The sequence below is a fragment of the Aegilops tauschii genome, chromosome 2 (assembly GCF_002575655.3).
Source record: "Aegilops tauschii subsp. strangulata cultivar AL8/78 chromosome 2, Aet v6.0, whole genome shotgun sequence".
Taxonomy (NCBI): domain Eukaryota; kingdom Viridiplantae; phylum Streptophyta; class Magnoliopsida; order Poales; family Poaceae; genus Aegilops; species Aegilops tauschii.
In genome coordinates this window covers 115,185,761-115,257,500 of record NC_053036.3, presented here as the reverse complement: position 1 = coordinate 115,257,500, position 71,740 = coordinate 115,185,761, and the positions used below count along the sequence as shown (strand labels likewise).

The window sequence follows — 71,740 nt, the reverse complement described above, 5'->3', positions numbered from 1 at the left end:
AAACCAGCGGTAAAAAAATCAGCGTTGGGTGGGAAAAAACAAAAAAATAAGGATGTAAATATGAAAAGGGAATTTTATGTGTTTTCAATATAATGATATGTGTATATGAACTAGTAAAACTATAGGTAGAGATTAGAAAACGGATGTAGGACATGCGTTTCAAGAGGAAAATAGAACTGGGCTGTGTGTTTGATTCAGTAAAAAAACTGCCTGCGGATGTTGTAAGACAAAATATAACTAACGCTGGCGGGCCAGAGGCCAGTAGATACCTGCTGGATCTTTGTGCCCCATTGTCATCATGGGTTGGGCCTGTTAAAAACAAAACCAACCCTGGGCAGTCTACAGCCCAGTTGAAACTTGCTCGACCTGAAAAAACAATATACGTGCTCAATAAACGAGAGAATTCTGCAAGTACAGACTGATAACTGGGATGCAGCACGGATATTGTTTTTTATCGTGATAATAAATGCATGCACTTGTTTCGAAAAAATTGGAGAACTGGGAATTCGAACGGCGGGTGCTTATGCTACCCATCAAATAAAAATCAGGTGCCTGAAAATTTGTTTCGAAACAAATGATTCAGCTTTATATCCACGTCGACCCTCGGCATGATGGTTGGAAGCAAATGCAAGTTCATACCAAAAGATTGTTAACAACAATACCAACTTGCGGACGACAAGGTAGTACAACTACCAATACCAAACTAACTTATAATCTTTTTACTCCTGGCCCTAGTGTTCGTCTGGTAGAAAATCTTGCAGAGGACCAGCTCCCGCTCCTTCTCTTGCTCCAGGTCCCCGAGGTGGTACTGGTGCATCACCCAGTTGGTCCTCTGCTGGTCGAAGTTCTTGTTGGTGTGCAGCACCAGAACCTTTTTTGCTGCTCGTCTGCCGGCCGTTGACCATCACCGGCAAGGTATTGCCGGTCTTGTGCCACATCGCGTGCATGCCGCACTCCGACTGTATCTTGCGACGCGTCCATGTGCCCCTTTTGAACGCCCTGGAATTGCGCTGGAAGAAATGCTTCCTTAGGCCACTCAGTGTGATACCTGCAGTATTGTGGAATACAGGTTTTAGTGTACCTAGTTGGCATTTTCATAACATCTTTGGCATGTTGCAGTCACTTGTTTCACTTTTTATTAACTGTCAAATTGTAATTGCTTCACTAGGTCCGCGTCTAAAAAGAAAATAGAGCTATAAACAAAGGAATATGTTTGTGCAAGTAGACGGCCGATCGGTGTCTTACCTGGAAGTTTCTCAGGTTGGGTGTAGCATATGCCGTGCTCGCTGTCGATGGTTGGTATGAACAAATCGATGAGAGACTGAAATCTCGCGTTGTCAGCATTCACTTTGGCCTCAAGGTGCTCGATCAGCTCCTGATCCGTGGGATCGAACTTGATGCGAGCCGGCAGCACCGGCCAATCCTTCGACTTGCATCGATAATTCCAGTTATATGGTACTCAATGTATGATCAATCGACTGTTTTAAGTGAATGATGAAAGATTTCGATAGATAAGTGGTACTCCAAATCTGAAGTCCAGAATACCCGAACACGCCGTCGGGATTCTTGTGTCACCTCACGCGCAGCGTGTTGTCACGTCAATTCAATGTGTGGACATGATGAATAATTTAACCGACGTATATTAGTACTGCTACTGTACTGCTTACTAGTCGTATTTAGTGTCACAATTTATACATAGGTTTAACTAACAAGTACGCACTTGAAGCCTAACTGATATATATATGTGTGTGTGTGTGTGTGTATGGCTTCTGCACAGCATCTCCATCATCATTATCAGTACATCCTACGCAGGTGAGTTAGGATGCACTTGATCCCAGGAAGGTATCTATCCTTCAAACCAGAGGAGTGCTTCAAACTAACAACAGTACATAATATCCAACAAAAGAGGGTCGTGCTACAGCAACAGAATACATGGCTCAGTCTAGATATCAGCATGAATCAAGTTGTGCATATTTGCTATTGGCATGAACCACATCGCCGCATGTCGGGTTTGCAAAAGCCATCCATCGCATGGAAGCTTGATGCCTTTCACACACTGAAGATTATCTGGCAACAAGTTGTGTCGACGAATCTCTGGATATGGTGATTCATGAAACCCATGGTATGATGTGTAAACACAGCCCCCCCTCGCGAATGGAAGTTGCATAGCACAGTAATCATCGCCGGTGATATGATCGATGATTGGTTGGATGATCGGATAATTGAGCCCGAGGAACAAGGAGTGGTTGCCGAGGCTGTAAACCCGCCTCCAGCTGAATACGCCTGCCCAACGGAGCTGGGATCTTTCTCGAACAGGAAGCAGCCATAGCCATCAATGTCACAAACGCCCCACGCATTGTACTGCATGTGGTTTGATGTAATGGTTTGGTCAATTTGGTACGTGCGAATGAGCATCAAATGACCGCCGTCAGCTGAATGAGCGATAAATCACCACCCATCGGCTGGTATGATTCCAGGTCCTGGAATCATGAAGGCCAGCGCATTTGCCTCTGCTGCAACAATTCAAATTGGAGACCAAAAGGACAAAAATAAATAATCATGTTCAGAGTATGTGTGGAATTAAGATTATTATAATAGTGACACATATCATAGACAGAGAATTGCAATGTCGTGGTCATAATCATACCCCAAGTTAAAAAAATAAGCCAATGGCTTTCATATTCTAGCAATATGTCATGGTTCAAACATCATGTAACAATGAAAGGAAAACAGCTATGACAGCGCCTACTCATATTCTACCATAGCACTTACTACTACTGTTCTCATATCAACTCTAAGCAATAACATGCGTTGTTATAAAAATCTTGTAAACGAGAGTAACATATAGCAATCATGATGTTATGCTCATAATATGTATTCTAACAATCATTATATGCCAATTGTTCTCATATCAACTCTAACAATAACATGTGTGGTCATAAAAATCTAGGAAATGAGAGGAACATATAGCAATGATGTGGTTATAGACATGCTATGCATTCTAAATTTGTAACAAATGAACAGGCAGTCGTATTCATAAGGTAAAGATGAGATGAGATAGAACAATTACACGACGATAGATTCCACCAGTATAGGCAGCCAATCTGTGCGTCGACCGCGTAAACGATGCCATCATGCACTATAGCATTAGACAGAAATGTTGCCTCAACAGGATTGATGATGAGCCATAACCATGTATGGCGACCGGATTCCAGATAGACTAATCCCATGTTGAACAAGGCAATGAGCTTGTAATCCATGTAGTCTTCTGATGGTGTGGGCACTTTGCAGATTACAACTTTCTGCAAACAGAGGTTGAGCCAAAAGCTTCACGCGTCTCGTGCATAGTAGGCAGGAGTGTCCGGCGGGCCGCGAGGCTCGATGGCGGCGGTATCCAATGATGGAAGGGTGATCTCTCGCTGGGTGTAGCTATCCACGAGACGCCACGGACTACCGGTGTGGTGGATGAGGACGATCCAGTTGGCCTTCATGCCCGCCCAATAGTGGTCGCGCATGAAGGACAGGTGGATGGGTAGTGGTAGCATGTCGAGGGGCACCACGGCAACCTCCGTAGGGTCGTCAAGTCGGTGTCTGGGCCACCTGCAAGGATCGAGCATCAGCAAGCAGGGTGTCTTGAAAAGAGCCAGCCGGTTGCAGACGAGTAGACGGTACAAAGACACCGAGCATGCGGCCAGACGGACGGTGCTGAGTAGGTCCATACGACTACAGATCTGCTCCAAGAGAACATCGGGGAGGGAATTCCAATCCCGGCTCTGCGTGTCAGTCGGTTCTGGCATTGGGGTTTTCGGTGCCCGTGAGCCAGCGGGGAAGTGGATTCGGGCGGGCGAGCGAAGAAGCTTCTCCTAGTGTGGCCGAGCAGTGAGCGGGGGGGATATGGTACGCGCGAGCTACCAAGGAAGATGGCGCGGGCGGGCGAGCAGTGAGCGGGGGTAAATGGTGTGCGGCCGACGATGGGGAAGAGAGGAGGAAGAAGAGTGGAAGACGGGGAAGAAAGTGCATTCAATCTCAATTCTACTGGTACTACTACCAGGATATACCGTCCTTCGGAGTGTAAATAGTTACACCGATGACATGTGGGTCTACCACAACAGGGCCCATATGTCAGTTAATGGAGGACAGAGGTGCGTAGGCGTATTTGCGGAAGCGTGCTCTACTGGCAAACATGATGGCAGTACTGGGTAAGGCTGATTTAGTAACACCAACATGCTGGTTCAGCTTATTAATTACGTGTCCCATCTGCTGCTGCGTGTATTGTCACTTCACTGCGAAGACTAGTTGAATAGTTCTCTCTGACCGAGATGGGGAATAATGGATCGCGAGGACTTCCTTTCTACAGTATCCCTATGCCTCTATGCTCACTTCACTCATTTTGCTCCGTACCTAGTCACTTGTTGAAATCTGTAGAAAGACAAATACTCCGTATTTGGGAACAGAGGGAGGCTTTTACTCCGTACTATTTGGGAACAGAGGGAGTATCACCATATGGAGGGAACAGAGGAAGCTTGAAATATGAACATGTCAATGGGAGGGAGTAAGCCCCATGCATGCATGCATGCATGCAACATGCAACACTCACACGTACACATGGACGCACGCAACACTCACGCACCCATGCAGCACACAGCACACGATGCAACACACACGCTCACGCTCAAGTTCTCAACCTACTCCCTACGTCCGTGAAAGACTGTACAGAGATTTACACATTGACCAGGGCATAATTAACGCCCAAAAGTAGCAGACTTATGTGTGCATGCGACCATTGAGATAAGAAGATTAAATGAAGGCTGTTGCATGCTGTAATTAAGGATAGACATGTAGCCTATACCTACAGCACAAGTTGGTGCATTAGTCAATCAATATCGATTTAGATTAAAGGCTAAATGCATTGGAAGTGTAGATGTACATCATGTACTACACTCTTTGTTTTATAGCCGATGTACACTCTTTGTTGGAAGACCGAGGGAGGACACGTGCATGCACTCACATACACAGCCAGGGCGGTTCGTGCGCAAGGGTTGGACTCGTGTCGCGCCTGCGTAAAGTTTTGTTTAACTGATTTCTTTGCTCTGCCAACTGATAGGTGGGACCCAGAAACCAGGTGACAATTTAACCAGTCAACAAAGTGTCACGTCGACTATGTGGTCGGTCAGTAGGGTGCAATACGGTGCTCTATGATGAGCTAGTGATCGTATAATCTCCGCAAAACTATATATAGTGACCGTAAAGAGCGTATTGTTACATACGTTGACCGCCAGTGTATTTTTCTCGTTTCAAATTAAGCCATATTAATCGGAAAGGACACAGTATGGACTACTAGTACTAGTACTACTTTGATGTGTCCCGTCAACTCGCCGAACGAGGAGAAGCTTGCTTACTACGCCTCTCCCTCGTCCACGCGCGCGGTGGTTCGCAGGACGAGGAGAGGGTTTTGACTACAGCGCTCTCTCCCTCTCCCTCTCCCCGCCCTCACCCTCGCGGTGGACGTGCAGCAGTTCAATCGGTGTCAGATTGCCAGAAGCATATTGTACTGTAGTATCATCATTGTTGGACCTTCCGAAGAGGCGAAGAGCCAAGTGCAAGGTTCACACGAGTATGAACTGTTGAACCTCCCGAAGAGGCAAAGAGCCAAGCATGAGGTTTTATAGGAGTTGTCGTCCTAGTAGGAGTGTACTAAAACTATAGCGAACGATGCTACTGTATGATGCCGCCACATCACGTATATCCAAAGTTGTGCCACATTTTTTTCTCGAAGAGCGTGTTGGAGCCCGTGCAACAACCACACAAGTTGCACGTACACATAACACATTTACTAGTAATAAATTCTAAAGGACAAATGCCAGTATGCGACACAAGTTCATCTCCAATTCATGTGATAAATTTGTGCACGACTAGTCTACATATATTCACAGCGCTACCGTTCACAATTACCGTACTCCACTTACACGTTATAGATGGGCTACATGTCCTCCTCCAGGTTCCAGTCCCAGGTGTTCTTCATGGATGGCATGATCCATAGCGGTGGGCAACGGGAATCATTGTCGCAGCTTTCTAGTCCGGTTCCACATGATGGAGACTCATCCAAGCTGAAGCGGCATAAATCAGGGATAGCGTGTCCCAGCATGTCGTTCATCCGGCGGTGCACACTGAAGACACAACCATGCTTCATGAACGGCAGGCCTTCCGTGTCATGCACGGAAGGTGGCATCCGCTTCACAATGGGGTAGCTATCCCCGATGAAAAGCGAGTACTCTCCAAGAGTGTTCCTCGGCACCCACGTAGCATCACGGGGGTCGACCTCGGCGCCGTTCATCTGGTACACGCGGCATCCCAGATCTGGACACATGGTGACGTACATAGTCAAGTTCCATGCATAATAATGTTGTGCTCAAATATGGCGGTCAGTAATACTGTGCAGCAAATAGTACTACTCCGGTATAGAGGAAGTAAAATGACCGGCTTATTATATATAGCCACTCTTGGCTCCATGGATGAGATAGTAAGACATGGAAAAACAAAAATGGTGGCAGCTAGTGGGTTCAAGTCTTCAAGGGCCTAGCTAGCTATACGCGTCCTCCAAGGTAAAAAGTACTCCTACTAGTACTACAAAGTATACTACTAGTACAACAATGAAAGAGAAGGCGAGAGGGTTAAAAAATGGAATACCTGGGTAGATGGTGACGGTCCGATCGTGGTAGATTGTGTGACCATGTTGCACATCAGTGGTACCATGGGTAACGACTGCTAAGATAGTTGATCCCAATATGCCAAAGTCAGCTACAAGGTTCCAGGTTAGACCGAATCGCGGATGCAAATGCACATCCAGGATTGGCGATCTTATTTTGATCGGGGGATGACTGGTCCCTGCAAAATAATGGAGTACCGTTAGGGATGCAAATGATGGTTTGTGCATTCCGTTTGTAATCTCCCGTTCCGTAGGATGGCAACCAGATGAAACAAGTCCCCTGCCTTGTCACCGCAAAGATGCGGCCTAGATGGTGCACGGCGTCTTCGAACGTGTAGGGGTACAAATCTGCCGCCGCCAACATGCGCCAGCCTCTGCCGTTACTGCCTCTTGCATTGATGGCAATCCTTATGTCGAACACTGCGATGAGATAGTAATCGTCGTAGCCGCGTCGCTTTGTCGGCGGGTCCGCAATTGCTATCTTCTTCAATCTCATGTAGGCATCATCATACGTATTCAAGCCCGGCCAGTCCGGAAGGCCGATCCCAATGGTGGAGAAGGGGTCTACTGGAATGGCCGCACTGTTGTGGATGTTGTGCAAAATGATGGTGGTATCCGGCTGGAGGTATGCAAGCCAATCTTCGTTGGCACCGACCCAGACCTATATATAAGACGGTGGGCAGCGGAGAAATTACGGGATGGAAATGGAATAACTAAGTACTACATGATCAAACTCCATTACTGACCTGCTCATCGGACAAAATCCGACTACCTCTCAACGTCGGCAACTCTAGCGGAGTCAACGTGCAACCATGGCCAGGGAGCGGTGGACTGTTCGAAGGATTATCCCATAGAAGAACCTTCTCCTCGAGGACGCATGGAAGACCAACAAGCATGGCCTTTTCCCAAGCCTGTTTAAGCAGCGTCTTGAAAAAGTTGGTGCAGGAAGCACCGAGTCTTGCGGCGGTGAGGACGTCGGAGCAGCGTGCGATTTCTCCTAGAGGATCGTCGTCCAAGGTCTCCCAGTCCCGACAAGGAGGAGAACTGCCTGGCGAATCCATGGGAGCAGCGACGAACTGCCTTCTCTTCGGGGGGAGGGGAACTGGCGAGGAGGAGATAAGAGCGTAGTAACTGCAGGGCCTCGTCCCTTCTAACTGTAGATTGTTCCTCAGCGAAGGGGTGAGGCTATTATTTACTACTAGTACTAGCATTATGGAACGTTATGGCATTGCATTATACTGTAAATAATAGCACTAGTAAGAAATTTTTGGCACTAGGTAGTAGTTTTTGGCGTGGATTAAGAAATTTTGGGTATGTTTTTGCCATTTTTTGTACACGCCAACTAGTGTCAAAAAAATGTCTTACATTATGTGACGGAGGAGTACGTACTCGTACTGTAGCAGTACTAGTACTACTTTTCTCAACTAGTAGTGCGATGTACTGTACTTCTAGTATAGTGCACCAGTTTTGAACTCTTGAATCTCAGGGCCAAGGAGCTACAGTTGGAAGTGGAGGGTACTACTGTTCTCTAGAACCATCACTGTACTATCAATGCAGGGGAAGTACACCTGCGTAGTGGCCTAGTGGGTACTCTCGGTGCTCTATTCAGCCGCTCCTCTCACGTAGCTGGTCTACTCAGCCGCTCCTCTCACGCACACACTAGCAGCCTATTTATCAGCGACGGTTACTGCGGGGGCAGAACATTTGAGTTATTTGATACAGCGAGACTAGGTAGTTTTAAGCTGCCTCGTCAGCACGGACGTGTGGGCCAACCCTGTCATAAATGGGTTTAAACGAACCTAATCGGTAGGAGTACTAGGTAGTTTTTGGCGTGGATTAAGAAATTTTGGGTATGTTTTTGCTATTTTTTGTACAATAGATTCTTCCTAGGGCTGGTTGAAAGTGGTAATTTTTTGTTAAATACTCTACATATTGTAAGTAGGAGTGAAATTTAAGCTTTGGAAGCCAATAAGCAAGGCTAGTTACATAGTGCATATGTGTACATGATTGAAAGTAAATATCAACCATGAGTGACTAATATCTTGATGGAAAACTCAAAATTATGGAATACTAGGAAAAAATGCATGGTTGGAAATACTAGCAATGTTCATGTCCGTTGCAATGAATCATAATTAGAATAATACTTATTCACAAACTTGGTACAAAACACTCTAATTTTGATATACATATGTCACTAGAGATATATTATGTTTCAATTAGAATATATTCCTTGGGCTGTTTTGGTGAGGTCAGGGAGGGATGTGGTTGGTTTTAAGATACTAATTATGGGTTTTTCTGCAAATTGGTAGACAAGTGGGATGTTGGTGAGAAAAGGCAACAACTTACCTCACAATCATTAGATGTAGATCTAATGGTCAGAAACGACGGATGGCAGACACACCAGCATCACCAACTTAGTCTTGTGTAGGAGTACTAGCAAGATCCGTGCATTGTACGGAACATCAAGATGCATTTTTTTATAAAACACTTGTTGTGATTGACCCTTGCGGGAGTAATCCCATGTGTAAAAACTAATGATATCTCGAGAAATATGAGATAAGGTGAAGAGGAGTGGGGTGTGGTGGTGGTTGGTGGTCGGACTGAGCGGAGGCATGGGGATTGACGACGCCGGCAGCGGCCACCAGGCCAGTTTGTTCCAGAGGCTTCCTTTCTTAATTGCTCAACAATGAGGTTTGTTGGAGATAAGGATGAATGAGGGAAGGCCTTGTCTACAAATGTGGAGAGGGGTGCGGGTATCTTTTAGTTTAATTTCCATCCGTCAGATATAGATCGGACGGTCTATATTGCAAGATGGCACATGTACCATCATCACCAACTCGGTTTTTTATAAGAGAAGAAATATAAGTATGGAGATACAAACGTATTATCGATACTTGCTTCTGTAAACTAGCATCTACATTCTATTCAACGCCTCGGCATGTGGGGCCTTAGCACAATGACTTCTCGACTGTGTAAAACAAAGATTTTCCCGTCGCCGACAAGGAGGGGGTGACGGCGGCGTGCTTTTTGGCTTGCTCTAGTCCTAGTAGTCATACTAGGTGGTCTAAGCACGTGTAGATTTATTCTTTTTCATGTCTCGTGTTCGCCGTACTGCCAGGACTGTTGATGAATAGACGGTAAGTTATTCACGGGGAAACCCTTGTTGAGCGTGTTTGCGAGAGAGAGAGAGTGACAGTGTGCGTGTGTGATATGTTAGAGACTGAGGCAATGATAACAGATTCTTTGTGTCTATGTGTGTGGAGGATAGAGAGAGACATGTACATGGGGCTTTGTGTTGTGTAACGTGGAGACACATATACATAATTAGAGAGTGAGTGTGTGAGATACACATGCGGACATGAGGAGAGATGAGGATCCACATAAATGGGTGTTTGTGCGTGTCTGTGTGTGTTTGTGCACGCGTTTGTGTGTGAGAGGGAGAGAGTGTATGTGGAGTAGAGAGACCACTGATGATGTAAACCTAGTATAAGGGAAGGGGGAATGGTGTGACATGTGTAGTAGCGAGATAGCACGGGTGCGGGCGGGGGGAGCAGACTATTTGGAAGAGACATCGAGTGTGTGTGTGGGAGAGGGGTGTGAGAGCGAGAGAAAGAGAGAGCTAGCGACGGAGAGAGAGAGAGAGAGAGAGAGAGAGAGAGAGAGAGAGAGGAAGAGAGGGGGCGAGAGGGGTCGTTTGTGTCCATAAATGGCGTAATAGATAGGGAGACAATGTTGATGTTGTCCGAAATTGGCCTATGAACGGAGACGCAAGGGAAGCGAGTCATCGTGTGTGTGATAGGGACTTCATGAGAGATCTAGAATAGATGGTGTAGAGAACAATGTGCGAAATCGAGAACGATTATACATTAGGGAGCTATGCAAAGAGTCACGACATATATGTATACAGGGAAGGAGCTGGGGCGGGTCCGCATGTGGGAGAGATAGAAAGAGGAGAGTGGTGCACAAGGAGACAAAGTGTGCTTGTTTGCAGTGGGGGTGGTGTGTGAGGTGAGTGCGCAAGAACCACATAACTAGGGAGATAGACGTTTGGGGGCGACGTTTTGTGTGTATGGGAAATATACACTCTACATAGTGCGTGTGCTTGGGTAAGAGAGATAGCAGGAGACCTAGAGAGTGAGGGAAGAGATGTGTGCATGCCCGAGACTCCGAGAGACAAAGTGATAGAGACCTATGTTGGGGTCCGGACTTTACAAGAGAGAGGGGTGTTAATGTGCTCGTGTGTTGGTGTTTGGGGGAGAGAACGACTTCTCTATGTGTGTGTGTGTGTGTGGTGGTGGGGGGTTGACTTCAGATAAAGAGTGAGGTGTCTATATTGAGGGACTTTAGCGTAATTGAGATATTGTGCACTCATGGTTGATCAATTTGTTTCACAGTTTGTACTATGAGATAATGATACTTTTGAACATGCGTGATATACCTTGATGTACCAGAATTACAAACCTAAGATTGGAATTTTGGAATTCGACTCCATCATTAGCTTTTGTAATTCATTTAAACGGAGGTACATTTTTTAAGCCGGGATTTCGTGATTTCAAATTCATATATCAAACCTAGAGATATACACATACGGCATGTTCAAACTTTATAATCATCCACTTTATTCATACACATACACATTTTTGCTTTTGTCATCATATTTAGGATAAACACATTTGGAATTTCATTCGAATTGGACCGTATGATGGTATTTGCTTGTAGTAGCTCAATGATCCATATTTGAATTGAATGGACAATCTAAGTTTCAAGTTGGAGACATTGATTTTCAAAACTTGCACATTTTTTTGCATGCAAAACAAACAAATTGTCGGCCATGATATCATAATCGGCCGTACGAGAGCAGAATACTTATAATTTTAGGCGCCAAAAGCTTTCAAACTTCCCGCTCACATCGAAATATCACGCGCCCGAAAGTTTAGCCCTGCGATATTCCTGTTTTACCCCTGCCACATGAACGGAAAAGGGCTGCTTTGGTAACTCCATTGTTTTCCCCTCTTTGCCCCCAACATTCTTCCCCAGAGCCCCTCCCCTTCCCCTCCCCGACCCCCCCAACCACGGCAAGCCGCCGAATCTAGTCCTCCGCCGCAGCGGTAGACCTCACACCCCGCCGGATCTACCTTCCGCACCTTGGAACCCCCAACTACCAACTCACCACTTCACCGGAGCCGCTTCAGCGACTGGCTTGTCCACCGCTCCAGATCTCCTTGACCGCCATCATGGTCCACCGCACCGGATCTGCTTAACCGGCGCCTCGTCCACCACAGCGTAGGCCCTTCACTGACTCCCTCGTCCGCCCCTTCGTTGGCCGTTCATACAAACCCTCGTCCGCCACAACAGATCCGCCTCACCGAAAGCATTGTACAACGCGCCCGCCGAAGCCTTCGTCCACTGCACCGGACCCGCTCCACGGATGCCATATTCAACTCCACCGGCCCTGCTTTACCGGCGCCGCAGCCTCATCAGGTTATTTTGATTTGTACTCCTTCGGCTTTTCTCTTTATCGTGCAACTGTTCACTTACCACAGATGAGCTTTCTTGTATGTTGACAGGCGCCGCAACCGTAGCACCGGAGCCGCTTCAGCGACGGCGACAGCCGGCCCAAACTCAACCGCAACACGAGCACCATCGACGATCCTTAGCTATCAAGTATGACAACGATACCCATACGCCGCCGAGAATCAGGTACTATTATCCAACGGACGGCGCCTACGTTCACTTTCCTAGCATAAGCACCGCACCTTTGAATTTCTTCAGGGCATCATTTAGTTTTTCATGAGACGCGTTATTCTGCTTGCACCTGTAGGGCCATACTTCTAGCAGTGAACATGTTACATGTGCTAAATTACATACCAGTGCACATATAGTTAATATGCTTTAGTTGTGTTCTGATGCCACCTGTTGGTTCCATCAGACTGCTTAATGTTCTCTATGCTTAATTACACATCAGCAAACTAGCATGTGGTTCCGCTGCTTTTTGTTCGTTTTACCCTACATTTTCTGATGCTAGCTATTACATCACTGCTCCGAGCCTCTATTCATTACTTGTTTGTGTGTTCTTGATCTTCCCAAGCTGCATGACTAATTTGATGCTTCTATTAATTATGGAGCTGCCAACCCCATCAAGCAAAATATTTGTTCTTTTGGGGCTGGCACCTCGAACAAGCATAAAAATAGAGGGAAGCAGATATATTGTCATGTATGCACACACCCTTCTTTCATTAGTTTAGATGAACCATTGATGATCAATTCGGACCAGTGCATGCGATTAAAATTAATTTTACCTAAATAGATGGTGCAGAATAAACTACAACAACTAGATTTGCAACCACGGGATGCTGACGATATCTTCAAAGAACATTGCAACAGCAGCTAGGCTTCACAGCAACATATGGTAAGCCAGTGTGTTTTAGTACATGTGAAATGTAATGCGAGTGGGCTGCTTTATTGGCTTGTGCCCTCAACGTGTAATCCTACCGAATTACAAATAGTTCAGTTGTCTGCTTTGCTGTATTGCTTGATTCGAATGCTTATTTGTTGTTACGCTATACCTGAGTTGGCCAATATGTCAGTAGTGCCTATTGTACTATCGTAAAGAAATGCATGCCTATTTCATTTGAGTCCTTAACTTTTCCTCTCAACTTCATCACAAGACTGTCTTCGTAGTTTATATGAGGCCACATTGTTAAGTGATTTCTCATATTATTTCAACTGCTTAGATGCCTTGGCAACTTAAATATAGCGGTTGTACACTCCCTTTCAACTAGGGATGTCAACTGGGTCCTGTTTAATCCCGATTAAAGTCCACTAGTGGTATGATAGTTCAAAAGAGTTTTTGTTTTTTGAGGAAAATGAACTAGGGAGGTAGCAAAAACTAACTAGATGGGACTGGCGGATGTTGTTTATTTGCCACTTACATCCCTAGTTTCATCTTACCATTTTAATTTCTTTTCGGCTGATGCAGCTTCGAACCATTTAAATATAGTTTGCCATGCTCGGCAATAATTCGTCCGTCGTTTACCATGTAAGCTTACTGCCTGGATCATATGATAACTATCTCTTACTGATGTCCAGCGGAAACCTTTCAGGATGTCGTTCACACTAGGACACAATGTACAACCCTAGAATCTATTTGTGGAAGCAGTGTGCCATCCATGTTACCAGATGGTAGCAGTTCAGAGGCAACACCGCCGGAGAGCAGTCTGAGCACAGATATTATAGTGCTTGAGGCTCTACTAGAGGCAGAAAGAGATGGTGTGGCTGCCATGAATGAGGTAATCTTTATCTTGAGGCTGGAAATTACGGAATTAGCGGCACGCATTATGCAAGCAACCCAAGAATTGGAGGAAGTAAGAATGTTGCATTTGAAGACGGAGGAGGTCCTGCTGTTTTTGCTATCTGAAGCCCAAGGTAATCCCGGTTCTTCTTTAGATACCAGTTGAAATTGTCATTAGATTATTGTACTTGCATGTTGTGTCATGTCTCTGAATGGATTATGTTGCAAGACCCCCTATGTTGTCCATGTGTTGTAATGATCCGAATTTTTTAGGCGAGGTAATCCTCAGTACTTGTATGATTGACATAAGGTGAATTGTTTTTCGTGTGAGCATATTGTATTGGATGAAATAACTGTTTGACTCAGAGTGTATCCAACCTACTGAATTCGAAGATCACGGCATTTCTAAATCATAATCATTATAAAGGTGGAATAAATCTTTGTTGTGGTTTTGAAGAAATAAATAACAAAACGTATAATTATCTGTGGATATTCGTAATCGAATACAAATTGGATTTGAATTTAGTTTGCCAGGTCCCAGGGCAAACGTGAATGCTAATTCTCCCAAGTTTTGAACGAAGCGGCTAAACACCCACTATAATTTGTGGGATGCCCGAAGCAAGTGTTTGCGAGATGGAAATTACTGTCTACCCCTGACACTTGACATCCTTATCGACCGGATTTACACTGCTGTCGATAGGGGTAGACTAGTAACTTCAATCAGACGTGACACGACGGCCTCTAAGCCCATTCAGACACGGTGGGCGCCAAACGTGGGCGGCAAAACACATTTGATTCAAGCTCATCCGAAAGACATGTGTCTCTTCCTCCATTTCCCCATTCATACACGGTGGGCGGCAAAACAAATTCTCCTCGTCCGAAATCGATGTAGGCTAATATTTTAAATAGGGGCAGATGTGTAACTTCCATCAGACGTGACACAACCGCCCTACCTGTCAGGCCCGTTCATACACCGTGGGCGCCAACCATGGGCGGCAAAACACCCTCTCCTCGCCCGAAATAGTTACCGGCAAATATTTGGGAGATGCGAGATTACCGTCCTATCCCCAACCGACGCGATGTCCGAAAATTTAAACGGGGGATAAGTTCGTAACTTTCCCCCATTTCAGATAAGTGCGTCCCAAAGTTTGAGATCCCCCCCCCTCCATTTCCCCATTCATACACCGTCGGCGGCACGACAACCTCCGCACTGCGGCCAGCCTCCTCCGTCCGCCACCCCATCCTCCACCTTGCCGGAGCCGCTACCCCTACCCCATCGTCCACTACAAGAGATGGACGTCTCTCATCCACGGCGCTGGACCAGGATCCTTTCATCGCCTCCTCTCGCTTCATCGGCTCCGTCGTCCACCTTGCCGTTGCCGCTCCTACGACCGCCTTGTCCACGGCAACAGGATATATCCCCCGACCCGGCCGTCTGCCGTCTAAAGTCTTCTTCCCCGCCGCCGACAGCCATCGCACCCGCAACACCCTCAACGTATCAGCATAGGCCTACACGGCGTCGCAAGGGAGGTGGTACTCTTCCATATGTGCTTAAGTTATTGATCTCACCCGGAAAATAGATCGTAATTTGTTTACTGTACTTTTCTTGTCCGTACCAAATCGTAGTGGCTAGTTGAAAGCAAACATTGGTTGCGAAGTAGCTTTGTCCGGTTTGCACCTTCAGATCCGCCATGGCACAGGCACTATACTCGTAAAGCTTATGGTTTCCCCCCTTTATATTCACTACCATCATCGTAGGTGCTTCGTGTCGTGCTAGCACTGCTCCTCAAGACCTCAACCCAAAGCTTACGTGTTGAAATACGAATCTGATATGATGCTCATATCACTAAAACAGAGAACGTTTAATTGGTCACCTAATGTTCCTATATTCATTTCAAAAAGCATGTGCGCCACCCACTGGTCCAGCTAGTTCCACTTTCCTGATTTTTCTCTTGATGCTTAGGGTTTTCCCCTTTTATCTACTCTACTATGATCTGCGTAGGTGCTTTCTGTCGTACTAGCATTACTCCACCCTTCAAGCTAAACAACACAAAACTCAGAATTCGAAAGCTTAGTTGTTCAAATATGATTGTGATATGATACTGATATTAGTTAACCGACACATTTAATTGGTTAGCTAAAGGTCCCACTTGAGTTTCCAAATGCATGTCGCGACATATAGAGAGACAGCATAATTGCATTTCTTTGTCACTTGTTGACCGTACTTTCTTGTCCATACCAAATCTTAGTTGTTATTTCAAAGCAAACATCGGTTGCTAACTACCCTTTGCACGGTTTGCAGCTTCAGATCTGCCATCCCACTGCCACGGTCAACATTGTACTCATCATGCTTATGTTTTCCCCATTTTATGATGACCACAATCAGCCTACGTGGTTCGTGTCGTAATAGCACTGCTCCACCCATCGAGCTAAACAAGCTTAGTTGTACAAATTCATATCTGATATTATTGCTGATATTAGTAAAACTGAGAGATGTTTAATTGGTTAGCTAAATGTTCCTACTTTAGTTTCGAAATGCATGTGAGCCACATATGGAGAGACCGGAAAGAATAGTATTTCTCTGTGCGCTCTGGTTCATCATTGGTGGCCAACCGACATTGATTGAAAGACTTGTAATATCTTCAATATGCTTGCTCTTCTGCTCTTCTTTAAGATGATACTCTTCTCTTGCGGTCGACTGGTCAGGTCGAGTTGTTCTCCCTTAGTATATTTTGAATCTGTCAGGTCATGTCGACTTGTTCTTCTTTACTATATGTTGAAGCTATCATCTGCGAAGTGTCATCACTTCTGGAGCTCTCATATTTTGAATAGTAGGCCACATTATATTAATGCACACAACAAATTACAGCATGCATGGCATCTTTTAAAAGAATTGCAGAGATAGCACAAAGGGGTTTACAGGGAGGCAGTATTGGATTAGAATCACTTCTACATTACAAAGAAAATCTCACTTGTTTTTATGTTTTCATGCATGTCAGATATTGAACATTATCAAAATGAATATGAGAATGGGCGCACGAGAGGAATATTGTGGAACGATCCACTGGCTAACAAACTTGGCATGGTGGAGGATGGCCTATCTTATTCACCCATCAAGGTGCTTGCTCTAACTTTGCAAAGTTGTATTGGTCGCACATATTTTGCATCTGACCTCTTGCATTACTTCTACTTTGTTACACCATCTGCTTAGTTTAAGCATCATATATGAGTATATGCCATACCTATCCATTTTCTGTACCTATTCCATGTGTCGTCACACTATGTTTTTCCAGTCAAATGTTGTTCTTTCGTAATAGATGTCCAAAAGGAAGAGGGTGAGTGCAGATCCTCAAGGAGTACAAACTAGGTATTTGGAAAAGGTAGTGATACCTGTTAAATCAAATAGATCAGCAGCCACAGAAAACACAGGCCCAACTGTACCACACTTTACCCCTACTCCAGTGGCCAAACCCCTATTAGAACTGCTGGGAGCCCAGCGTCAGGTACTGTCTATGATATCAATTCAAAATTTGAACTCCTAAATTTCTGCTTGTGCCTTACCTTCTCTCTTGTATGAAAACTAATTTCAGATTAATCTCCTTGCTCAAAGGATCATACGATCTCAAAACAATAATGGGCTCTGCATTGCTCTTGTCAGTACCTCTCTCCCTTTTGCCTTGTAACGATGTACTTAATTAATTGCTATTTGATTATGTATCATCAGTCTGCACCTGAGCTTCATTATCCTCTGTTTCTTCCAATATTATTTGATCTATATTTACTCTTTGCAAAATCTAGAATAATGGCAACGCTTATAAAGAATTTTCTTTGGGGAATTTATTGAATTATCCTTCCATCAACATGGAGAAGGGCTTTGTCCAGCCCATGTTAACATGTAATGTAAGTTCATCCTTCTCAAGCCTTCAAACTTTGTTCTAGTATAGATTTGGATAGGCATCATTTCCTCCACTGCTGTTTTGCTTTGCTGTTTACATCTGATTGGATGTTTGCAACAACTACCAGTTTCAAATTGTAGTCGTAAAAACATGTTCCTTATGCAGAAAAAATCCATTTATTTGCTTATATAATTGTGAAACTTGTTACGTGTCTCCTTGTTTCTCTTTCAGACTCGTATCTCTTACGCCAGGTAGAACTTTAGGGAAGATAGTGAGCCAAACCATCTTGAGGACAGCGAGATGACCCCAAGGTCATGTCTTGATGAAGACAGTGAGTTGAAGCTACTCACCAGCAGGTGTGAGGCAACCTCTGTGCATTCGCTGCCTCAATCAGTTTGACTTCTTTAGTCTCAACTTAAAGCGGAAAGGCTTGCTTCAGCTCAGCTCCGACTTGAAGTCAAAGATGCAATGAAGATGTCAGAGGACTGCCGTGCGCACCATCATGCCTTAAATCTAGTGTTGATGCATCTATCGTTGACGCAACTGAGGTCTACTCAGCTTCTTTAGCTGTTTGGGGGGCCCGACGTGGCCAGGCCTAGTGCCTTCTGAAGTGCTCTCAGTTTTGTATATTCTTTTGTCGGCGCGTTTATTTGCACTGGTGGCGAACTTTGATTCCTAGTGGATGTAATATGTGTGATAGCCGTGATAGCCTAGCGTAAGTTGCTTGCTTATTTATTTCCTTGTTGTCTTGTTTATTTGTTTGCTTGTAGTCATTGCAGTTCTTTTTCTGCGGTTTGCTAGTGGCTGCAATAACCTATTTTTTAAAACTAGGCCACAATAACCATGGGCTAATATTTACTGTAGTGACACTGGGCCTCCTACGGGCCGTAGAAACAGTGGGCCTTCTACAGGGCCGTAGAAACAGTGGGCCTTCTACAGGGCCGTAGAAACAATGGGCCTTCTACAGGGCCGTAGAAACAGTGGGCCTTCTACAGGCCGTAGAAACAATGCGCCTTCTACGGGCCGTAGAAACAATGGGCCTTCTACGGGTCGTAGAAACAATGGGCCTTCTATGGGCGGTATCATCAATGGGCCTTATACGGGCCGTATGATCGATTGGCCAAACATGGGCCAAACAGACCGCATTCTGGCCGTAAACGGGCTAGAGTTGGAATCGTCCGTTCATGGGCCGACCATAACGGGCCATCGTTAATAGGCCGTATTTGATGACGCTATGAAAACGGCCCAACGTATTAACGGACCACAAACGGGCCGACTGTAACGACAGGCTGAATTTGGCCCACAAGTAGAAAATGACAGTAACGGGCCGTAAGTAAACGAATGCTGGAAAATAGCCCAAGAATAAATGGGCTCTGAGAAGGCCGAAAGATAACATGGGCTGGAAACGGCCCAACGGAATAACGGGCCGTTAATGGGTATAAAGTGATACACTGTTCATTACGGGCCAGTTTCACCACGGGCCGTTAATGGGTGTAAAGTAATACACTGTTCATTACGGGCCAGTTTCAGTACGGGCCGTTAATAGGCCAAGAGTTACATAGGGCCTCATATGGGCCGAAAGACATCATGGGCCATACATGGGCCAGAAGTGAAAACGGGCTGGAATCATATTGGATGGCCCAGATGACGCTACTGGGCCTAATTCGAATAGGGCGTAACGGGCCTTGGGTTAGCGGGCTGTAAATGGGCTATATGCAAATAGGCCGTTAACAGGCTTTCCATGGGCCGGCCCGCCAGCTTTTGACCAAGTCAAACGGACCGGCCTTATCACAGGAATGGGCCACTGTTGGGCCGTGCCTCGTGTCCACGTATCATAGGCGCCTTCTGTCCAATGAGTGGATGACATCTGTCCCAGCGATGAGCCGACACGTGTTTCCTCCAGCCAATGATGATTTTACACGTGGAAAATCCCCATTGGTCGGGGCTGTTAACGGGTTATGGGATCCAAAACCCGACCCGATAGCTTAACGGCGTTCCGTTACGGTGGATGCCACGTGTCGGTCACCCTTGACGAAAGCACTTCTGTGACGCACGATTTATCGTCATGGAAGTGGACACTTCCGTGATGATAATTTTGGTAATGTCATGGAACACTTCTATGACAGCACAGGTATGACTATCTTGATTCTGTCATAAATTTGTCATGGATGTACATGCATGACAAAAAACGTGACCTACTGTGACAAACACGTATCATCACGGAAGTGTATTTTTTTTGTAGTGCTACGGGTTCGGGAACCATGCAGACATGACCGAGACACCTCTCCGGCCAATAACTAATAGCGGGATCTGGATACCCATATTGGCTCCCACATGTTCAACGATGATCTCATCGGATGAACCACGATGTCGGGGATTCAATCAATCCCGTATACAATTCCCTTTGTCCATCAGTATGTTATTTGCCCGAGATTCGATCGTCGGTATCCCAATACCTCGTTCAATCTCGTTACCGGCAAGTCTCTTTACTCGTTCCGTAACGCATGATCCCGTGGCTAACTCCTTAGTCACATTGAGCTCATTATGATGATGCATTATCGAGTGGGCCCAGAGATACCTCTCCGTCATACGGAGTGACAAATCCCAGTCTCGATTCATGCCAACCCAACAGACACTTTCGGAGATACCTGTAGTGCACCTTTATAGCCACCCAGTTACGTTGTGACGTTTGGTACACCCAAAGAATTCCTACAGTATCCGGGAGTTGCACAATCTCATGGTCTAAGGAAATGATACTTGACATTAGAAAAGCTCTTAGCAAATGAACTACATGATCTTGTGCTATGCTTAGGATTGGGTCTTGTCCATCACATAATTCTCCTAATGATGTGATCCCGTTATCAATGACATCCAATGTCCATGGTCAGGAAACCATAACCATCTATGGATCAACGAGCTAGTCAACTAGAGGCTTACTAGGGACATGTTGTGGTCTATGTATTCACACATGTATTACGGTTTCCAGTTAATACAATTATAGCATGAACAATAGACAATTATCATGAACAAGGAAATACAATAATAACCATTTTATTATTGCCTCTAGGGCATATTTCCAACAGGAAGATACGGACAGCCCTAGTTGATACATGAGCTATTCGAGCATACAAAACAGAATTTCATTTGAAGGTTTAGAGTTTGGCACATACAAATTTACTTGGAACGGCAGGTAGATACCGCATATAGGAAGGTATAGTGGACTCATATGGAATAACTTTGGGGTTTAAGGGAATGGATGCACAAGCAGTATTCCCGCTTAGTACAAGTGAAGGCTAGCAAAAGACTGGGAAGCGACCAACTAGAGAGCGACCACAGTCATGAACATGCATTAAAATTAATAAACATTGAGTACAAGCATGAGTAGGATATAATCCACCATGAACATAAACATCGTGAAGGCTATGTTGATTTTGTTTCAACTACATGTGTGAACATGTGCCAAGTCGAGTCACTTAAATCATTCAAAGGAGGATACCACCCCACTATACCACATCACAACCATTCTAATAGCATGTTGGCACACAAGGTAAACCATTATAGCTCATAGCTAATCAAGCATGGCATAAGGAACTATGATCTCTAATTGTCATTGAAAACATGTTTATTCATAATAAGCTGAATCAAGAATGATGAACTCATCATATTTACAAAAACAAAAGAGGTCGAGTTCATACCAGCTTCTCTCATCTCAGTCAGTCCATCATATATCGTCATAATTGCCTTTCACTTGCACGACCGAACGATGTGAAAATAATAAGAGTGCACGTGCATTGGACTAAGCTGGAATCTGCGAGCATTCAATAAATAGGAGAAGACAAGGCAATACGGGCTCTTGGTTAAATCAACAGTAATGCATATAAGAGCCACTTCAACAATTTTATCATGGTCTTCTCCTATCGACCCCCAAAGAAAAGAAAAGAAATAAAACTATTTACACGGGAAAGCTCCCAACAAGCAAAAGAAGAACGGGAAATCTTTTTGGGTTTTCTTTTTAATTATTACTACTATAGCAAGGAAAATAAACTAGCTAAAAGCTACTACTAATTTTTTTGTTTTTCTTAAGGTTTATTAAACACACAAGAAGAAAGCATAAAAAGGAAAATAAACTAGCATGGATATTACAGTGAAAAAGTATGAGCACCGACATCTAGCAATGAGTGTGTGAACATGAATGTAATGTCGGTGGGAAATACGTACTCCCCCAAGCTTAGGCTTTTGGCCTAAGTTGGTTTATTGCCATGGATGGCCTGGCGGATATCCATAGTTGTAGACGGGGTCGTACTGTGATGAAGAAGACTCTGATTGCCACTGGTTGGCCATCATCTCCGGATACCAATAATAGTTAGACTGTCGTGGAGGATCAAATTATGGTTCCGGCTCTGGCTCTGTGGCTGATGTGGGGTTCCGGTAGGCGTGAATGGCCGCCAGCGGAACTAGATACTGACCTGCAGATAAATCAAACAAGGAAGGAGTAGGCAGGGTAATAGTTTCAGGATGATGTTTATCAAAGAACAATTTGTATTTAAGCTCCCCTTCCCTATTCTTTACAATAAAATCATGTGCTACCATACTCTTATAATCTAAATAAACAGTGGGCAGCAATTTTTCTTCTTTTTCATAGTGCCTAATGGGTATGTTATAATGTGCAGCAAGGCGTGAAGCATAAATACCTCCAAAGATGGGGCCCTTTGTATGGTTCAAACTTAACCGTTTGGCAATAATACCTCCCATACTAACAGTGTTATCGCAAAATAAACCATGGAACAAAATGATAATATCAGGAACACTAAGGTTTCCACAGTTTCCACGACCAATTAAGCAACGACTAGCAAATAATGCAAAGTAGCGTAAAACAGGAAAATGTATGCTAGTGATTCTTGCATCGGAAGCCTTCCTAGTTTCCCCCACAGTGATAGTGTCAATAAACCCATCCACATCTTTACGATGTGTTTCATCTAAACTACCCTCAAAAGGTATTTTGCAAATCTTGCAAAATTCATCTAGTGGCATCTTCTTAACAACATCATATAAATGAAACTCTACTGAAGGAGGTGATTCCTTAGGATAATAGTAGAAGTTTTGCACAAAAGTATTGGTGAGTAAGAGATACTGGTTGCGTTGGTCGCGGAGGAAGTCGGTGAGGCCTGCATTCTCAGCCAATTCATAAAAATCATTGTAAATCCTGACTTCTCTTAAGAAATCATTGGAAGGCCATTCACACGGCCGGACCTCCGCGGTGCGAGGCAAATTATATTTGGGCCTCTGTGCTTCTTCACTTTGCTTTTGCTTCGAGCTTCGGCTTGATGATCCCCTCAAAAATCTCTTCATTATTTCTGAAAAATTCTGAAATTTTTAGTAACTTCAAACAAAAGTGAACCAAGCTCAATAAAATTGATAGCAACTACTCCTACAAGTGCCTAGAGCCTATGTCATGCATTAGAACTAATTGGAACCATATAAATTTGACATGCAAGCTCAAGAACATGGTCACCTAGGCAGCACAAATTTGCAATGAATAGAGCACTAGAACAAAAACTAATTGGACCAATGGAGGAGTCACATACCAACGAACAATCACCCAAAGCAGTTTTGTGAGAGGTGCTTTGAGCAAGGAGATCGAAAATCGTAGCAAAATGAGCTAGAACTCGTGCTTGAGCTGGATAATGGTGTTTGTGGGAGGAAGAAGGAATGTGTGGGTGCAGGAATAAGTGGAGGGGAGCCACCATGGGCCCACGAGGTAGGGGGCGCACCCTGTAGGGGTGGGCGCGCCCCTGACCCTCGTGGCCAGGTGCCAGCTCCCCCTGCTGTGTTCTCAGTGCCAAATATTCTCTATTCTAGAAAAAATCATATTCCATTTTCAGGTCATTTGGAGAACTTTTATTTTCGGGGTATTTTTATATTGCACGGATAAATCAGAAAACAGACAGGAAAATACTATTTTTACTTTATTTCACTAAATAACAGAAAGTAAAAGGAGGGTACAGAAGGTTGTGCCTTCTAGTTTCATCCATCTCATGCTCATCAAAAGGAATCCACTAACAAGGTTGATCAAGTCTTGTTAACAAACTCATTTCGAATAACATGGAACCGGAGAAATTTCGAATAACACTATGTTACCTCAACGGGGATATGAACATCCCCAATAATAAGAATATCATATTTCTTCTTGACAGCAGGATAAGGAAATTCAAAACCTCCAAAAATAATCGATGGAATTTTTCCAATAGAGTTGATACTATGAACTTGAGGTTGTTTCCTCGGAAAGTGTACCGTATGCTCATTACCATTAACATGAAAAGTGACATTGCCTTTGTTGCAATCAATAACAGCCCCTGCAGTATTCAAAAAAGGTCTTCCAAGAATAATAGACATACTATCGTCCTCGGGAATATCAAGAATAACAAAGTCCATTAAAATAGTAACGTTTGCAACCACAACAGGCACGTCCTCACAAATACCGACAGGTATAGCAGTTGATTTATTAGCCATTTGCAAAGATATTTTAGTAGGTGTCAACTTATTCAAATCAAGTCTACGATGTAAAGCGAGAGGCATAACACTAACACCGGCTCCAAGATCACATAAAGCAGTTTTAACATAGTTTCTTTTCATGGAGCATGGTATAGTGGGTACTCCTAGATCTCCAAGTTTCTTGGGTATTCCACCCTTAAAAGTATAATTAGCGAGCATGGTGGAAATTTCAGCTTCCGGTATCTTTCTTTTATTAGTAATGATATCCTCCATATACTTAGCATAAGGATTTGTTTTAAGCATATCAGTTAATCGCATACGCAAGAAGATAGGTCTAATCATTTTAGCAAAGCGCTCAAAATCTTCGTCATCCTTTTTCTTGGATGGTTTGGGAGGAAAAGGCATGGGTTTCTGAACCCATGGTTCTCTTTCTTTACCATGTTTCCTAGCAACAAAGTCTCTCTTATCATAACATTGATTCTTTGATTGTGGGTTATCAAGATCAACAGCAGGTTCAATTTCTACATCATTGTCATTGCTAGGTTGAGCATCATCATGAACATCATCATTGGCATTTTCATTAGGTTCATGTTCATTACCAGGTTGTGTTTCAGCATCAGAAATAGATATATCATTTGGATTCTCAGGTGGTTCAGCAATAGGTTCACTAGAAGCATGCAAAGTCCTATCATTTTTCTTTTTCTTCTTTTTAGAAGAACTAGGTGCATCTAAATTATTTCTTTGAGAATCTTGTTCAATTCTCTTAGGATGGCCTTCAGGATACAAAGGTTCCTGAGTCATTTTACCAGTTCTAGTAGCCACTCTAACAGCATAATCATTATTCTTACTATTCAATTCATTGAGCAAATCATTTTGAGCTTTAAGTACTTGTTCTACTTGAGTGGTAACCATAGAAGCATGTTTAGTAATGAGTTTAAGTTCACCTTTAACTCTAGACATATAATCACCCAAGTGTTCAAGCGTATCGAAATTGTATTTCAATTGTCTACCAAAATAAGCATTGAAGTTTTCTTGTTTGACAAAAAAATTATCAAACTCTTCTAAGCATTGTCTAGCAGACTTATAGTGAGGAATATCACCTTCATCAAATCTATAGAGAGAATTTATCTTTACTACCTGTGTCGGGTTATCAAGACCGTGAGTTTCTTCAATAGGTAATGGATTAGGATCATATATTTCTTCAACGGGCGGTAAATTAAGACCATGTATTTCTTCAATAGGGGGTAAATTCTTAATATCTTCAGCTTTAATACCTTTTTCTTTCATAGATTTCTTTGCCTCTTGCATATCTTCAGGACTGAGAAATAGAACACCTCTCTTCTTCGGAGTTGGTTTAGGAATAGGCTCAGGAATTGGCTCAGGAAGTGTCCAATTATTTTCATTTGTCAACATATTATTCAATAGAATTTCAACTTCATCCGGTGTTCTTTCCCTGAAAACAGAACCAGCACAACTATCCAGGTAATCTCTGGAAGCATCAGTTAGTCCATTATAAAAGATATCAAGTACTTCATTTTTCTTAAGAGGATGATCAGGCAAAGCATTAAGTAATTGGAGAAGCCTCCCCCAAGCTTGTGGGAGACTCTCTTCTTCAATTTGCACAAAATTATATATTTCCCTCAAAGCAGCTTGTTTCTTATGAGCAGGGAAATATTTAGCAGAGAAGTAATAAATCATATCCTGGGGACTACGCACACAACCAGGATCAAGAGAATTAAACCATATCTTAGCATCACCTTTTAATGAGAACGGAAATATTTGAAGGATATAAAAGTAGCGGGTTCTCTCATCATTAGTGAACAGGGTGGCTATATCATTTAATTTAGTAAGATGTGCCACAACAGTTTCAGATTCATAGCCATGAAAAGGATCAGACTCAACTAAAGTAATTATATCAGGATCAACAGAGAATTCATAATCCTTATCAGTAACACAGATAGGTGAAGCAGCAAAAGCAGGGTCAGGTTTCATTCTAGCATTAAGAGATTGCTGCTTCCATTTAGCTAATAATTTCTCAACATCATATCTATCATTGCAAGCAAAGATTTCTTTAGCAACTGCTTCATCCATAACATAGCCCTCAGGCACAACAGGTAATTCATATTTATTAGGGGTAGAGTCCTCATCATCACTTTCATCAATATTATCAATAATTTCATTCTCTCTAGCCCTAGCAAGTTGTTCATCAAGAAATTCACCAAGTGGCACAGTAATATCAAGCATAGAAGTAGTTTCATCATAAGTATCATGCATAGCAGAAGTGGCATCATCAATAACATGCGACATATCAGAACGAATAGCAGAAGCAGGTTTAGGTGTCGCAAGCTTACTCAAAACAGAAGGTGAATCAAGTGCAGAGCTAGATGGCAGTTCCTTACCTCCCCTCGTAGTTGAGGGATAAATTGTTGTTTTAGCGTCTTTCATGTTCTTCATAGTGACCAGCAGATATAAATCCCAAGTGACTCAAAGAATAGAGCTTTGCTCCCCGGCAACGGCGCCAGAAAATAGTCTCGATAACCCACAAGTATAGGGGATCGCAACAGTTTTCGAGGGTAGAGTATTCAACCCAAATTTATTGATTCGACACAAGGGGAGCCAAAGAATATTCTCAAGTATTAGCAGTTGAGTTGTCAATTCAACCACACCTGGATAACTTAATATCTGCAGCAAAGTAGTATGGAAGTAACGGTAACGATAGCAAAAGTAATATTTTTGGGTTTTGTAGTGATTATAACAGTAGCAACGAAAAAGTAAATAAGCGAAGAACAATGTGTGAAAAGCTCGTAGGCATTGGATCGGTGATGGAGAATTATGCCGGATGTGGTTCATCATGTAACAGTCATAACATAGGTGACACAGAACTAGCTCCAATTCATCAATGTAATGTAGGCATGTATTCCGAATATAGTCATACGTGCTTATGGAAAAGAACTTGCATGACATCTTTTGTCCTACCCTCCCGTGGCAGCGGGGTCCTAATGGAAACTAAGGGATATTAAGGCCTCCTTTTAATAGAGTACCGGACCAAAGCATTAACACATAGTGAATACATGAACTCCTCAAACTACGGTCATCACCGGGAGTGGTCCCGATTATTGTCACTTCGGGGTTGCCGGATCATAACACATAGTAGGTGACTATAGACTTGCAAGATAGGATCAAGAACTCACATATATTCATGAAAACATAATAGGTTCAGATCTGAAATCATGGCACTCAGGCCCTAGTGACAAGCATTAAGCATAGCAAAGTCATAGCAACATCAATCTCAGAACATAGTGGATACTAGGGATCAAACCCTAACAAAACTAACTCGATTACATGATAGATCTCATCCAACCCATCACCGTCCAGCAAGCCTACGATGGAATTACTCACGCACGGCGGTGAGCATCATGAAATTGGTGATGGAGGATGGTTGATGATGACGACGGTGACGGATTCCCCTCTCCGGAGCCCCGAACGGACTCCAGATCAGCCCTCCCGAGAGGTTTTAGGGCTTGGCGGCGGCTCTGTATCGTAAAACGTGATGAATCCTTCTCTCTGGTTTTTTTTCTCCCCGAAAGTGAATATATGGAGTTGGAGTTGAGGTCGGTGGAGCGTCAGGTGGCCCACGAGGCAGGGGGCGCGCCCCCCACCCTCGTGGACAGGGTGTGGGCCCCCTGACGTGGAATTTTCTTCCAGTATTTTTAATATTTTCCGAAAAGATGTTCCGTGGAGTTTCAGGTCATTCCGAGAACTTTTGTTTCTGCACATAAATAACACCATGGAAAGTCTGCTGAAAACAGCGTCAGTCCGGGTTAGTTCCATTCAAATCATGCAAGTTAGAGTCCAAAACAAGGGCAAAAGTGTTTGGAAAAGTAGATACAACGGAGACGTATCAACTCTGTGCAACTCCAGACAGCGGCGAGCAATGAAGACTATGATTTTTCTACACTAGGATCTATGTTCAAAGATATTAAGTTTCAGCTGACAGTGGGCTTCAATGATGTAATTGTTGTGTCTTGTCCTTGAACTTGTAATTTAGTTGTGCATTTTTTAAGCTATGTATGGTGCTAAACTAGGAGCTGGCAAATACGAGATTAAGCTCGGCCAGTATCCAGACCTTGTAAATGACGTTGTTGATGGTGAATTATCCAACCCTATTACTTAATGGAACGCATCGTGTTCCTTTAAAAAGATCCATCTGCCCCATCTCTCTCTCTCTCTCTCTCTTCACCAGCCTGACCATGGAAGATGAGGCGAGGATGTTCGTGGCCAACCAATGGAGCCCATCTCAGTTGTGTGGCACTGGGGAGGATTTGCACCACTGTCTTGTCGTGTCTTGGACGAATGGGGGGGCGTCACCGCCATGTGACCTGACCAACCCAGACCATGCCAGGACCATCGCAACACTTGTGTTCCAGGAAAACAATAATTAAGCAGCAAAGGTACAATGTGATGTTAGTGTTGATTTTCTGAAACTCAACAATCCATGTTTCCATGGATTTCACAAACATTCAACCCATGATGACCCACAAGTATAGGGGTTCAATCGTAGTCCTTACGATAAGCAAGAGTGTCGAACCCAACAAGGAGCAGAAGGAAATGACAAGTGGTTCTCGGCAAGATATTTTCTGCGAGCATTGAAATTGTCGGTAACAGGTAGTTTGATAGCAAGATAATTTGTAACGAGCAAGTAACGGTAACGATAAATAAAGTGGAGCAAGGTAGCCCAATCCTTTTGTGGCAAAGGACAGGCCAAAACAGTCTCTTATAATAGGCAAAGCGTTTTTGAGGGTACACGGGCATTTCATCTAGTCACTTTCATCATGTTGGTTTGATTCGTGTTTGCTACTTTGATATGTGGGTGGACCGGTGCTTGGGAGTTGTTCTTACTTGAACAAACCTCCCACTTATAAATACCCCCCCCCCCCAGAACTACGAGAAAAGTATTAAGATAAAGTCTAACCATAGCATTAAACATTTGGATCCAAATCGGTCCCTTACGAAGTAGCGCATAAACTAGGGTTTAAGTTTCTATCACTCTAGCAACCCATCATCTAATAACTGCTCCACAATGCATTCTCTTAGGCCCAAGTATGGTGAAGTGCCATGTAGTCGACGTTCACATGACACCAGTAAGGGAATCACAACATACATATCATCAAAATATCGAACACATATCAAGTTCACATGATTATTTGCAACAAGATTTCTCCCGTTGTCGTGCTTTTTGTCACGACAGATGTCCTAGTGTGAGGACTTAGTCGTGAGTCCAACACAACCAGGTAGTAGCTTGAACGGGGTTGGTCGAAATCGAGAAACGCGAGGTTTTACCCAGGTTCGGCCCCTCACGGTGGAGGTAAAGCCTACATCCTGCTTTATTAATATTGATCATGGCGATGCTCACGATTACAAGGGCGGTGTTTCGCAATCTCTGTTTCGAGAGCTATTGACTTGTCTCTCTTAACTTGTCCCTCTTGGGGTGCCCTGCCCCTCCTTATATAAGTTGAAGGGGCGGCTTACATGACTAGTCCTAGTAGGATTAGGATTACTCTATTGCAAGTGGAGTCCTAGTCTTGCTTCCCTTGTAAGGGAAATATTCCTTATGCCTTTCTTCTCAAGCCAGGCCCACCATAACATGAGTCGGCCTTCCCATAAGCCGCCTTCTGGGACGTGGGTCTTGTCGTTCATCTAACCCTCCCTCCGGGTCACCAGTGAGTCGCCAGACTCAAGTGGGTCTCCAGTGAGTTGCCAAGCCGTGGCCGAGTCATACATCAGGCCGGGTCACACCGCGGGGTATATCCCCGACACTAGCCCCCCAGTTTAGCTTGGATTTATCCATGGTAAACTTATCCTGCAAAATAAAAATAAGAACAATTCTGACAGGTTGTGCACCAGGTCGAAAGTTCTTCTGAGTAGGCATCTGCTCATCCTTAAATCCTTGTCACTTCTCCGGACGCCATTGCATTCCTTCACTTGTTTATTTAGCTTATGTGTGGTTGCGCTGCTCATTTTGTGTTCCCTTCATTTTCTTTCTGAAAACACTTGACCGAGTCAATATTTGCCGGGTCGTGCAATTCTTGAGCTATTCCATATCATGTCTCTTGGTTTCTTGCAGAAAAATATTGGAGAAAAATAATCCATTTTGAGTCAACCTCCAAAGCTCTGCCTTGACAAAAATATTGGACTCAAGATATTCATCTGATGATCTGTCGGCTTGATGATCGCCAAAATTGTCGGGTTATAAAAACTTATGATACGGGATCATTATTGTTGCTGACGCCGGGTCAATCTTATGGCGACTTGGTGCTTGCTTTTGTAAATATAGCTTCCAATCGTTGAGTCGACTACTGGGCCTTTCTATGAAGCGTTTAGTGGAGATAAACTTTGCCAATTTCTCCACTAAGAATATGATACCTGGTTTTCTCAAAACTAAGAACTTGAAGGTGTACCTCCCTTATATGCATATCACATGTAGCCCCCAAGTCTTAAGAGGGGAACATAGTGATAGCTTTAAGACTTGCTTCAAAATATTGCAACTCTGGAGAAACCCGGGTTGTGCATGTAAGTCGCCAAGCATAAACTAAACATTTTGTACTTCTCAGGTGTAGCCCCCAAGTGTCGGGTCATTATGCAATAATGAGCAGCGACTTTACAGATCTGATTATGTAGACTTGAGCAGCAACGTGTAGCGCCCAAGGGCTGGTTCAGTAAGATAAAACTGAGCTGGGACTTTACATGTACTTCATTGAAAATAGCATCATATGATGTAGCCCCCAAGTTTCGGGTTACCTTTGACAGGAGCAATTAGTAGCCCCCAAGGGTCGGCTCGTCACTACGTGATTAGGTTTATAGCCAAAATTATACTGGCGACTTAAGGTCCAAAACCAGGGCGGGTGATAACCCAAAGACTCAAATATGAGCAAAATAACCCGAAGCCAGTATAACCCGGGGATTCATAATTTGCGTAAAAGTAAAAAATTGAAAACATAAAAACTCTGAAAAAACCAAAACAGAGAACATGCAAATCTCAAATATTTGTTAAGCCGGCTTTTAAGGCGCGACCGGAAAAAATTGGCTCACAGGCCTTATGTTTGCTTTCAAGGCCGCATAGCCTAGCTCACATGCCTCATGTTTGCTTTCAGTGGCCTAGCCTCTTCACTCCACTCCCCTTCACTATCCAAGCTCCCGTCTAGTCTTCTCCGGCATGGCAGGCAGTGGATCCGAATCCTTCACCTCCAGATCCCTCGACCCCGAGCTGATCCCACGCGGCCCCGAGGAGGAGATGGTCGTCCGGCTTGCGCTCCGCCGCTCCCGGGAGGAGGCCCGTGCGAGGCAGCGGGCGGACTCCTTGTGTCGGAAATCCATTATCTATTTGATGTCCACAAGCACCGTTCGGTTTTCGGGCTCCGACGAGGAAGAGTAGGACATGGGAGACGGCGTTTGAGTCTCGTGAGCCGGCTCGTGTCCCATGCCTTACTCTACCTTGCCGGCGACCGGACCAACACTCTAGGAAGCGCAGCCGGCCGCCGGACATGGACATGGCAAAACTGGGCGAGCTCCGCTTAAATTAAGTTTCACGTTTCATGTAATAATATGAATTTAAGATTTTTAATTTAAGGTGTCCGATTATAAAAAAAAAGGCTGATGTACTAACGTTTTGACATCTGACATGACATGGTACGGCCCGGTTCATTTGTTTACCAAAGCAGCTGCGTGTAAGTGCCGCGACACGTGTCCCCGAAGTCGGCAACCTCGCTCGGCGACCTGTCCTCTCCAACCGCCGCACGTACGTGTTGCCTCACGTGTCCGCCCCAGCGATCAAAACTCCCACCCAACACCACCACGTACGGTCCGACCGTCCGAGCCAATCCAGGAGCGCCGCCGAGCCCTCCTTCCTCCCGATCGTTTCTCCCCACCACCACCACCAGCCGCAAAAAGAAAATGTGCGGAAAGGGCCAGAACAACGGGCTCGCGTCGCCGGCGGGGACAAGCAGCACGGCGACCGCCATCGTCGTCCTCGCGTCGCTGCTCCTCGCGGCCTCGGTCGCCGCTTTCTTTCTGTCGCCGTCGCCGTCGCCGGCAGCGGACGAGAAGCCCCCTGAGCCTGTGGAGCTCGCCATCGGCGTCGCCGGGCACGAGGGCTGGCTGGACGCGCTCCGGGCGTGGGCGAAGCTGGCGTGCCTCAAGCTCCGCCCGCTCGAGCCAAGGTACACATCGTGTTCTCTTCTTTCTCCGTACACGGGTCCAAGAACGCGTGTCCTCATCTCATGGCGTGTTGGTTACTTGTTTTTGCGTGGCGGCTGATGAAGGTGTGATCTGAGGAGCTCGGGGTCGATGAAGAAGGCGGCCAGGCAGAGCCTGGCGATGGGCAAGGAGGCCGTGGAGCACACGGCGGTGTCGGCCGCGAGGGCCGCCGAGGAGACCATCGGGAGGACCACCGAGAAGGTGAGGAGGAAGGTCTCGGCGTCGCCGTCGCCGTCCGCGCCACGCGCCGATGGAGACCTGTGATCTGCATGCAGGTCGACGCAAGCGCCAAAATTTTGCGAGCTGTATCCCTCCCTCCCACTTATGTACCTGTAGCTTTCTACTAGTTTGAGAAGAAAAGTTGGTGTACTCGTTGTAACGTGCTGTAACATGTGTATGCGTATCCTGCGATTCTGTCTTTGAGACGTCAAGGAAATGCATTTTGGTTGCAAATAGTTGCATTGACAGCGCTCTGAAGCCATGTCAGAGCCCAGGTGTTGATAAGTAACAGAAATAGCAGTTCCATCAATGGAAAACCCTCCTGCAGCACAATGGCATTTGTTGCAGCTCCTTGCAAAAGAGTTTTGACTTAACAAATGGCAAGCAAATGGGTCAGCTGCCGGATACTCGACCCCAATAGCATGATTGTCTCACCTAGAGTGGAGAGAGATTCTCCACTATGAAACTAGGAAACAGTCTTCTTCCTTCCGAAGTAACATAACATCTGATCTCAAAAGCCTATGGTATGGACACAGGAGGGGTACACGGAATATACAGGGCAATGCAATCCATTTCATCCATGTCGGGGAGGACCGGCATCGCCGCGTCGCTCATTCCGGGCAGATTTCCCTGAAGATGGGCAGCCTGCGTCGGCCGCTGCGCCCGTAGAGGGCCTCGGCTATCAGGTCTTCTTCCTCCTCTGTTGGCTGTGCTGCTGCAGACGTCGCCTGTGCTGAAGGTGTCGTCGAACCAGGTTTCGGTGTCGACAGAAGGTCCGGCCTGTTTCCTAGGATGACGGCGCCATCTGGTGATCGGAAGTTGGAAAATGTCTGCTTGAGTTCCGGGAAACCTGGTGCGCCAGTGAGCCCGCCAGCCTATGCAACATGAACCCACACAAACGAGATGTTACTGCATATAGTACACTGTAGATTTTGATGGTAAAGGACTGTCAGTCTGTCACAAAGGGCAATATATTTGGATAGTCACCAAACTAGCTTAAGAGAATGATTCTACTAAACCAGCTTATGGTTGTGTTGGTTTACAGGGAAGCTGCATGAACGTGCTAACAATTTCAGCTAAAGGATGAAGAGAAGAATAGCAGGTAATGAGTTAATGGAGACAATATACAGCATTGGGTGCTTAGATAGAGGAGAATCGATTACTCGCATACCCCTCATGCTGCAAAAAGATAAAATTGACTCTGCGTATATGAATGTGTTTAGATCCTGACACTGGAGATACTGCTGTTGAGCTAGAAAGAAATATTCCAATCTAAAAATTGCAACTGTACCAGAAACACAATTATCCACTTATCTGAAGCTTAACGATGGAACAAGATCCAAAACCAGGCACATAGGTTGTGTTCAAGGTAAAGGCATGTAAAATTTGTTCTAAAGCTTGATAAAGGAACTGGATCTAAAACAATGTCGATATGCTGCAGTCTGGTGGACCAACTTGATTTCAACAACATTTAAGGGCTAATTAATTTATGTTTATCTGAAACATGAGAAATTGTTTCTTCTTTGGCTAGCAAGAGTGGCTAGCTAAGGAAATGAGAAAAACTATTTGGCAATGTACCAGATCAATATAGTAACAATTTCTCTCTATTCTAGATAGAAGAGCAAACAAAAAGTCCATGATCTAACGAGTCATGCCTATCTGGTCAATCAGAAATTATCCTTTCCTAGCAACAAGAAAGAGCTAGGGAACAAGCAATTCTGCACTGAAGCTACAAGTAACTGAACTACTGAAGCAGAACTTGAACTAGCTTGCAATATGACAAAGTAAAGAACTAAGTAGAATTTGCAATAGGTAGTAACTAGTAGCTCAAATGTATTATCAAATATCACGACATCAAATTAATAAAGACCACAACTGAACTGCCGCAGTAAACTAATGGACTGTACTATGGCAAGAGTCTACATACAGTCTGATAAGTTGCGTTAGGACATAGGAACATAGATGACAGTATCCCCAAATGAAAATTGGATGGCTTGCTTTAAATTTCTTTCCTGTTTTGTACATTCTCACACAACCTTTACTGTCAGAACTAAGTCATGCACTCATATTGCGAGTTCATAGGATTTGCAGTAGGTAGTAACTTAGTAGATCATATGCATTATCGCATATCATGGCATTATAAATTAATAAAGACCACAACATAAACTGCCATATAGTAAAGTAATGGACTGGACTATAACCATAGTCCACAGATAGTCTGATATGTGGCGTTAGAACATCAGGAAACATAGATGACACCATCCCAAATGAAAAATGGATGGTTTGGTGTAATTTGTTTCCTGTTTTGTACATCCTCAGACAACCTTCAGTGTCAGAAATAAGTCGTGCGCTCATATTGCGAGCATACGAAGTATGACAGTCTGACACAATAGCTAATTAGGCTGTGTGCATCTTGGGATGCAGAGGCCCGGGGAGTTTTCCCTTATCTAAAAGAAGAAACTATAACTAATTGAGTAAATATATGGAAACATTTCCCCCTAACAACACAATCAAGAGTCCTGCATTGCAATGCATCACCACACCCGTGGTCTTTCTCTCTGTGATTAACCAGATGAAGTATTGAAATCATGTAACCATGGCATTATAGAGATCAAGAGCATTGAGATATGCACAATATTAACCAAGCTAGTAGAACCAAGGGCTAAAGGCATTGACCACTACTCCAGGCATCAGTTCAATACTTCATCGGACAGCAATGCAAGACCACAGTGACACTGAGAGTTAGATCTGGAGAGCAGCTTAATCACCTGACGTTTCGGCGCATAGAGGTAGGCCGCCTCATGGTCCGCCACCGCGTACATCGGCCGCGGCCGCGCCTGCTGCGGCGGCGGCGGCGACTGCGGCGAGTAGAGGAGGCGGCGGCTGTCCAGCTCCGCGTTGGCGGAGAAACAGGTGCGGCGGAGGCGGAGGAGCGACGCGTCGAACCCGAGCTCCAGCCCGCCCGACGAATACGAGGAAGGGGAGATGCCCCCCTGGCCGGCGGCGGCGACGGCGTCGAAGGCCGGCGTGAGGTACGCCCTGAGCGACGAGGACGAGAGGCGGCGCTGCCGGCGCCGCGACGCCGTCTCGCCCATCCACTGGCCGCCGGGCGAGGCGGCGGCGCAGTCGAAGTCGAAGTCCATCGCTCGCTCGCTCGCACGCGCAGAGCACCGGCCGGGAGCCGCGGCGAGATTTGGGGGGAGGCGGCGACAGTTCCGGGGAAAACAAAAAACTGAAATTTAAAACCGAAACTGAAATTAGGGCTCCCACCGAGGCCAGAGAAAAGGGAATGAGAAAAAGAATCGCCTTAAATTTCTCGGGAAGCCTGCGGCCAAGCGGGCGGCGGTTGCGAGCTCGTGATTAGCCGTGCGCGCACGAGGGAGGAATCCGATGATGAAATTCAAAATCGCAGAAGAAAAAAAAGAATAAATTCGAAAAAACAAAAATAAAATGCGGCAGAAATCGACAAGGAATGGCATCTACAGTAGTACTAGTTTATTGAGCGGAATAGGAGTGATCTCCAAAATCTACAGCGGCGCCGGACGAACAGGCGGGTCAGGATCTAGAAAAATACTACGAGGAGGCGACGCAGAACAAGTTGAGAAATCGATCGAATCTCCTGCGGGCTCTGTGCCGATCTCCCCTGTCGATCCCGGGAGAAAATCCCAAAAAGAAACCTCGAGAAAAGAAGCTTGATTGGACGGCGAGTGCTGTGAGTTACTGGCGCCCAAAAGGATCCCGAAAACCCGGCTGAAAATCAGCCCCGAAACGCACGGCGAAGTTCAAAAGCTTGCTAGGCTATGATGAGAAGTTCAGCAGCAGGTTCACCTTGTGGCCGTGGGGTGGAGCCTTCTAGAAACCCTCGTCCCCGTCGCGCTCGCCCGCGAAGCCGGTCACGCTCCTCCCATTGGTGCTCGGGCGGACGGGCGGGAAGCGAAGACGAACTGGGGAGGATACGAACCGAAGGAGGAGAGGGGGCGGCCGCCGGGCCAGGTCAAGTACACGTGGCCTACCATGATGCTTCTCCTAGGATTCCATTTGTTTGGGCTTGGCAGTATGTGTGGCAGTTTGATGCCTCTGGGTGGGCTTGGGCTGGTTTGACCTTCACTTATGTTTGTTTGACCCTCTGACTCTCCTTTTTCCGAAAAAACAAAAATCACTTCTTCTTTTTTTGAGGTTAACAAAAATCACTTTTTTCTTAATTTGCCTCAAACAAACAAACCAAATCTGATTCCTGTATAATTCCCGTGTATATTTTTTCTTCTCTCTTTTAAAAAATTTGTATTAATTATTCAACAAAGGTATCGCTACAATCTTCCGTGATCAGTCTAGACACGTAGGTCGGCACTGAAACACACATAACATCCCCACGAATTATTCTCATGTTAACCTTCACAACTTTAACATGACATGCGAACTCAGCATCGCTCAGATGGTTAGATTTTTTGTTTTGGAATTTATTCAAATCTTCCGGCAATGTTCGTTCAGTGGCAAGAGAATGTTTTTGTCGATTTTTTTTTCCGAATAAAGAGCTTTATAGAGATGTAATTAAGCCATAGACATCAACGCCTTGACTCGCTCGCTCTTTTGACACAAAGATGCGCAACAACATTCGCATCCCTCCCCATAGAACTCGAATGAAAACGCTCAACATTTGCAGACAACTCCTTAATATCATGAAGAATACTCGCCACTTCAGTTCTCCTGTGGTTGTCTCCTTCCCATAGCTGTACTAATCGTTGTTCATAAGTCTATGTGCACATTTTGAATTGCTCGTCCCGCAGCCATTTGCACTCCATCCCGAACTGCTAGAGCTTTCATGATCAATGCTTTAACTGCCCTAACTCTCATACCACACAGCCAGTGGCAGAGCTATGAGAAAATCAAATGGGGGCCAAGGAGAAAATACACATGTTTGAGGGGGGGCAAATGAATGCAATCTTCTTAATCTATGCCTTTCTTTTTTATTTTCCTTCTCTAAATATCCAAGGACTGCCCCCCTCATCAGTGCATGTAGCTCCGCCACTGCACACAGCATGAGCACGAAGAGGTACCTTGTTTTGTCTCTCCAGACTAGTCGGAGGCATCGAAATTGATTTTGGTTCAAAGGTTCCCACCTAAATCCCGTCGGCTATTAAAGCTTCCGTGGCAATGAATATGATGTTCATAGGGGTCAGTGTATGAGCGTTTGCATTTGTAGTTCTGTACTGTGCTAAAGAAAACTTTAACATGACACTCCACCGGGATTAACCTCTTGAAATCTTGCACAATCATACCAAAAAGAATCAAGTTCCAGTTTATAAAAAAAAACACTCCTACGGGCTCTGAAACAGTGAGGCCTCGTTTGTTTCGCGTGGATCGGAGGGGTTTTCAGAGGATAAACCCCGCGAGGCCCAGAATCCCCGCAAATACCCATTGGCCCATTTGGTAGGCGCGGTTTGGACGGCCCAATCCCCTCGATTCCCTTTCGATCCACCTGTTCCCACGCGGTTCAGAATCATCGAGGCCCCCCTCGAGGATTTGGCTGCTCGACTCGAGACGCAGCCGCCGACGCTGTGCCGCCTCCTCCCCAAGGCGCCGCGCCGCCTCCCCCCCAAGTCGCCGCGCCACCCGACGCCTCGACGCCGGTGATCTCCTCCGGCATACTGGACTTCTCACCGGTGGTTAGTCATCGCAGCCCCTCCCCCCTCCTCTCCATGGCTGCCACCTCCCGCACGCCCTCCGTCCGCCTCGTCCTCACCGGCGAGCACGCCAAGAACGACGTCTCCTACCCCAGCTCCACATGGACCCTAACCCTACCCAGCTAGCTTGCCAAGAACGTCTGCCTCTTCTAGCTCCTCTTCTACCCTAACCCTAGCCATCCAGATTGCCATAAATTTGAGTGCTGAGGATAAATTGGTAGATTGTAAACCACCTAGCCGTCGAAACTTAGCAGTTTGTTTGTTGTCAAGGACGAAGTAAAGTTGTATGAACCAGTCATAGTCATTCTAGTTTGTTGGTTGATTAGATGTTACACCATCAGATATGTTCTTCAGTTAATTGTACTGCTTTTGTTTAATTTGTCTTTCTTAACACCTCGAGTGATGCCTCTCTTTTATCTTCTGAAACATTCTTTTTGTTGTTTCAGCTGAAAGTTCTGGTACAACTGTGACATTTGTGATAATAGACGAGTGGGTTGTAACAGTAGCATCAGTTGGTGATTCGCGCTGCATACTAGAGGCAGTGTAGTGTAGATTGTTAATTAGTGATGGTGATGGTGATGGTATGATGTTAGGCTGCTAGCTCCTCTTCTGTTTTTGCATGCACTGTTTCAGTTCATAGAGGCCGTCTGTGCTCCTCTGATGTTAGGCTGCTAGCTCCAAGGGAGTAGTGACAGTTGGCGAAGTATTTTCCCAACATACTTATATAAATAGAATCTGAGAGGGGCAATGATCATCAGCATTTATATGTTATCATTTCAGCAATGGCCTAACAGAAGCAGAGGAAAAACAGAGCAACAAATGCTCTCCTTTTTTCCACTGAAGACTGCCAGCTCCTCTCTTCTGGGGTCCAGTTACTAAAACCTGAAGCTGGTTGGGTAGACACTAGTCACTACATGAAGTGATTATGGCTGCAACAATGCAGTCCACGACCACTTCAACTGTCTATACAACAAGAAGTTTACTCTAGCAGTTTTGGCTTTGTATAAACATGTAGGTCCTCAATACTGAGAAAAAGGTTAAATGTAATCCTACATGAGACTACAGGCCTCTATTTAATTTGAGCATATTTGGATTGGAGACGAAGATTTACAACGATTTACATGAGATTATAGGACATACAATGATTTACTAGTTTGTATCAGTTTTTTCATTTATTTTTCTCCTATATTTTTTGATTAGCCTAATGGCTGATGCTTTCCGTTTGAGGCACAACTTGACTCAAAACGGAATAATGCAGTAGTATATTATCTTTGTATGTCATATTATCTCCTCCAAATACTATGGCATTATATAGAGACTGTGAGTTCATGTTTATATATGCCCAATGAATCTGAACGAATAACCTTCGCTCGTCCTTCAGTTCTGTGTATCCATATGTTCTGCTTTGTCTTTGTTTTTCCTGTTTCCAATCTTTACTTTCAGACTCTTGCAATTGTTGGTAAACAATTCTTATCATGTTGTTGGAATTTTTCACTAGTCCTCCTAAAGTTTATCACTATTTGTTTTCAAATTGAATGATAGTAACTCCTCTTATCATGTTGAGCATTAAGTTTGAACAATGTAAATTTTTGTTGGTGTAGTTAAAAAGCCAAGAGCTCAATGGAACCCAGCTTTGGAAAAGGGTTTGGTAGAGATACTTCAGGAGCACAACACTTCGTACCATAGGGGACAGAATGGTTGGTCAACTGAAGCGTGGAATAGGATGGCAGATTTATTTCATGAAAGATATGGACACACTAATTTTACAAAGCTACAGATTCAAGAAAAACAGAAAGACTTGAAAGCTCAATACAGACTTCTTAAGGATGCCCGCAAACAGAGCGGTGTCAGCTGGAACTATCATACACACATGATAGATGCTGACGCATATCTTTGGCAAAACTTGATGAGTGTAAGTTCTAGTGTAGTGCATTTTGTCTTTGCAAAACTTGATGACTTGTATTCCATGCTTTTGTAATCAATCTTATTTTTGAGCAGTCTAAGTTTGATAAATCATTTCTTTTATATATACAGCCGTGGCCAGAAATAGCTAAGTTCCAGAATAAGCCCTTTCCCCTCTACGATAAGCTTGGTGATCTGTATGATGGTGAGTTACTGAGTTGAATGGATTTTCATTTCCTCTCTTTTTGTTGACCTTTATAATGAATTTTCATTTCATTGCTGTGTGGCCTTTAATGATAACTTGGGTGTTTGTGCAGGACATATAGCAGAAGGTAACTTCAATTTCACATCAACTGAGGTTACAGAAGTGAGTGATGGTGATCTCGAAGTTGAAAGAGAGAAGACTGCCTTCTCTTTTGACCTGAATCAATACGGTGATGATTTACACATGTATGATGATCCAAGAGATGCCGCCCCAAGTGATGGTCCAAGTGATGCTGCCCCAAGTGATGGTCCCAGAGATGCTGCCCCAAGTGATGGTTCAAGAGATGCTACACAAAGAGGTGGTGTTGCTACTTCAAATAACAAGCATGTGAAGGAATCAAAGAAGGGTAAGAAGCGTGATGATCCTATGGTGGAAGTGATGTCACAATATGTGGAGGTCAAACGGAAGCAAGTGGAGGAGGAGTCTGCTCTATTGGCCGGGGCAAAAAATGCCCAAGAATTCTCCATCAGCAAGTGCATTGTTGTTTTGCACAAGATGGAAAGTATCCACCGCGATGAAAGAGCCACTGCCTACAAAGTGTTCAAAAGTGTTGAGAACCGTGAGATCTTTCTTAATTCTGCCGCTGAAGATGAAGAAAGTGCTGCAGTGTTTCTTCGGAGCGAAATGGCAGAGTTGACTCAACGTATCTAAGGTAACAATCTTCTGCATCCCCTTCTTCTTTGTGCTACCTGTAAAGAACTCAAGATTTAGAGCATGCTGCTGTTATGGGGGGATCAAGATTCAGAGCTGTGTGACAATTCATAGCTACTTTTAATTGTTGTTGGCTGGCTCGTCGTCGAGTACTTATTAGATTGTGCTAGTAGTTACATGATGGAGTCAAGTCAAGTGGCGCTGCGTTTTGAACCATTTGTTTTTACCATGGAAATCGTTAGGTTTTTTAGTTCATCTTGGTTTGGTCTGTTATGCAACCTTTGCTTTGAATTGTGAATGCGGTCATATGCAAATCACTGCAGCCAACGACACTGAACTTGTTTGGCAATAAAGAAACAACGATGATGTTTCTAGCAAGTTTCCTTGTTTATCTATAATAGTACTAGAAATCGTCTGTTCATCCATCCAGCCACTAGAAATCGTCTGATTATAAATACAGAGATCTTGTGGTATCTCACCAGCCACCAGGTGACCTGACTGGTCCATCCATCTTCGGCCCATCAAGTTGCATCTTGCGTGTCACATCAGATTCTTCTTGCTTTTGTGTTTATTACTATTTGATTTAATCTAAAAGTAGTTCTGTACCTCTTGATGTAGCTCTAACAAGGCCATGAAATAATTCATACTATTTCTTCATTGTAATTTTCCCTTTGCAAACAGTCTACAGCCTCTGAAGTTGAACAAATCTTGCCTTTGTTCTCTTTTTAATTTTGTATTTTGTGCTCTTAATATTCCTTGAAATATACCTGATCATTGTTGTTTATGCAAGGAAAAGTCTCTTTGTTTGCTGAGACGAATTTTGGTATCCTCCAGGTCCTACTGAACCAGATTGAGAAGTGGAACAAGCAGAGGGAGAAGGAGACGTTTGCAAGGTCCCTCGAAATCGTCTGTTTGAGAGTCTCCTCGGTTGCTTTTGTGTCTGCGCTACTGCTGACTTGTAGTTGGAATTTATGCTCCTGTCATGTACTCTCTTCCAACAATCGTTGCGGAACATCAAGTGATGCTTTTCTCTATGTTGCATAAATAGATCAGCATGCTTATGTATTCTCAGCATGCTTGAATGTACGCATGTCTTGCCTGGGACTTGTGAATGCCGAGAACCTATGAGACATTTTTGGTTCTAAGTCATGCTGATGTGAGAGAATATGCTGCTGTTATGTGTATGTGATGATATATTGATTCCAAGTCAATAGAATTATGTTGTTCATGTGAAGAACTGTTGCAAGATTAGATTTTTAACTGTTTTACACTATTTTAATTTAATATGGCAATCCCTTCCTATCAAACGTTGTTTTGCACATAGGGGGATTTGAAGGATGTGTGCTAGAGGGGGATTTGAGGTTTCAAGGGGATTGGGTGGAAGAGGGGGATTCACCAAATCCCCTGGAATCCTCTCCCCCAAAACCTCCACAATCCCTTTCTGTCAAACAAGGCCTGAGGATTTTCACTTATGAATTTTCTGTGAAATCCAAGGCACTCCAAATGGCCCTGAGAGACGAATCCCAGGACATATAGCCAACAGTGCAGAACAGCATCAAGTCTCGCAACTCATGAAAGATGAGTATGTAAAATGGACAAGAAACTGGTCATTGATGGTATTATTAAGCATTATTAAGTATCCAACCTGACAAAGAAATATATTGTTTCATTCAACGACATATGTTCAACAACAAGAAAGTCGTCACATCACACCACAAACCAAGCCAATATATTCCGCGCCGGATACAAGTTACAAAGGGTTAATTACACAAAGAATACCTTATTCTATATTTTGAATACAAGCTGTAACTCTCAGGGTACATCACCCCCCTTTTTTCCAAATTTTGTATGCTACTACAACACCGCCAATGCGATATGTACAACCAACGACAACAAACCAAGCTATTGAGACCTCATACAAACAGCTGGACTATGACACGAGCTAGGCACACTTTGATGCAAATAGGAGTAGGGAGAACTACCCTAGTTAAAATTAGATCTAGGGGAGCCAAGGTATACATGCTGAGGAGCATGGCGGGCTTGGAGCTGGATACGGCGAGAACCGAAAAATGCAAAATGTATTTGCATCGAACATATATATACCCCTTCAAAGGCTATTAAGAAGAGCCCTTTTGCAAGAAGGCTGCTGAGAAGTTTCTGGCTTCGATCCAGGTGAGGCCAACTCAAGCACAGACAGCAAAAAATTTCTCTCCTGAAAAGTTCAGCAAATACATGTGTAAAAACCAAGTGTTTGATTCAGGTATGTTATTGTGTGTGAAATAAGACTAACAATGACAGGCTACATAAGTCAATAGCTTACACTGGCAGTAATTTTTGGAGTTGGCACGTTATCTGTGAATGGATGGAAAGTTGGAACTGTGTGAGCAGGAGAGGTGAATTCCATGCATGGCTGGGTGCTGCTATCTTCGGGAACGTCGCTGCAGTTCTCTGAAGTTCCTTTCTTCGCAACTGCTTTACCTTTGATAGCAGTGTGAGCAGGGGAAGTAAATTTAGCACATTGAAGCCTGCTATCTTGGGCAACCTCACTGAAATTCTCTGATATTTCTGCATCTGCGTTAGCTTGCAAATCTGCACGAGCAGGAGAGGTGTATTCTGTACACTGAAGACTGTCATCTTTGGCAGCCTCACTCAAGTTTGCTGATGCTGGTATTTCATAATCTGTTTTAGCTCGCAGAAGTGTATGAGCAGGAGACATGGGTTCCATACATTGAGGCAGGCTACCTTCGGCAGCCTCACCCAAATTTATGGATGCTGGTGTTTCTGCATCTGCTTTAGCATGTAAAACTATATGAGCAGGAGACATGTATTCCATAAACTGAGACCAGCTACCTTCTGCAGCCTCATTCGAGTTTGCGGATGCTGGTATTTCAGAATCTGTTTTAGCTCGCAGAAGTGTATGAGCAGGAGACATATGTTCCATACACTGAGGCAGGCTGCCTTCAGCAGCCTCACTCAACTTTACAGATGCGGGTGTTTCTGCATCTCCTTCAGCATGCAAAACTGTATGAGCAGGAGACGTGTATTCCATAAACTGAGACCAGCTACCTTCAGCAGCCTCACTCAAGTCTACGGACACTGGTATTTCTGCATCTGCTTTAGCCTGCTGAGCTTGAACTGTATGAGCAGGAGAACTGTTAGCATGCAAAACTGTACGAGCGGGAGATGTGTATTCCATAATCTGAGACCAGCTACCTTCGGCAGACTCACTCAAGTCTACAGACGCTGGTATTTCTGCATCTGCTTTAGCTTGCTGAGCTTGAGCTGCATGAGTAGGAGAACTGTATTCCATGAAATGAAGCCCCATATCTTCGGCAGCCTCACCCAAGTTTATATGAGCTAGAATTTCTGCAACTGATTTAGCTTCAAATTTCAATTAATCTTCTTCGATGTGGATGGAAAGGCATGTAACTAAATTCAGATTAAGAGCATAGGTTACCTGGGCAAGGTTCCATAGTACTAGATAGTGTGTTTCCACAAAGGCTACTTTCGTCTGCGATTTGATCTACTGGGCAATTATCCATTATTTGATCAGGAGCCATTTGTGATGTTGCTCCGTTCTGCTCTCTGTTCATCAGAATGGTGGTGGATCAATAGCTGAGGCCATAGAATAGTAACCAAAAGGATGAGATATTATTCATTATATACCTGGACTTCTGTTCATCTTCTTCTTCATTCTCATAGGGATCAACAATTAAATCGTCGAGATCGTCTAGGAGTGAAGCTGTTCCAGACATACTGCTCTCTGACATGTCATTATCATCTTTCTTAACCAAATGATTCTGTAGTTTCTGAAAGGTAAAGCATAAAACAGTTATTTTAAAATGTAAAACTACAAATGTACTTCAGACCATCAAATTGGCGATGCCATACCTGCCAGGCTTCATCCATGCTTTGGCTTGTATTTTCAGTATTTACTTTTGTTGCTAGGGAAGAAAGCAAGTCAGCTTGCTGAAGTAAAGTAGCAAGTTTTGGATCATTCCTTTTCAAAAAATTACCCTCATGCTTCACACCTGAAATTATGCACATGGAGCAGGTTCAAACATTGACACAACACATGAATCAAGTTTAAACATTCAGAATCTGGGATAATAGGCTCACAGCTCTGTTCTTCGCCATGTAATTGCTTTGTTGAGGTTTTAGTGACAAGACTCTGGGTTTTTACAATATTCACACTCTGATTGTCTGGACAAATGCTAGCAAGGGGTTGCCGAGAATCCTGTTGTATGCTCTTTTGCTGTCCAAATGACTTCATATTTGGTGCTAAGTTCTCCTTGAAATCAGGTTTGCAAGAGCTGGTTGCAGAAAGAACAAGTTAAAGTGTGTAAGTTCATTCACATAATTAACCAACAGCTTCTGCTGGTACTGTGTGTACCTCATGTTCTTAATAGGTGGTGAGGAGCCAGGTGCAGCACATGTGACGCCACCAGACCGTGTCAGTACCCTCTTTGCACTTGCATTGGAGCATACTGTGCCATTTTCCTCGAATAGTTCATCATCCTTGGCCCGCCTTTTGCATAACGTAGAAAATCGATTCTTCACTGCATTATCAGTTCTGTAGTAGGCAAACCAAACATTCACATGTCAGATATCTTGTTTCACATACTCCCTCCCGGTCGGTAAGGTCTGCGTGTATCCCTAGATCGCCAATTCGACAAACGTAATATCACAAAAGGTATACTGTTCTATGTTTTTAAGGCGGTAAAGCGTCATAAGGCGGAGGAGGGCCGCTCTGACGCCTAAGCGCCAAGGCGAGGCGGTAAGGCGAGGCAAGGCGACGCCTTAAACATTGCAGGAAAAGAGTTATCGATAGGTCTGCACATATTAATACTAGAAAAAGAGCAATGGCTGAGAGATGGGCCACTACTTATGCACCTCCCAGTGGCCCAAAAGCCCATCTAGTGGCCATATACACCCCCGTGACCTAATTCCACTATCTCCTTCCCTTCTTTCCCACCACGGCGCCACACCCTTCTGGTCCTCCCTCCTCCAGTCCCCCCTCCTCTTCATGGCCCCACCCTTCTCCCTCACAGCAGCAAGCCCCAGGAGCAGCCACAACTAGGGCAGCCAGGAGCCTCCAGTCCTCCCTCCTCTTCATGGTGCCAGGAGACAGCGGGGCCGTCATCTCCAAGCCCCAGGAGCAGCCACAACTAGGGCAGCCACAGCCGTACACTTCATATCTGTCTAAGGCAGGGTAGACGCCTTGCCATCCTGGGGCGCCTTGACGCTTAGGCGACGACTAGGCGACGCCTTAAAAACATAGATACTGTTAGAAAATTCTTTCGAATATGACTTCAATGGTATACTCTTTGTGGCATATAACTCATATTTCATTGATAAAATGGATGATCTAGGGATACGCGCAGGCCTTATAAACCGGTAGAGAGGGAGTATCTAATATCCTTTTCACCTTACAGCAAACAGCAACCAAATGCAAGAAACTCACCTGCCTGAGACAACCTTTGCTATTTCAGTCCATTTGTTACCAAGAAGCTTTTGAGCCTGCATGACAAGTCCAAGATTATCATTTGGTGTTGCAGGAGTTCTACAGCAATAACTGATAGTTATGAAGACACCAGCACAATGTACATCAGGTGGTTTGTAATTTCTTTTTGCAACATTGCAAATGTATCATAACACAAATTGCAGTCTAATCAAAGGAATGATAATGGTATTATGAGACTTTAAGCAATGCATGGTCCCTTCACGCAGTTTCTCATCTATAAAAGAACATAACAATCATACGTCCTACAGTTCATAAAACAAATCCATCATTTTCCCAAAGGAACGCAATCAAGGATAGGATCCAATCTGCACACAAGTTAAGCTACAAGGTGATAATTATTTGTCCTTTCTAGCCCATGTCCTGAACTCGATTTCTATCTCCAACCCCTTTCTTCATGTCATATGAGGTTGAGGACCATGGCACGAAGCATACTGTCCTACTCCCAGAGATGAAATTTGGCCCTTAAAAAATAACTATTTGATGCAGCAGTGCTTAATTTCAAGCAGACTCACTGCCTGCGCCTAGCCGCCTATAGTAATTAAAATGCTAGAAACACACCAAGTTCTCACCTCACATAAAAGCATATCCTCTTCACGAGACCACCCGCCTTTCTTGCACTCTGTATTCAAATAATTGTACCATCTGCAGCGACAATCAAGCCAAAAAAGGGTATAAACAATAGAACTGAACAAATGCTATAACACCAGAAATTTTACAACAAAAGATCCCCGTTTATCGGAAGAGGGAGGTACACACCTCCTCCTGCACTGTCTGGCAGTCTTATCCTTGAATTGTGTGGCTATGACTGTCCAACTACAAAAGAAAACGCCGTGGTTAATTTGAGAAAGCTTGCTGCAAGTGAGGACAGGTAACAAACAGGAGTTGTCCATACTTGTCAGTTCCATGGTGCGCAATCTGAGCACGAAGCACGTCATCCTCCTACAGGGAAGAAGTTGGAAGCATCAGAAAGCAATTTAACCATCGAATCGAATCGCAGAGGCACTCCATGGATAAACTCGAAGGCAATCTAAGAGTATTCAGAAAAATAAAGTACTACTAACATGTTGGAAGGAACAATTTGTCACGGTTAGCATGGGGAAAAGGGGAATTAGGCTATGAAGTCCGAGAATCAACAATATAATTGTGACAGCAAGCGGATTATACCCCAAACACGCCCAAAATCGCCTCTCTTTTTTCGCCAAATCAAAAAGGGGAACAGACAATTGCTACAGAAGCGAAGTCCAAATCGAAGGCAAGCCAGCGGAAATCCCAAAATCCAGTAGGGAAGCACAAACAAACGCAGAGGAAATTCCGCAACCGCGAGACGCGCAAATAAAACACAACCGGTACGCACCTCGGCGCTCCAACTGACGATGTGGCGGTCCTTCTTGGCCGCCGACGACGCGGCGGCGGCGTCGGCGGCGGAGGAGGAGGTCAGATCGGGGCCGGTCGCCATGGGCCCAGATCCCGCATGTTCCGCGCACGGGGCCGGCAGGGCGGAGGGCTGGGCCGGACCGGCTAGGGTTTGGAGTTTGGGCGCGAGGGTGGGAATTTTCGAACTGGAGGGCTGGGGAAGAAGACAGCGAGGAAGACCGACCGGAAGAGTGGGGTGGGCGGTGGTGTGGGTGAGTACAGTAGGAAGAGGGTGAGGGAATTTCCTCTCTCGGGAGTGGAGTGGAGTGGAGGGTTTTTTTTAAAGATGAGGGGCCATGGCGTGAAAGGGAAGTGTTGTTTGGGAGACGACGACCCCCCCCCCCCCCCCCCCCCCCTACACCCCTACTGCGTGACAGCGTGTGAGTGTGGAAAACTTTGTCCCACGTGCAGAGATTGCAAAGGGTACAAGAGAACCAATGCAGTAGATCTCATCGTCCCGGTAGTAGTGGTTACTATTATCACATTGCATTGCATTGCTATTGGTAGAGTAGGCTCAAGTATTGATTTGAAGACCACTGAATTTTATTTTATTTTGAATACTACCACAATTGTCAAAGAAAATGCTCGATCATGTCATCGTTCGACCCGCTTCGACTTGCGTCTAAGAGCAACTCCAATGAGGCGATCCATTTTGTCCGTTTGGGTCATCCGGATAGAAAACTTAACCCAACGGGGCGACTCAAACGGACGTGCATGTCCGCCTGTTGTCCGTTTGTCATCCACCCCGACCCAAACTGAGCCCAAATTTAGGCCACAAATGGGTCCACGACGGACAAAAGCGGGCGCTCCTCTCGTCCGCTCTCGTCTGCTACTACCCTCCCGTGTCCGCCCTGGTCCTACTAGTCAGCGACACAACACGAGCCGCTCGACCGGGAACTACAGCGAGATCCCCACCCAGCCGAGCGCCGCCATGAGCTGCCGTCCTCGACGGCGAGGGCTCCGCCTCCTTCGTCGTCCTCGCCGGCGAGGCCTCGGGTCACTGGCCATGCTGCTGCCGCCGCCCGTCGCCGCGCACCGGGGAGATCTCCGCCGCCCGCCGCGCTCACTAGGAAGACCTCCGCAGCCGCAGCCCCGTCACGAGCTCCGGTCGCCGTGGAGCTCCTGCACTGCATCGAGCGGCCCGTCTGGCCGCCTCTGCTCGCCGCGCGCCCCGCAGCTCGCCACGGCCACTCGCCCCGCCCGCCCGCCACGCCGCTCGCCGCGCCACCTCGTCCGCGCCCGCCGCGCGCCTGCTCGCCCAGCTCGCCGTCGAGGCCACCGGCGCAGGCCGCAGCGGTGCTCGCCGTCGCGCTTGAAGGCCGGGGCTGGGGCTGCTGCGGCGGTCGAGCACGAACGTCGGCCATGGCGGAGCAATTCCTCTGCGCCAGATCCGGTGAGGAAGAAGAAGGGAGGAGGAAGGGGCGAGCCGGCGGCGACGGCGGCGCTGGGCCGGGGCACTACCCGTCGTCCGGGTCGCTTGGTGGTGCTGCTGATGTGCGCTTGCCTGTCCGCTTTGGGTCTTCTCTGCGTTGGGTGCATCGCGTGTCCGCCCCAAGTCCGCTAGGCAGACAGATGACCCATATGGACGAAAAACGGACAAAATCCGTGTCCGTTTGGGTCTCAGCGCGTTGGAGTTGCTCTAATGGCTGCTCGACTGATGATGCCACCGATAGCACAAAATTCTGGAGGAAGCATATTCCCTGGTTATTAGGAATCTAGACACATGGTGCACAACGTAACATGCGAAGTAGTGCCAACGGGCGTTAGGGTTGAAGAACTTTGGACGGTATGGTGATGAGACAAGGGTATCATTGAGATGATAAATACGATAACAAAACCATACTGATGTGATAAGGATGATAGGTACCATTGAGATACTAATGTGATGACAAGGCAGTAATTAAACCCAATAACCATGAGAGAAGGGGCGAGCGAGGGGGTGACCCACCCGTTCCTTTTTACTGTGCCGAGGGGGAAAAAAAGGGAAGAAGTCGTGAGGCAAGAGGAAAAATGCGAAGGGAGGGGGGACATGTGGCGGAGAGGAGAAACACGTGTTGGGATCTATTGTCCCGAGATAAGACCTCCACCGACACTTGGCAGAGAGGAGAAAAATGTGTTGGGATCTACCATCCCGAGATAACACCTCCACTGGGTGAAAAAAATCCTTGCCTTCCACACGAAGCCAACATGCCCTTCTTCTTTGCAGCAATGAGAGCAAGAACCGACAATTTCAAATCTTAGTCGCCTCTTACATACTCGGAGCAAGAACCAACCTACTTGGTAGGCCTTTGGAATAAATTTTAGGTTGGACTACCAGAATAAGCTAGGTAGGGGCATCTTATTTTGGTAGTCACCCATAAGCCCCAAAAGAGCTGGCCCTTAGGTTAGCTCTTCATACAGACCCTTCCACTGTCGTTGAGTCTGTCAACACCATCGACTCCCCTACTTCCTTCTTCCCTCGAACCTACCTTGGTTTACCGCTCTCTCATTAAGCTCCCCTCCTCGATCTTCCACCCTGTCGCACAAACCTTTATAATTTCTCTTGCAATGGGCAGTTGGCTTGCTTACGAAAGGTAATAGGTTAACTCTTGGTACTTTTGTCTTAGACTCCCTATCAATCTACTTCATCTTTGTTTTGCGTCTTCCTAAAAAGTTCTGAAAGAGCTAGACGTGATTCGTAGGGCCTTTTTCTGGACGACCAACAAAACTTGAAGTGGGGCTTAGTCTTATCACTTGGGAAAATGTTTGCAAACCAAAAGGTTGTGGTGATCTAGGCACTAAAAACTTGTTTATCCAAAACAATTGTCTGCTAATGAGATTTTCCTTCAAGTTGAATTAGAACCCAGATCTCCCACGGGTACATTGGTACCACTTGTGCTACTCTACAGCCATCGCAGATGCAACCTCAAACCCCTCCTTTGGAAAGTTGTAAGCCAACAACTCCCGCCCCTCCAAAAAAGTTCTTTTGTATTCAACAATATTGGCCACCTCCACCTTCTTTTGGCATGATACTTAGATATTCTCCTAACCCCTCGCTATAGCCTTACCCCACTTATGCTCTCACTCCACCAAAACTGCTACTTTCGTCTCGCAAGTCAGGTAGATTGGATTGCTAGCTAACCTGTGAAATCGCCTTATCGCGGTTGCCTCTGTCGAGCTTGCTGTTGTGTTGTCTTTGCTGCAGGATTTCGAACAAAACGTCGTCGCCGATGACAGGTATCTCACTCATGGGTTGTCATTGTCCACCAAGGACGCCTACCATCTCCTCGCCGGCCAGGACGATCACATCATAAACACCCATCTTATTTGGGTGTCCCGAGTCCCCATTAAGGCGTAGGTGTTCAACTGGCTGCTCTTCAAGGACCAACTCAACTTCAAGGTGAATCTCTTCCGTAAGACCATCGTCCCCGACACCACCTGCACCAGATGTGATGCATCCTTGGAGGACACGATGCACATCTTCCTTGCCCGCCCTGACTCGGCGTGGACCCGGGTCATGCTAGATCTACCCACGCCCGCCTTCGTCGACAACATCTAGGACCCGGGCCCATGCCGAGTCAGGGAAGGCGAGGAAGATGTGCATCGTGTCCTCCAGGGGTGCACCACATCTGGTTCGACTGTTCCAAATAGCCCAACAAACTGCTACCAGTCCAAAAGTAAAGAATCTAGCACCATCAGGAAGGAAAACAAAGCTCCAGGAATAGTATTATCATAGGTTGTTGGGGCACAATTCGGTACCCAGAACTGCCCCAACTGATCGCCAGATGACCACAGGGCACAGGAAAAAGAGATGTTGGGATGTCTCCCGTTCTGCACAAAAGGAACATATGCCAAGCTTTTACGTACTATGTTTCAGGGCAATATGCCAAGCTTTTACGTACTACTTATACATTATTTTCCCATTTATTTCTTCTTTTCCTCTTGTGAGTTGTGTTCATGACTTGGCGTCATAATGCGTACGTGCTTCGTGCCATGCATGCATGTACAAGGCAGCTAGCGGTGAGTTCGTGTGACTCTGTTTATGGTGCCACGCTCCGGCTACGTTTTACTAGAAGATTCGTGTGCCTTTGTTTTGAAGAAACAACTTTTTTGTGCGTGGAAGGTGGCGAGAAGCACAGGAATCTTGTGAAATCGTTTCATCTATTCACACACACACACCAAAAAAGGTTACTCCTACCGCTAGCTAGCTTAATTTGAACTGGGATACTGCATTTAATTTGAGCTGTTGGAGGACTGCATTTAATTTAGCTAACCTAGCCTCGACACGAATCCGTGTTAATTTAGGCTGGCCATAGTGGGGTACCAACATTAGTATCATGTACTTGGGACTCGCAAACATGCTTACGTGACAGATAATTAAAAAAGAGAAAGAGAGTCATAGTAACATATCGTAACATAATAAATGTTATGCTACTATGTGTCATGCATGACAATAAATGAGACTACCTATGATACTACTTTATGATATTATACACTATGGTTGTAGTATCATACACTAGTATCATATGCATGATACTAGTATATGTTACTCCCCACTATGACCAGCCTTAGGGTTAACCGGGACACATGCGATCCTAATCAATACACTAACCATGTTTTTATTTGCGGGTAAATACAGTAACCATGTTGACTGACTATTCCAAAAATGAAGCATGCATGTTGCATGCATATATCTACGGTGCATGTCACCCGATCGAACGTACTATACGGCAGATATGGTTGTTCGTACGTTGAGTACTCCAGTCGTTGGCCCAACGGAAAGAGGAGTTAGTGAAAGTTAAATAAAGGTTGGCATAAATTGACGCTTGGACGACGCCGCGCAACACAACAGCCGTCCCCGCCGGCCGCTTCCAAAAGGAAGAAGAGCTCAAGAATTTGAATGAATACGCAAAGCAAGCGGTGCTCGTGAAAATAAGTAGCGGGAGTACGTAACTGGTAGGATTTGAACGAGCACTAGGTCAGGGGTTCGGCGACCAACCAGCTATACTGATCGTGAAAGTCTTGTTTGTCCGCGGTGTGGTGTGATCGTGACCGCCTAGCCATTTGTTTTATAATTCCTAGTGAGCGATTTCAAAAGGTGATACAACGGCTAATTGACGGATATTCTTGAGTTCGAGCGACCACTGTTTGCTGGTACATCACTGTCACTAGCAGATTTTTATTTTCGCCATTGTAGTTGCGCAAAAAAGCTGGGTAGCCAGTGGCATCGCACAAAGCAGGTAGCAAGTTGTCTCACAAATCAGCAACCATCGTAATAATCCTTAGATCATATATCATGGAGAAAGCCATCTTCTAGAGTGATTTTTTTGTGAAACATTGAAACATTTTCTTTTGATATTTTTAAAATGAGCTCCATGGAGCTCGAGCACCAAACAACATTTCCGCATCTTATAAATTCTAACTATGTGCCTCCCACTATAGAATTTGAATTTTCCTATGTTTTGGTGATGTCATGTCATTTGCTGACATCATCTTTTTTCCCTCCCGCCAACAGATTATTTTCCTACAAAAGGTTCTCCATCAACACCACTTTATTAATTCTAAAGGTTCCCCGTCGTAATTCTTTCTTTCTTCTTCACGCCAGCCATAAGATTAACCGATGAGACGGTCGAGCGGTCGGTCGTGGATCATTACCCTTCACCATCACCTCCATGTGACCGCGTATCTTCATCCATTTTCCAGCACTTTGGGTTTTGCTTGCCATGGGTCACGCTGACGAATTTCTGATACCGCCGACCGACAATGGTTGAACATATCTGGATCTTGGTTGTGTGTGCTCGCATCTTCTAAAATTCTAAGATCTCTAGAACCGTTGACTCCTGGTGCGTCAGGCCTTCGGGGTCGCTTATGGGCCTATATGCAAGGGAGTGAATAGTTGATGTATGCTACGTTTGGGTCCACTTAGAGGTGAATGTGGTGCCCGTATGTTGATTTTTGTGTTAGTGCAAGAACAACTCAGTCCACCTCGCACACCTTATACCATCTCCACCGGATAAGAGCGAAGCTAATAAAAAATACTAACGTAATTAAAAGGCAACCCAACTCAAGTGAAACACACAACAACACAAGTAACAATAATAGCCTGCATAAAATTGCGTTAAAAGGAGGCTTAACTCATGACCAAGAACGTCGTAGCAATGCATGCGTCACCTTTAATACTTTTGTCGTCTGAAGACGTTCACTTGATACTCTGTGGGTGCAACAACTAACTGTGCCACTTTTGTTCCCCATCAGTCCCCAAAGGTCTCCCTCGTATGTCTTACGAGTTCATGACTCATTTGTTTCTCCGTCCATTAATTGTTGGGAGTATGAAGACTTGTACAACAAGTGCTTGCTTTTGGAAATGGGACCTTTTGGTGTTGATGACCATGTTGTTTGCTTCCATTTCTCATATGAGGCAACTAAGAGCACATCTTTTTTATAATTACTCATTCAGTAACCTCTATCGATCTTACTATATTCTTATCAATATTTTCTGAATGAAATTCTTTTTTTAAGGAAGGGCATCATAGCTACCTTTATTAATTTAGAGCATAATTACATCGTACACAAGGATGTTGATAATACAGCCCCGGGGGCGAGTCATCAACCCAATTATTACAACTTTTATTTAGAAACTAAACCTTGCTAGCTCATGCACCGCGGTATTCGCCACATGGGGAAAATGTTTAAACATGACCTTCTGATGCGGAGCATCCTACGGTCATCTCCATGTACACCTCCATAGCACCTCAAGTCCCAAGTGGGCCTATTGGACATAAGGTGAACCCACTCCTCTTTGAGATTGACATGAATATCCATTGGACTTGGTTGCTACCTCAACGTGGAACATTGTGCATTATTAGGTACGAGGGCTACCCCCACCACGGAGCTGAGGAGCCTGACCAAGTCCAAGAAGAGGAGCGAGAAGAACGCACGGAAGAAGGATACCGGCAACTGGAAGGAGAAGAAGTGCCCAGACGACCCCGTGCGCACGGCCTCCCCAGACCCCGTGCGCACGAGCTATCCAGAGCCTCTCTGGACACCACGTGCGCACGGGCCCCTTAGACCCCGTGCACACGGGCCCTCGCCACATCTATTGTCTACCCCGTGCGCACGGGCGTGTACCGTGCAAAGCCCCCCCCCCGTGCCGACGGGGTCCACTTAGCCCGTGCACACGGGCCCTCCTGCGAGTTGGCCGGGGAATGCCCCTTTTGCCCCTCCACTTCGTCCCTCACCTCCAGCCACCTATATATTCCGTCCCCAGACCATTTGCTAGGGTTAGCAAAGTACATGATATGATCTAGTAGAGCTTTGTTCCTATCTACCCTCTCCCATGGAGATCAAGACCTCCTAGGAGAAGATACCTAGTGGATATCAAGACCCCATCTAGGGAAGGATCTATCTATATCATCAAGACCTCATCTCCTCTTAGATTTGTGATGAACCTTACCATGTATCCTTGTTCCTCTTATTGTTCATGTACCTTGGTGGATCTTGTGTGGATTTGAGTCTAGTGGATGTGTAATTGGGCTTGTTCATGAGTGTTCCTCTTGTGATTTCTTCGTGCTCTTCACCGTGTTGTTCGTGGACCCGCCTCCAATTCGTGAAAGATCACCACTTAGGGTCTCCACCCAACAACACCTTCCCTGGGACCAGCCTCTTTATATGTTGTTAGCTCTAGGAATAACTGGCCAACTGCTACGTAGAGACGTACCATAGTACTTTCATGTTCTTTTTTTACTTTAAGATATTAATTATGAATATCTAATATGTTCCCAATTTTCAGGGACATTGTTGTATAGTATTCTTCGCATGGAACTGGATTAATGTTCTACGCTGCTTGTGTACCATGATCATAAATCTCTACAAATTCATTAGAAATTTCGCAGCAACACAAGAGGTATTTTCTAGTGTGCTCGGCGGCTTAGGGGGAAGCAAAGCAGTGTGCAACTGATGATGTTGATTCTAGGTGCACATGAGCCAAATTAGATTTCTGGTATTTTTATCGAATATCAGTCGAACATAAAGTCATCGAACAGTTATACATCATAAAATAAATCTGAGTGCATACATCATCAAAATAACCCTAAGCATATCAAATAAGACCATCTAATCGAACTGTACGATAACAACAACGATATCATAGCATATGGTGGCACGAGCTCCTCCGATGAAGAGGCAAATGTAGCCACAAGCCATATCAACCCCGCAGAAGCACGAGAAGAGGGACTCCAGCACCTGCACAAAGTAAGCACTAATCATGATTGTGATGATGGTAGTGACCATCAACAGGACGAGGCTGAGGAACTTGTTGTTGGAGAATGTAGCAGAAATTCAAAAAAATTCTACGCATCACCAAGATCAATCTATGGAGTAATCTAGCAACGAGGGGAAGGGGAGTGCATCTACATACCCTTGTAGATCGCGAGCGGAAGCGTTCAAGAGAACGGGGTTGATGGAGTCGTACTCGTCGTGATCCAAATCACCGATGATCCTAGCGCCGAACGGACGGCACCTCCGCGTTCAACACACGTACGGAGCAGCGACGTCTCCTCCTTCTTGATCCAGCAAGGGGGGAGGAGAGGTTGATGGAGATCCAGCAGCACGACGGCGTGGTGGTGGAAGTAGCGGGGATTCCAACAGGGCTTCGCCAAGCGCTGCGGGAGGAGGGAGATGTGTCACGGGAGGGAGAGGGAGGCGCCAGGGCTTAGATGTTGCTGCCCTCCCTCCCCCCACTATATATAGGGCCAAGGGAGAGGGGGGGCGCAGCCTTGGCCCTTCCTCCAAGGAAGGGTGCGGCCAGGGAGGAGTCCATCCTCCCCAAGGCACCTCGGAGGTGCCTTCCCCCTTTAGGACTCTCCCTTTCCCTTATCTCTTGGCGCATGGGCCTCTTGGGGCTGGTGCCCTTGGCCCATATAGGCCAAGGCGCACACCCCTACAGCCCATGTGGCCCCCCGGGGCTGGTGGACCCCCGGACCCCTTTCGGCACTCCCGGTACAATACCGATAATGCGCGAAACCTTTCCGGCGACCAAAATAAGACTTCCCATATATAAATCTTTACCTCCGGACCATTCCGGAACTCCTCGTGACGTCCGGGATCTCATCCGGGACTCCGAACAACTTTCGGGTTACCGCATACTAATATCTCTACAACCCTAGCGTCCCCGAACCTTAAGTGTGTAGACCCTACGGGTTCGGGAGACATGCAGACATGACCGAGACGACTCTCCGGTCAATAACCAACAACGGGATCTGGATACCCATGTTGGCTCCCACATGCTCCTCGATGATCTCATCGGATGAACCACGATATCGAGGATTCAATCAATCCCGTATACAATTCCCTTTGTCTATCGGTATGTTACTTGCCCGAGATTCGATCGTCGGTATCCCGATACCTTGTTCAATCTCGTTACCGGCAAGTCTCTTTACTCGTTCCGTAACACATCATCCCGTGATCAACTCCTTGGTCACATTGTGCACATTATGATGATGTCCTACCGAGTGGGCCCAGAGATACCTCTCCGTTTACACGGAGTGACAAATCCCAGTCTCGATTAGTGCCAACCCAACAGACACTTTCGGAGATACCTGTAGTGCACCTTTATAGCCACCCAGTTACGTTGTGACGTTTGGTACACCCAAAGCATTCCTACGGTATCCAGGAGTTGCACAATCTCATGGTCTAAGGAAATGATACTTGACATTAGAAAAGCTCTTAGCAAACGAACTACACGATCTTGTGCTAGGCTTAGGATTGGGTCTTGTCCATCACATCATTCTCCTAATGATGTGATCCCGTTATCAACGACATCCAATGTCCATGGTCAGGAAACCGTAACCATCTATTGATCAATGAGCTAGTCTCCTAGAGGCTTACTAGGGACATGGTGTTGTCTATGTATCCACACATGCATCTGAGTTTCCTATCAATACAATTCTAGCATGGATAATAAACGATTATCATGAACAAGGAAATATAATATAATAATAACCTATTTATTATTGCCTCTAGGGCATATTTCCAACAGTCTCCCACTTGCACTAGAGTCAATAATCTTGTTCACATCACCATGTGATTAACACTGACAGGTCACATCACCATGTGACCAACATCTAAAGAGTTTACTAGAGTCAACAATCTAGTTCACATCACTATGTGATTAACACTCAATGAGTTCTGGTTTGATCATGTTATGCTTGTGAGAGAGGTTATTAGTCAACGGGTCTGAACCTTTCAGATCCGTGTGTGCTTTTACGAATATCTATGTCATCTTGTGGATGCTACCACGCGCTACTTGGAGCCATTTCAAATAACTGCTCTACTATACGAATCCGGTTTACTACTCAGAGTCATCCGGATTAGTGTCAAAGTAAGCATCGACGTAACCCTTTACGACGAACCCCTTTTCACCTCCATAATCGAGAAAATTCCTTAGTCCACTGGATACTAAGGATAAGTTCGACCGCTGTCATGTGATCCATTCCCGGATCACTATTGTACCCCTTGACCAACTCATGGCAAGGCACACTTCATGTGCGGTACACAGCATAGCATACTGTAGAGCCTACGTCTAAAGCATAGGGGACGACCTTCGTCCTTTCTCTCTCTTCTGCTGTGGTCAGGTCTTGAGTCTTACTCAATACTCACACCTTGTAACACAGCCAAGAACTCCTTCTTTGCTGATCTATTTTGAACTCTTTCAAAATCATGTCAAGGTGTGCGTTCTTTGAAAGTATCATCAGGCGTCTTGATCTATCTCTATAGATCTTGATGCCCAATATGTAAGCAGCTTTATCCAGGTCTTCCTTTGAAAAACTCCTATCAAACAACCCTTTATGCTTTCCAGAAATTCTACATCATTTCGGATCAACAATATGTCATTCACATATACTTATCAGAAATGTTGTAGTGCTCCCACTCACTTTATTGTAAATACAAGTTTCTAACAAACTTTGTATAAACCCAAAAACTTTGATCACTCCATCAAAGTGTATATTCTGACTCCGAGATGCTCGCTCTAATCCATGGAAGGATCGCTGGAGCTAGCATACCTTTTAGCACCCTTAGGATCGACAAAACCTTTCTGATTGTATCACATACAACCTTTCCTTACGAAAACTGGTAAGGAAACTTGTTTTGACATCCATCTGCCAGATTTCATAAATGCAGCTAATGCTAACATGATTCCGACGGACTTAAGCATCGCTACGGATGAGAAAAATCTCATCGCAGTCAACTCCTTGAACTTGTGGAAATACTCTTAGCCACAAGTCGAGCTTCATAGACGGTAACATTACCGTCCATGTCCGTCTTCTTCTTAAAGATCCATTTATCTCGGATTTCATGGCTTCCAACAATTTGTCGGAATATGGGCCCACCATCGCTTCTCCATAGCTCATAGGTTCATCGTTGTCCAACAACATGACTTCCAAGACATGATCACGTACTACTCTGAAGTATTACGCATCCTCGTCGTCCTACGAGGTTTGGTAGTGACTTGATCCGAAGTTTCATGATCACTATCATAAGTTTCCACTTCAATTGGTGTAGGTGCCACAGGAACAACTTCCTGTGCCCTGCTACACACTAGTTGAAGTGACGGTTCAATAACCTTATCAAGTCTCCACCATCCTCCCACTCAATTCTTTCGAGAGAAACTTTTCCTCGAGAAAGGACCCGTTCCTAGAAGCAATTACTTTTGCTTCCAGATCTGAAATAGGAGGTATACCCAACTGTTTTGGGTATTCTATGAAGATGCATTTGTCCACTTTGGGTTCGAGCTTATCAGCCTGAAACTTTTCCACATAAGCTTCGCAGCCCCAAACTTTTAAGAAACGACAACTTAGGTTTCTCTAAACGGTGTCGTCTCAACAGAATTGCGTGGTGCCCCTTTTAAAGTGAATGCGGTTGTCTCTAATGCCTAACCCATAAACAATAGTGGTAATTCGATAAGAGACATCATGGTATGCACCATATCCAATAGGGTGCAGCTATGATGTTCGGACACACCATCACTCTGTGGTGTTCCAGGCGGTATTAATTGTAAAACACTTTCCACAATGTCTTAATTGTGTGCCAAACTCGTAACTCAGATACTCATCTCTATGATTATATCACAGACATTTTATCCTCTTGTCACGACGATCTTCAACTTCACTCTGAAATTACTTGAACCTTTCAATAATTTAGACTTGTGTTTCATCAAGTAAATATACTCAGCATCTACTCAAATCATCTGTGAAGTAAGAACATGACGATATCCACTGCATGCCTCAGCACTCATTGGACTGCATACATCAAAATGTATTACTTCCAATAAGTTGCTCTCTTGTTCCATCTTACTAAAAACGAGGCCTTTCAGTCATCTTGCCCATGTGGTATGATTTGCATGTCTCAAGTCATTCAAAATCAAGTGAGTCCAAACGATCCATCTGCATGGAGTTTCTTCATGCATATATACCAATAGACATGGTTCGCATGTCTCAATCTTTTCAAAAACGAGTGAGTCCAAAGATCTATCTACATGGAGCTTCTTCATGCGTTCTATACCAATATGACTCAAATGGCAGTGCCACAAGTATGTGGTACTATCATTACTATTTTATATCTTTTGGCACGAACATGTGTATCACTGCGTTCGAGATTCATTTTAGGTGCAAGACCATTGAAGGTATTATTCAAATAAACAGAGTAACCATTATTCTCCTTAAATGAATAACCGTATTGCGATAAACATAATCCAATCATGCTCAACGCAAACACCAAATCTCGATGGTAGAGGGAGCATGCGATGCTTGATCACATCAACCTTGGAAACACTTCCAACACATATCGTCATCTCACCTTTAGCTAGTCTCCGTTTATTCCGCAGCTTTTATTTCGAGTTACTAACACTTAGCAACCGAACCGGTATCTAATACCCTGGTGCTGCTAGGAGTACTAGTAAAGTACACATTCATATAATGTATATCCAATATACTTCTGTCGACCTTGCCTGCCTTCTCATCTACCAAGTATCTAGGGTAGTACTGCTTCAGTGACCGTTCCCCTCATTACAGGAGCACTTAGTCTCGGGTTTGGGTTTAACCTTGGGATTCTTCACTAGAGCAGCAAATGATTTGCTGTTTCATGAAGTATCCCTTTTGCCCTTGCCCTTCTAGAAACTAGTAGTTTTACTAACCATCAACAATTGATGCTCCTACTTGATTTCTACTTTCGCGGTGTCAAACATCGCGAATAGCTCAAGGATCATCATATCTATCCCTGATATGTTATAGTTCATCACGAAGCTCTAATAGCTTGGTGGCAGTGACTATGGAGAACCATCACTATCTCATCTGGAAGATTAACTCCTACTCGATTCAAGCGATTGTGGCACTCAGACAATCTGAGCACATGCTCAACGATTGAGCTTCCCTTAGTCTGCAGGCTTAAGAAACTTGTCAGAGGTCTCATACCTCTTGACGTGGGCACTAGTCCGAAATCCCAATTTCAGTCTTCGGAACATCTCATATGTTCTGCGACGTTTCAAAACGTCTTTGGTGCCACAATTCTAAACCGTTAGCATTACACACTGAACTATCACGTAGTCATCAAAACGTGTATGTCAGATGTTTCGCAACATCTACAGACGACGCTGAGGTTCAGCACACCGAGCGGTGCATTAAGGACATAAGCCTTCTGTGCAGCAATGAGGACAATCCTCAGTTCACGGACCCAGTCCGCATAATTGCTACTATCAACTTTCAACTAAATTTTCTCTAGGAACATATCTTAGTAGAACTAAAGCGTAAGCTATGATATAATTTGCAAAGACCTTTTTGACTATGTTCATGATAATTAAGTTCATATGATTATTTAATGAACTCCCACTCAGATAGACATCCCTCTAGTCATCTAAGTGATACATGATCCGAGTCAAACTAGGCCGTGTCCGATCATCACGTGAGACGGACTAGTCATCATCGGTGAACATCTCCATGTTGATCGCATCTACTATACGACTCATGTTCGACCTGTCGATCTCTTGTGTTCCGAGGCCATGTCTGTACATGCTAGGCTCGTCAACTCAACCTAAGTGTTTCGCATGTGTTCCGAGGCCATGTCTGTACATGCTAGGCTCGTCAACACCCGTTGTATTCGAACGTTAGAATCTATCACACCCGATCATCACGTGGTGCTTCGAAACAACGAACCTTCGCAACGGTGCACAGTTAGGGGGAACACGTCTCTTGAAATTTGAGTGAGGGATCATCTTATTTATGCTACCGTCGTTCTAAGCAAATAAGATGTAAACTTGATAAACATCACATGCAAATCATAAAGTGACGTGATATGGCCAATATCATCTTGCGCCCTTGATCTCCATCTTCGAGGCGTGGCATGATCACCTTCGTTACCGGCATGACACCATGATCTCCATCATCGTGTCTTCATGAAGTTGTCTCGCCAACTATTACTTCTACTACTATGGCTAACGGTTAGCAATAAAGTAAAGTAATTACATGGCGTTTTCATTGACACGCAGGTCATACAATAAATTAAGACAACTCCTATGGCTCCTGCCGGTTGTCATACTCATCGACATGCAAGTCGTGATTCCTATTACAAGAACATGATCAATCTCATACATCACATCCTTTTGGCCATATCACATCACATAGCATACCCTGCAAAAACAAGTTAGACGTCCTCTAATTGTTGTTGCATGTTTTACGTGGCTGCTATGGGATTCTAGCAAGAACGTTTCTTACCTACGCAAAAGCCACAACGTGATATGCCAATTTCTATTTACCCTTCATAAGGACCCTTTTCATCGAATTCGATCCGACTAAAGTGGGAGAGACAGACACCCGCTAGCCACCTTATGCAACTAGTGCATGTCAGTCGGTGGAACCTGCCTCACGTAAGAGTACGTGTAAGGTCGGTCCGGGCCGCTTCATCCCATGATGCCGCCGAATCAAGATAAGACTAGTAACGGCAAGTAAATTGACAAAATCGACGCCCACAACTACTTTGTGTTCTACTCGTGCATAGAAACTATGCATAGACCTAGCTCTGATACCACTGTTGGAGAATGTAGCAGAAATGCAAAAAAAATTACGCATCACCAAGATCAATCTATGGAGTAATCTAGCAACGAGGGGAAGGGGAGTGCATCTACATACCCTTGTAGATCGCGAGCGGAAGCGTTCAAGAGAACGGGGTTGATGGAGTCGTACTCGTCGTGATCCAAATCACCGATGATCCTAGTGCCGAACGGACGGCACCTCCGCGTTCAACACACGTACGAAGCAGTGACGTCTCCTCCTTCTTGATCCAGCAAGGGGGGAGGAGAGGTTGATGGAGATCCAGCAGCACGACGGCGTGGTGGTGGAAGTAGCGGGGATTCCAACAGGGCTTCGCCAAGCGCTGCGGGAGGAGGGAGATGTGTCACGGGAGGGAGAGGGAGGCGCCAGGGCTTAGATGTTGCTGCCCTCCCTCCCCCCCACTATATATAGGGCCAAGGGAGAGGGGGGCGCAGCCTTGGCCCTTCCTCCAAGGAAGGGTGCGGCCAGGGAGGAGTCCATCCTCCCCAAGGCACCTCGGAGGTGCCTTCCCCCTTTAGGACTCTCCCTTTCCCTTATCTCTTGGCGCATGGGCCTCTTGGGGCTGGTGCCCTTGGCCCATATAGGCCAAGGCGCACACCCCTACAGCCCATGTGCCCCCCCGGGGCTGGTGGACCCCCTTGGTGGACCCCCGGACCCCTTTCGGCACTCCCGGTACAATACCGATAATGCGCGAAACCTTTCCGGCGACCAAAATAAGACTTCCCATATATAAATCTTTACCTCCGGACCATTCCGGAACTCCTCGTGACGTCCGGGATCTCATCCGGGACTCCGAACAACTTTCGGGTTACCGCATACTAATATCTCTACAACCCTAGCGTCCCCGAACCTTAAGTGTGTAGACCCTACGGGTTCGGGAGACATGCAGACATGACCGAGACGACTCTCCGGTCAATAACCAACAGCAGGATCTGGATACCCATGTTGGATCCCACATGCTCCTCGATGATCTCATCGGATGAACCACGATATCGAGGATTCAATCAATCCCGTATACAATTCCCTTTGTCTATCGGTATGTTACTTGCCCGAGATTCGATCGTCGGTATCCCGATACCTTGTTCAATCTCGTTACCGGTAAGTCTCTTTACTCGTTCCGTAACACATCATCCCGTGATCAACTCCTTGGTCACATTGTGCACATTATGATGATGTCCTACCGAGTGGGCCCAGAGATACCTCTCCGTTTACACGGAGTGACAAATCCCAGTCTCGATTAGTGCCAACCCAACAGACACTTTCGGAGATACCTGTAGTGCACCTTTATAGCCACCCAGTTACGTTGTGACGTTTGGTACACCCAAAGCATTCCTACGGTATCCGGGAGTTGCACAATCTCATGGTCTAAGGAAATGATACTTGACATTAGAAAAGCTCTTAGCAAACGAACTACACGATCTTGTGCTAGGCTTAGGATTGGGTCTTGTCCATCACATCATTCTCCTAATGATGTGATCCCGTTATCAACGACATCCAATGTCCATGGTCAGGAAACCGTAACCATCTATTGATCAACGAGCTAGTCTCCTAGAGGCTTACTAGGGACATGGTGTTGTCTATGTATCCACACATGCATCTGAGTTTCCTATCAATACAATTCTAGCATGGATAATAAACGATTATCATGAACAAGGAAATATAATATAATAATAACCTATTTATTATTGCCTCTAGGGCATATTTCCAACACTTGTATGTGTGTTGCCTCATTGTCGGTGGCATTGCATCATGGGGGGCGATGCTATACTTGGTGTCACATGTGAGGAGGGCGGAGCCAAATATCAAGAACATCGTGTAGGGTTGCGGCCTGCCGATTGTCTGTGGTACGAGTAGCCTGCGTCGCATCTTCTTGGAGGGTGGAGGGATGCGTGTAAGCATCTTTGACACGCCAACCCTGTGAATGAAGAGCCTTGCCTGCAATAGTATGATATGAAAATAGTTATCATATGGTTTCCTTGAACACTGCCATCGGCCTGCCCCCTCCCCTACTTAATCCCTCATGACACAACACTATATTTCTTCAATAGCTTTTACATTTGGGTACACGTATCCTATTCATTGCCTGCATCCTATAATCACATATGCATGTTATATTATGACCTTATTTTCTAAAGAATATTATGTTTTTCGATGTTTATGGTTCTATATTGACCCCATGGTATGCACTACATGTCCATGTAAGCATTTTTTACTCTATTATGAGCTCATCGTACCTGGTTCGCAGTAGAAACCGAACAAGCGGGGGAAACAACACAACAGATGCACGTGCCTAATCAAGAATGAAGATCCTTTGCTATGACAGTGCAAAGCATGATTTAGTTATATTGTAAGCTCACCTTATGTTTGAATTTATTTGCATAATGCTACAAATACAAGTTCATGGAGTGAATCTGGCAGGTCTACTGGTAGCTCTGGATATGAACCTCGTAGGTAAAGCGAGGGTTTAAAGGTTAAATATTCCATGATGGGTTATCGTTTGAGTATGTCTTTTCCACGCATAGTTTTGAGTTTGAAATTATTGGAGATTAAACTTTGAATGGATAGCTCAACTAACGCATGCAAACCCCATTCAGCTTGGGTAATAAATAAGCTCTCATATTAACAAATTTGCTTGCCTTGGCATGTTGCTGCCTCTAGATTTTAATCAGGATGTTCTTGAGATGTAATAGGAAATAGTTAGTTTTATGACTTTTTGTTTTTATCCTAGAACTATTGAAGCAGGAATTGTCTTGACATATATTTTAACCATATGTAATATCGCTCCGAGTTTCTAGAATACCATATTTCTTTCTAGCTCATAATCTACCCAAATCATGTACTCCCTCCGATCCATATGAATTGACATTGGCTTAGTACAAAATTAGTACAAATTTGTACTAACCAACTTCAATTAATATGGATCAGTCCCAACACATGAATTTGCAATATGTTTTACTTGATTTTTGTAGCATCGAGGTTGATTGGAAGAAATGATTCCATTCATCAACTAATTAAGAAAAAAGAGGGTCTAGTTCTTCATATGAGGTAAACCTTTACTTCAAAATTGCCTATGATGTAATGTGACTCTTCATGGAAATTAATTTGTTATATCAAGGATATGTTCACATACTTTTCTTTGAAGTTGCTATTGGATAGGTGGGAACAAATAAGCTTTAATCAAATCAAGCTCTTTTGTCTTGCTATTTTGACGAGAATAAATAAGTTGCCATCAAATCAGTGAGGAACCTTCTTTTAAAGCATATATGTTTCCAAATTGCCCACCAATTTGTCAGAGCATTGTTTGTGTTTCCATTGCTTTATTTGTTAATTTTATCACATGGAAAAGTTGTCAAGGTTCTTCTCCTTTTGTACTTCATGTATTTTGTACTTTCTCGTGTGCATGGCAATCTTGACTCTACGGATAACTTTGATTGTTTGAATTTGTGCAAATAATAACATTCTATTTTTTCTGCTTATTATTGGTTGACTCTTGGTTGGTTTCTTACAAAAATGGATGGTTGTTCTAACTTCACAACTTTTAAGTATCCACATATGTGCATTTTTCTTCTATCGTGATGGTAAGACAACTAATGCTTGACAATCAATCCCCCTACGTGTTACACCTTCGTCTGAGTTTACCAGCCCTCGCCGCGTTTTGAATTTAACTACGTATTTGACTAGCAAAATGTTAATGCATGTTGCTAAAAATTATACTGTTGGATTTGTATTTAAATATAGTTTTTAATGCTATAATTTTTGCTGCATATAATTTATATTTTATTAGTTAAAATTAAGGTCAAAATATGACCCAAAATACAAGGAAGACTGGTAAACCAGAACGAAGATAGTACAGAGCTTTTTTTGGAGGGAAACTTTTAGCCTATTCATATCTAATCATGGCAGTACAACGAACACAATAAATAATAAAAATTACATCCAGATTCGTATACCACCTAGCGACAATTATAAGCATTGAAGCGAGCCGAAGGTGCGCCGCCGGCATTGCCCCTCCTTCGCCGGAGCCGGGCACAACTTGTTATAGTAGACAGCCAGAAAATCGTCGTGCTAAGGCCTCGTAGGACCAACGCACCAAACAACAACCACATGAAGAGAAGCTTAGATCGAAAGGACCCAACCCGAAGACACATGAACAAAAACGAACAAAGACCGAGTCCGAACGGATCCACCAAAGACAACCACCGATCGAATCCTGCGAGATCCGCTGTAGACGCACCTCCACACGCCCTCCGACGATGTTAGACGCACCACCGGGACGAGGGCTAGACAGGAAGAACCTATTCCATCTTCAAGAAACCGTCGCCGTCTTGTTTTTTTTTTTAGCAGTACACAAACTCTGACAAAGCTTAAAAGAAGCACCTAAAAACGGAGCCTGCCGTCGGCAAGGGCCGGGATCCACCAATGCACCCATGTCCAGGGGATGAAATGATAGCCGGCTAATAGAAACAATAGAAAAGGCAAAGAAACTACCACCGAATTAGGGAAATCAGCGTGGTTAAGGCTGCTTGTAGTTTTTTGATGGTTTCATCCTCTTTATTACCTCTGCAAAGAAGACTCGGGAGCACCCGCAAAAGAAAATGTAGAAGACTCAGATAGGCTGTGTCGCTTGGGTGCTCGCAGTGCCCACCCATCCATGATCCATCCATCCGGCTTCGCCACACAAACTGAGGTGCAAAGTGCAACGCACGAGCGTGCGTGATGTGATCGGAGCTCGGCGTCACACACAAATGCTCGCCGGTACATCTGCCCTTTTGGGCCGGAATCTATAATCGGTTAATTTTCCGAGCGCAGTCAGTCACCGTCCTTTTCTTTTCGTTCAAAGCTGCTGCTGCTAGTGGTGGTGCTGGGACCTGGGCAGTGGCAGTGGGAGTCGGATTCAGTGGCGACCTCTTTTGATGGGGTCCTTTTACGGCTGTCAGTGCCGAAAGCGTCCACCAACGGCGGCATCCTATGCAACGCAAAGGCCACCCGGCCACTTCACCACCACCTCGATACGAGTACACGAGCGTGACACGGGCACAAGGATGCGTCATCATGTGTGCGCTGGCCTGCATGTTCTGGCAGTGTGCAGTTCTCTGTAGCAGTGCTAGTTTCGAGGGAGCAGGGGGTCAAGGCCTTGACCGGGGTACGAATGACTGTTTTACTTTTAACCCGTCAGCCAGCGGAGGTGGAAAATGGCTGGGTGCACCAACGAACAATGGTGTTTCTACTCCCTGCTGCGCCACATCCTGCACGACTGTATAAACTGGTTCGCCATCGCCTACGCTGAGCTGGTTCAAGCGAGCAATGCTATTCTTGAGTATATGTGTTGTGTATATCTATGTATTGGGCCCATCTCTAATTTCTTGTATAGTTAAGGTCATGGTCCATTTCTTATACATCATATATATTTTACATATGAGCAATACACCGTGCAACTATCAAATCATACATGGTATCACTTGTTTAGGTTTCTTTTCTCCGCTTCCGCTCCGATGCCGCTCCCAGCCGCCGCCGCCCACGCCTCCTGTTGCGCGCGCCGCCGCCGCTCCTCACCTCCTGCCGCCGCCGCTCGCGGCCCTCCCCTCGCGTCAGCCGCCGCCGCCTTACCCGCAACCGCCGCCCGAGTCGCTGCTCCATCCTCTGACCCGAGCCGCCGCCGCCTCCCTGCAACCCACGCTCGCGTCGCTGCGCCGCTGCCACACCGCCGACCCGAACCGCCCACGCCACACCGCCGCCCGAGTCCCGCCGCCGCCACCCGTCCGGAACCCTAACCCGCGCGCCACCCCGAGCCGCCCTCGCCATCATGTCGTCCGTCACCTCCTCCGCGTCCACCAACTCCAACCCGTTCGCCGACGCCAACCCTTCCGACGTGAACGACATCCGCAACCTCAACATCTTCGAGCGGGTGCCGGTTCGTCTCTCCCAGGCGGACTCCTCCTACTACACGTGGAAGACGTATTTTTTCCTTGTGTTCCGGGAGTATCATCTCGTCGACCACGTGGACGGCACCGTCGACTCCAGCCTCGTCCCCGAGTTCCATGACTGGTCCACCATCGACATGACGATCATCCGCTGGTTCTTCCTTACCATCTCGCCGGACCTCTTTCAGACGGTCGTGCAGGACGGTGATGATGCCTGCGCCGTGTGGACCAAGCTGAACGGGCTCTTCACCGACAACCAGCTCCAGCGTCGCGTTTTTTTGCAGCAAGAGTTTTTTGGGTGTCACCAGGACAACACCTCCGTCGACGACTATTGTCGCCGCCTGAAGACTCTTGCGGACGAGCTCCGCGATATTGGCGCGAATATCGATGATGACCTCCTCCTTAGCACGCTCACCGCCGGGCTCAACGAGGACTTCGGCAACGCCGCGGCGAACCTCAACCTCATCCCCAACCCGTCCTTCGCCAAGTTCGTTGCGTACCTCCGCTTGGAGGAGCGGCGGATGACGCAGGTGAAGGCGCGGGCCATCCACACCGCCCTCGCCGCCGGCACCACTCGCGGCGGGTCCTCGACGCCTCTCGCTGCACCGGCAGCGCCTCCGCCGCCGCGCCACCCAGCGTCCTTCCCGGCGCCCCAGCAGCCGGGGCTGCTCCCGCTGCCCTATGGCCCGCCCGCCCCTCCCGCCGAACGGCACCGTGGGGGCGGACGCGGTGGGGGCCGCCGTGGCGGTCAGCAGCAGCAGTTGCAGGGCGCCGGCCCGCCCCGTCAGCAGCAGTTCCAGGTGCCCCTTTCGTGGGCTTCCGGCTACAACCCGTGGACCGGTGTTGTTCATGCCTACACCATGCCGGTTCCACGGGCCCCTGCACCGACCCTCCCCGTACCGTGCCCGCCGGCACACCAGGCGTACTAAGCGGCTCTGCAGCCGTATGGAGGATACCCACCGCCGCAGCTGAGCGGCGGCTACGGTGTCCCTGCGGCCCCGCCGTCGCCCTCGCCAGCCCTGCCGCCGGCGCTCCTCGCTGCGCTGCACACCGCGCCTACGCCGAACAACTACACTGGAGGCGGCGATTGGTACATGGACACCGGGGCTACGGCTCACATGTTTGCTCATCCTGGTAATCTTGCCTCCTTCACTCCCGTCACCACCGACCGCCGCATCATTGTCAGCGACGGTTCCACACTCCCTATCACACACGTCGGGCACACTTCTTTTTCTTCCAATTCCATGCCTATAACTTTGTCTAACATACTCGTGTCACCTCATCTTATTAAGAACCTTGTTTCTATTCGTTGTTTAACTCGTGAAAATCCTGTTACTGTTGAATTTGATGAGCTTAGTTTTTGTGTCAAGGACGCTTGAACCAGGATGGTACTTCACCGATGTGACAGCCTCGACGAGCTTTATCCGGTGCATCCGCCGTCCACCTCCACCATCGCACCGGTTGGTCTCTTCGCTGGCGTCGATCTCTGGCACGCTTATTTGGGTCATCCCAACCCTGTCACACTTCATCATATTCTTAGGAGTTTCAGTTTCAGTTCTAATAAGATAGAGGATCACACCTGTCATGCATGTCGTGTCAGCAAACATGTTCGCCTCCCGTTTAGTAACTCCACCATCATAGCTTATTTTCCTTTTCAGTTGATTCATAGCGGTGTGTGGACCTCTACGGTTCCTAGTAATTCGGGTTATTTATATTATCTGGTTATCCTTGATGATTATTCTCACTATGTGTGGACTTTTCCTTTGCGACGAAAGTCAGATGCACTCTTCACTTTGACGGCTTTTTACTCCTATCTCAGCATGCAGTTTGAGCGTCCCATTCTTGCTCTTTAGACTGAAAATGGAAAAGAGTTCGACAACCTTGCTTTCCGCACTTTTCTGTCGCACCACGGCACAACTTTTCATCTCACATGCCCGTATACTTCACAACAGAACGGTTGAGTCGAACGCGTCCTTCGCACTCTGAACGACTGCGTTCGCACGCTCATGTTCCATGCTAACGTGCCGCCCCGTTTCTGGCCGGACGCACTCGCTACTGCTTCACTTCTCCTTAACCTTCGACCCTGCCGCCCACGGTGGAACTATGCACCTCACCATCTTCTCTTCGGTACGCCCCCATCTTATGATGGCTTGCGTATTTTCGGGTGCCTTTGCTATCCTAGCACCGCCTACACCACTCCCCACAAACTCGCACCCCGTTCTGTCACTTGCATCTTCAACGGCTACCCCCTAACTCCAAGGGATGTCGGTGCTACGATCTCGTCTCCCACCGTGTGTTCACTTCTCGGCACATTTACTTTGATGAGCATGTGTTTCTGTTTCAGCAGGTACCCCCGGCCGTTCCTCCCGCCACCGGTGACGCGGGCTCCTCGACGCCTCTTCCAGGGCGCTCGCGCGCCTCTCTTGGTCGCCCCCCCTGGCTTTGAGGC

The 71,740-nt window shown here is 45.6% G+C and overlaps 4 protein-coding genes across 7 annotated transcripts; 2 read left to right on the top strand and 2 right to left on the bottom strand.

Annotated features, from left to right (window-relative positions):
• Positions 1–32,234: 32,234 nt before the first annotated feature.
• On the top strand, positions 32,235–33,093 carry LOC109745464 (uncharacterized). Its single transcript, XM_020304589.4, has 2 exons — positions 32,235–32,601; positions 32,704–33,093. The coding sequence occupies exons 1-2, from the start codon at positions 32,336–32,338 to the stop codon at positions 32,900–32,902; spliced, it is 465 nt and encodes a 154-aa protein (XP_020160178.1). The 5' UTR covers positions 32,235–32,335; the 3' UTR covers positions 32,903–33,093.
• A 70-nt stretch (positions 33,094–33,163) lies between these two features.
• Positions 33,164–36,841, bottom strand: LOC109745465 (uncharacterized). Its single transcript, XM_020304590.4, has 3 exons — positions 36,686–36,841; positions 35,626–36,089; positions 33,164–33,732 (listed from the first exon to the last, which is right to left on the bottom strand). The coding sequence occupies exons 2-3, from the start codon at positions 35,998–36,000 to the stop codon at positions 33,469–33,471; spliced, it is 639 nt and encodes a 212-aa protein (XP_020160179.1). The 5' UTR covers positions 36,001–36,089; positions 36,686–36,841; the 3' UTR covers positions 33,164–33,468.
• Positions 36,842–38,347: 1,506 nt separating this feature from the next.
• On the top strand, positions 38,348–42,593 carry LOC109745462 (uncharacterized). The gene is made up of 5 exons (XM_020304586.4): positions 38,348–38,520; positions 40,140–40,450; positions 40,573–40,645; positions 40,758–41,357; positions 42,191–42,593. Exons 2-4 carry the CDS (start codon positions 40,262–40,264, stop codon positions 41,354–41,356), a joined length of 861 nt encoding a protein of 286 aa, XP_020160175.1. The 5' UTR covers positions 38,348–38,520; positions 40,140–40,261; the 3' UTR covers position 41,357; positions 42,191–42,593.
• A 409-nt stretch (positions 42,594–43,002) lies between these two features.
• On the bottom strand, positions 43,003–48,596 carry LOC109745460 (uncharacterized). 4 transcript variants are annotated; one of them, XM_020304585.4, is made up of 13 exons: positions 48,235–48,596; positions 47,773–47,819; positions 47,637–47,693; positions 47,450–47,522; positions 46,821–46,876; positions 45,750–45,929; positions 45,476–45,669; positions 45,248–45,387; positions 45,023–45,165; positions 44,814–44,941; positions 44,570–44,728; positions 43,677–44,491; positions 43,003–43,568 (listed from the first exon to the last, which is right to left on the bottom strand). In XM_020304585.4, exons 1-13 carry the CDS (start codon positions 48,334–48,336, stop codon positions 43,464–43,466), a joined length of 2,199 nt encoding a protein of 732 aa, XP_020160174.1. In that variant the 5' UTR covers positions 48,337–48,596; the 3' UTR covers positions 43,003–43,463. The 4 variants fall into 4 exon arrangements, with proteins under 4 accessions (XP_020160174.1, XP_073364233.1, XP_073364232.1 ...); XM_073508132.1 differs by having other exon boundaries at positions 44,570–44,722; positions 48,235–48,559; XM_073508131.1 differs by having other exon boundaries at positions 43,677–44,722; positions 48,235–48,560.
• Positions 48,597–71,740: the final 23,144 nt, after the last annotated feature.

Coding starts and splice junctions, on each gene's coding strand:
- LOC109745464 (XM_020304589.4), top strand. CDS start 32,336: ATGTGCGGAAAGGGCCAGAACAACGGGCTCGCGTCGCCGGCGGGGACA. Junction 32,602..32,703: donor CTCCGCCCGCTCGAGCCAAG/GTACACATCGTG, acceptor CGGCTGATGAAG/GTGTGATCTGAGGAGCTCGG.
- LOC109745465 (XM_020304590.4), bottom strand. CDS start 36,000: ATGGACTTCGACTTCGACTGCGCCGCCGCCTCGCCCGGCGGCCAGTGG. Junction 33,733..35,625: donor TCTATGCGCCGAAACGTCAG/GTGATTAAGCTG, acceptor CATGTTGCATAG/GCTGGCGGGCTCACTGGCGC.
- LOC109745462 (XM_020304586.4), top strand. CDS start 40,262: ATGGCAGATTTATTTCATGAAAGATATGGACACACTAATTTTACAAAG. Junction 40,451..40,572: donor TTTGGCAAAACTTGATGAGT/GTAAGTTCTAGT, acceptor TTATATATACAG/CCGTGGCCAGAAATAGCTAA. Junction 40,646..40,757: donor GCTTGGTGATCTGTATGATG/GTGAGTTACTGA, acceptor GTGTTTGTGCAG/GACATATAGCAGAAGGTAAC.
- LOC109745460 (XM_073508130.1), bottom strand. CDS start 48,336: ATGGCGACCGGCCCCGATCTGACCTCCTCCTCCGCCGCCGACGCCGCC. Junction 45,930..46,820: donor GCAAAGGTTGTCTCAGGCAG/GTGAGTTTCTTG, acceptor TGCCTACTACAG/AACTGATAATGCAGTGAAGA. Junction 45,388..45,475: donor ACATGGCGAAGAACAGAGCT/GTGAGCCTATTA, acceptor GCATAATTTCAG/GTGTGAAGCATGAGGGTAAT.